Genomic DNA, 70,230 nt, shown 5'->3' with positions numbered 1-70,230 from the left:
GCCATGCCCTTAAAGCCTCCTTTATCCATCTAAACAGAATTTCTGTTTTCCCACACATTCAGTAAACACCCAGGTGTACCTCCCATCCATCCCTGGGATCTGCCCCTTTCTTTAATCCTTGAATCTCTCCCTTGCTTACCTCATCCAAGCACCCAGAAGGTGCCATTTCTGGCTGGAAGCTGCTTCACCCTGGTTTTGCAGCCTGTGGGATGTGTTTTCCTGTGCTTCAGCAGCTCTTGGAGCAGACTCTGCAGTGCCAGCAGCCTGCTCCTGGCAGGATTCCTCGTTAACAACTACAGCAAGTGCCACCTTCCCTACACAGCCCTGCTCTCATCTCCCTGTCCCAGCAGCTCCTGAGGGAAAACAGCTTTGCTCCCACACTCAGGGACTTGTTGCCTGCTCCTGAATTTACCATCAGGGTGCAGGAGCTGTTTCCTCTCCACCCTCCTGCCTGTTGTGGTCTCCAGGGCTGTTACTCTGCTTTAACTCCATCCTGCTGACTTCTCTCCTTGGAAACTCCTGATTTTCTCCTGACATGGGGAGGATTTGGGGGTTATGTCCTCCCCAGACCTGGAATTGCTTTTTCTTTCCCTCAGTGAGTGTGGCGCTGGGGGTTAAAGCATCTGAGTTGGCAGGAGAGGAGGCTGAAGCAGGAATTTAGGAGGAAAACCTCTTTAAAAAGCTCTGAATTGCAACCGCCCCTCAGAAATGTCATTGCCAAGGAACCACAGAGTTGCTTGAGAGTCCATGCCCTCCCCAGACTTGAAATTGCTTTTCCTTTTCCTCAGCGAGGGTGGTGCTGAGGGTTAAAGCATCTGAGTTGGCAGGAGAGGAGGTTGAAGCAGGAATTTAGGAGGGAAACCTTTCTAAAAAGCTCTGAATTGCAACAGCCCCTCAGAAATTCCATTGCCAAGGAACCACAGAGTTGCTTGGGCACCTGAGGGTGGATTTATCAGGTATTTGTGTGGGGAAGGAGGGATCTAACAGAGCAGAGGGGTTGTAGGACCAAGATGGATGAGCTGAGCAGAGGATAAGGGCAGAAAAGGGATGTTATGGCTCTAGGACAGGGCAGGAAGGATGATTCCATCAGGAGTAAGGATGGATTTGTGGCTGAAGCAGCAGGTGCTGGTGTGACCTTGCTGGGACACTGTGATCCTTCTGTCCAGGGATGATAAATTCAGCCCAGGGCTGAGGAGGGTGTTTTATGAGGTGAGCCTTGCAGAGTTTAGCAAAGCAAGGCTGGAATGGGTCTGACTGCTGTCCACAGACACATGGGGAGGGAGGGATGGACCCAGGACGGAGGAAAATAAAAATAAAGAACAGTTTTAGCACAAGGATAAGGAGGAGCAGTTCTCCAGCAATGGCTGGGGCTGGAGATCAGGAGAGCCCAGTCCCTGGAGGGAGAAGCTCTTGGGATCAAGGAGCAAAGCACCATTTCAACACAGAGCTGGAAATGTTCATGCCTGGGGGAAGCCTGTGCCATCCTACAGCCTCTGCAAGTGCCTTTCAAGAGGCAATATGCCCATAAAACAGAATTACCCTGATGGAGGAGCAGCATTATGGGCAGCACAGGCTGGGGAGGTTCAGCCAAGGGTTGACCCCAAAGATTTCCCCTGGTGGGACTGCAGAGATCCATCTGTGCCTGCTGGTCGCCGTTGTCAGTATGGTACCATCATGGAAGCAGTGTAAGAAATGTTCCCCGAGGTTTATTTCTTACCCCACGGTTCATTTCCTTATCCCACTATTTTTTTTAAAGTTAAATTATGATGGTTACGCTGATATCCTTAATTAAGGACTTTTCCCCTACTGGTAATATCACAAAGCCTTGGGATATTATCCAATATCCCAGTGCCTTGGCATTGTTTGAAATTATTCAACTCAAACCCAGTGATGGCAACAAAACAAGAAAGTAAAAAGGTGGGGAAAAGCCAGGGCAGGCTGTCACCTTAATGAGCTGCTGTCACCCTAATGAGCTGCAGCGCAGGGCCTGTCCCTGTGCCAGGGAAGTCACCTGGAATGAAAGTCACATATATATATATATGTAAAATTCAGTATATATATTGTATATTTTAATAATGTAAAATTATATATATAATATATAATATAATATATATTATATATATGTATAATATATATTATCTAATGTATAATATATTGTAATAATGTATAATGTAAATGTATTGCATATTATAATAAAGGTATAATATAATGGTTATAATAGAAATAATAGTAACTGTGAATGTAATATAAATATAATATATAAATATGATATAATATGATATAATATAAATATAATATACTATACTACAATACTATAATATACTATCCTATAATAATGTAATGTGATATATGATATGATATGATATACGATATAATATAATATAATATAATATAATATAATGAAAATAAAGCAGGCATCAGGGTGGACTGGACAGCTGGCAGGTACCCAAGATTCCCCTGCAATAAGCCCAGGCTTATTCCAGGAGGTGGCTCCAAAATTCCCATTGGCATAAACCAAATGTAGCCCTGCAGTGTTTTGGAGAGCTACATATCCAGGGAGCAGCAAATTCCATTGCCTGTGGTTGTCCCACAGTAAAGTGAAGGAGTCAGAATCCCCTCTGGTTATGTCCTGTTCAGGCTGTCTGTCCTAGTAAAGAGCAGAAATATCTATCTATCTATCTATCTATCTATCTATCTATCTATCTATCTATCTGTCTATCTATCTATCTATCTATCTCTATATATCTATATCTATATCTATATCTATATCTATATCTCTAATCTATATCTATATCTATATATCTATATATCTATATATCTATATATCTATATCTATATCTATTTCCCCTCTGGTTAAGTCCTGTTTAGGCTGTCTGTCCTAGTAAAGAGCAGAATTATCTATATGTATGAACAGATTTATATATCTCTCTCTCTCTCTATAATGTGAATGTATTACGTCTATATTGTGTGTATACAATATATATTTCTTATATATAATATATACCCATCATGTATATAAATATATATTACCTAGAATATAATTATTAATTATAATTATCTATTACATACTGTAATATACTTATAAAATTTGATGTCAGTATATATGTATATTTTATGTATATATATATATATATATTATATAATATATATAATATGACGTATAATGTAACATATTATATACATAGATAATAAATATATTATAATGGATTAATAAGATTCTGAGTAGAAAATACATATAGAATATATTAATATATATAATAGAATTCTATGTAGATATTTATATACATGTGAATATCTAATAGATGATGTATATATAGATATATAATACAGTTAGAGTTCTGTGTACAATATATATTATGCATACATAATATATATGATGTATATATACATCATATACACAATATATTATATGGTTCTATAATGACATATATATTATATATATGATTTATGGTTCATATGTTATGGCTCTATATTACTGTTGTTATTATTATTATTATTATTATTATTATTTCTATCACATATATTATACTATATTATATTATATATACTATAGTATAATATAGTATACTGTCTATAATATAGTATAATATAGTATATTACATATACTATAATATATAATATATAATATTATATTATCTATAATAATATAAGTATATAATATATACAGAAAGATATACTGTATATGTATAGAAAAGAGGTACATGCTCATAAGGTATCTGCACAATGGAATTGCTTCCAAATTTCTGCAGAATAATTCTGGCTCCATGGGTTTTGTCTATTCTCTCATGTAATATTTTGGTTCAGCGTCTTAAAACTGAATGAACCATTTATTATCAATAAGATATGGAAAACAGAGATTTAAAATCTCTCTGGGATGGAGATAATAACAGTCCTGAGAAAAGTGCAAATAAAGACAAATGCAAAGAGATAAAAGGCAGGAAGTCCTTTATTGAGGGGTAAAGGCAGAGCCACAAACAGACTGTTTTCAAAATTAAAAACAAATACAAACAATAGGCTAAAAATCAGAAAATTGTATTTCCCCCCCTCTCCTTAAGATGATTCCAAAGCTTAATTTTGGTTGGGCTTGTTATGCTTACACAGCTTGGTGGGTACACCAGGGAGGAGGGAAACACCAGTCAGATACCAGAGTGGATAAACAATGAGCAGACATCCCTTCTCTGAGCTCCCTGCAGCTTCCAGAGAGGGGATGTGGGAGCAGCATGTTAAAACACAGTCTTTTCAAATCTCTTTTTTCCTTCTTTTTTTTTTTTTTCCTCCTTTCCAGCTACTGTACAAAACCAAACAGAAATTTGTAATAAATACCTAACACAAGAGGCTCAGTACATTGCTACAATCCTTCACTGAAGGGAAACATATATATATACATATATATATATATATATATATATAGCCTAATATATAAAACCTCTTTGACTTAAATCAGAGTAAAGGCTACTTGTTTTTACAGAAATCTGGGGCAGGAATTCCACTTAGCATCACCCACACCTCAACAGAGCATCACTGCCTCTGGTCCCCCCTCCTGGGGGATCCCCACCTTCCCTCTTGCTGGAAAAGCAGCAGGATTTGCCCTAAACAAGGAGTTTTTACATCCAGCAAAGCAGCCACACAGTGATTATAAAAGCCTGGAAAAACCCCTTGGCATGCACACATTATCCTGGGTGATAAATACAGACATTTTCCTTGGCACTGCCTCAGACTGATGTTCCTGACCCGTCCTAAATGCTGGTGCTGACACTGGAGAGGAAACACATGCTGGCTTTGAGTTTAAAACCCTTGCAGACTCAGAGGGGGAAAAAAGAAAATAACCCTGCGAGGCTACATGACTTTAGCATCCAGCTATTTGTTAGAACTTAAATTCCTGGAGATTAATTAGCAGATGTAGAACATTGCCCAAAGGTAGGTCTGTACCACAGCACAAACAGCTCTGCATCCAAACTCTGCAGCTGGCCTTCAGGTTTTTTTTTTCCTTTCCTAATAAAAACAAAAGGAACCAAGCACTCAATACACTCAATCCTGGGCTGTAGTGGTTTTGATAGAAATCATGTATGGGAGATAAAACAGGAATATTTCATGTTTTCAGGTGAATAGTGAGGTTTCTGTCTTCAGAGGAGCAGCTCATCCCACCATCCCATTCCAAACCTGTCTGGACAGCCAGGGAAGGGTCTCACACGAGCTTGGCAAAAGGGACAAGGAAAAGGATTTGCTCCATAAATGTGAATGGGGAATCTGAAACATCAAAAATTCCAGCCCTCCTCCCCTTCCTACGAGAAAAAGGCAGATCCCACTGGAAATACAACATTTTGCTGCCAAAAAGGAAGCCAAGGCAGGGTATGAGAGGAGCCTGGAGATACTGAATTGCTCATCCAGCAACAGCAAAATCTTTCCAAATTCCATCCTTGCTCCCCAGGCACAGGCTGCTGCCAGCACATGGCCAGGGATTGCTTTGGAAAGGGCAAAGTTCAGGGTCTGAACAGCCATCTGTGCTGGGGCCAGGCAGCAGCTGGGCTGGGGAGAGGGCTGGGGCTGCTCCCCACTGGGAAAGAGCAGCTCCAGCCTTGCCAGGCTTGGTCCTGCACCGAGAACTGCTCAAGCAAGGCTGGAGCTGGCACCAGATCTGAGCATTCTCCCATGTCCCAGGAAAGCAGAGGTGAAGAGCAGCACTGCTCACCTCTGGCACTATCTGCAGATCCTGGGCTCATCCCTGCTGCACACCAGGCTGGTGAATTATCTCCAAAATTACAGCAGAGCTGAAAAAATGGGCCCACAGGGGACTGAAGGACAAGGGTGGGAAAGGAAACGCTGGCACACCAGAGTGCCTGCTCCAGAGGGCATCACAACAGGCATTTCACAGTCAGCACTGCAGAATTAGGAATTAATTAATCCTCAGAGTGACCCTGTAAGACAGATCAGGTGTAATTAAGCCTTGGTTTTATAGCTGGGGAAACAGAGGTGTGGGGTAACAGCTCTAGGAATCACCACAGATGCTGGGGGTGTTTGGAGAAAGAGGTTTGTCGCCTTGTAGATTATAAACCCAGCAGAAACCACCTCTCACCTGTCCTCCTGCCTGATTCATGCTAGGATCTGGCTCTCAGCTTACTCCTTCTCCCATTCACAAAAGCAATTTATCTCCCAAGTGAAGCCCACAGCTGATAAAACACTCCTCATGCTCAAGGACACCCACACTGCTGCAGGGAGGGGATGGCGACCCATTCCATGCTTTTTGTGAAGAGATCCCAGTTTTATCAGCAAAGACATCCACCCTGGACCTCCCTGACCTGCAGCTGGGATGGGGTGACAGCAAAACCAGGCTCCCCATTTTCTCCAGTGCCAAACCCCAGCAAACCCTACAAAAGCAATCTCAAACCACATCCAGCTCTTTGGAAACACCCAACAGAGATGTGCTTATTTTTCCCTTTAAGTTACAACTTTCCTGCGAGCAGCCAGCCAGAAAGAAAAGGAAGAAAGAAAGGAAAAGAAGTGATTCCTCCCTGTTTTGCTGCCGTTAATTCTCCTCTCTGAGGTAGACATCGATGTGGTGGGGATGAAGCACTGGAGAGTGAGCCCAGGGCACCCTGGCTGTCCTGCCCCAGTGTGGAGGAGCCTGTGACACCATTGCTGTCCTGCCCCAGTGCTGTTAGCCCATGGCACCCTGGCTGTCCTGCCCCAGTGTGGAGGAGCCCGTGGCACCCTGGCTGTCCTGCCCTGGTGTGGTGGCACCCTGGCTGTCCTACCCCAGTGCTGTGTTTGCCCATGGCACCCTGGCTGTCCTGCCCCAGTGCTGTGTGGCACCCTGGCTGTCCTACCCAGTGTGGTGGCACCCTGGCTGTCCTGCCCCAGTGCTGAGCGGCACCCCGGGCTCCTGCAGCCCGCCGTGGCTCAGCACTGCCGCAGCAGGCAGGTGCTGGTGGCCGGGGGCGGTCCCGGCGAGCTGCATTTCTCGGGGGCGGTGATTTTCCCGGTGTAGTCGATGCAGGAGGCGCTGCGCGTCCGCACGCCCTCGCCGCACGTCTGGGAGCAGGGGGACCAGGGACCCAGGCGCCACAGAGGGCAGGGCACGTCTCCACAGGGCTTGATGTCCTCAGGCTTGAGGGATCTGTTGCACGCAGAGGAGGTTTGACCCTCCACGTCCCGGCAGTCCACCGTGCGCCGCTGCCAGCCGGAGCCACACGTCTTGGAGCACTCGGACCAGTCCCCCAGCACCCACTGGGAGGTCAGCATCGGCCGGATGACATTGACCGACTTCTTCTCTTTGCCCTTCTGCTTGCTGAAAGGGACGTCCTTGGGGATGAAGAAGGTGTACTTGACTTTGGGTGGGAAGACCTCGCTGGCAATGGTCAGCAGCTGCACGGTCAGGGGCTCGGGGAGCTGTCGGAAGCTCTGCAGCCTCTCCAGAGTGGTCATGGAGCCGCTGTACTTGAGGATGGTGCCCTTAATGAGGATGTCCTGCTCCATGGCTGAGATGGCAAAGTCTCCATTAAGCAGGTACTTGCCCTCAAGGGTCTTCAGGGCCAGGTAATTCCCGTCGTGGCGGAGCCCCCGGTGGCTGCGCTGTTTGATGTCGATGTTCGTGGCTCCGGCGGGGATGGTGACAATGTCATTGTAGCCGTACCTGCACGGGGCAAAGGGACACGGTTATCCTGCAAGATTTACTAAAAACACACTCATGTAAGGAGCAGCACTCAGGTGTAGGAGCGTCAGGGGGGGTAGGATGGTCGGGATGAACGGAGATGAGAGATCTCTGAAGCCAGGGCTGGGAACTTGGGGTTTATTGCAAAGGGCCTGGGTGCAGGGACCTGCTGGGAGCTGCCAAACACAGCTCAGAGCAGGCCCGAGAGAAGAGAGGGGGAGAGAGGATGAGAGGGTGAGAGAGTAAGGGAGTAAAAGGGTAAGAGAGCGAGGTTCCCGTTACAATACAATAAATCTTCTTCTGTGTTGAATATTCTAATTCTCACTAACCAGTCTAGTACAATATACAAATCCTATAGCATTTCCATACAGCCTATAAGAATCATTACATTACCACACTGGGTTACATTTTAAACCCTAAAAACTCCTCATTGGGCCCCTTCTGCCAAGCTGTAGGGTCTGCTCTGACCCTTGGGCCTGTCTGCAAGCAGAGGGTGTTGTTCCATCAAAAGGGGATTACCTTCAGCTGGCCACACCATTGTTTTCCAGTTGTTCAGTGACTGAGGTATCTCAAAGCTTGCTTTCATTGCAATCTCGCTTATAGTTTCTATATTCTCATAATCTTTTGCCAGACAATCATATTGATAAGGCTTTCCTGTTTCATTCTTCCCCAACACTTGGGATCCTGGCTCTGAAGCCATCCCTGTGTAACCCTGAGCACTCAAGAGTTAGAAATATTGCAGATGTTCTAGATGTGAGCTCAGCTGGAAAGTTTCTCTGAACTACGTATGAAAATGAGTGATGCAATCAAATGGACAGCCCTGTGATTACCAGCCTAGGTGGGAAATTCCCCTTGCTCCCTATATTTGGAAATGGGGAAGTGTTTGGGATTGAAAGCCTGTCACTGGTTATGCTGAAGGGTGACATCACCTATTGACAGAGATAATATAGATATAGATATAGATATAGATATAGATATAGGTACAGATACAGCTATAGATGTAGAACAACAGAATAGGAGGGAGTCTCTGCACTCTCAGCTCACTTTTTGAAGGGTTTGCAGCCACCACTACAATGCAGAAGTAATCCCATTGCAGGATACAGAGGACATTCCCATGCCAGGGGAGGGTTCTCCTGCAGAGCCATCCAAAGCCCAACCCTGGAGCACCAGGGCTCCCAGGACAGCACGTGGAAGGTTTCATTGAGCCCTCAGCACTGTGACTCACACTGTGGGGCCAGCACAGGATCATTTTCCATGCATCCCCACGGTGGATGCTGCGGTCAGTAATTGGGTTCAGAGTGTTTTGGAAAAAAGCCTTTGAGTCAAACTCTGCTCTCCGTCACCCTGGCCTCCCTCAGCCTGATCTTAATGGGATCGCTTCTTGGCTGTAGCTCTTGTGCTAATCTCCATTTAGTCAACCACAAACAACTCATAGGAGAGTGGAAGCCCCGTTTCAGCTGTTCCCTGGAAGGAAACCATTTAGGAAATCTAATTTGACTCTGTGAGTCACCTCACTGCATGGAACTGGACGGTTGGGCTTTTGTTACGGTTTTCCAACAAAATTCTTAAATTCTGCTCTTTGGCAAAGCAGAACTCCCAAATCTGTTGTGTGAGGGAAGTGACTGCCCCAGTGCCCTTGTCCCAGCATTCAAATTCACCCAAAGCCCAGGGAAAAGTTATTGAACATTTATATCACAATCAGCCCTTGAATATGTGTCCAACTCAGTGCTCTGGTGTGAAATGTGTTTTGTAAACACGTTGGGGCAGATTTATTTGCAGTGGTGCATCAAGCCTGTCACATCAGTTATTATTTTAGGAAATAAGCTCTACTTGGCTTGCATAATTCTGCCCCAAAATAAACTGAGCTTAAGTCCCGGAGTCTGGGGAGGAGCCCAGGCTCTTGCAATGCCAGCCAGCTGAGGATGCTGGCTTGAATCCTAATATATTCCAAGCCTACAAGTTTAGTGATAGAAAAAGGGGGATGAGAGAGGATGCTGGTGTTCCTCCCACAGCCCATCCCTGCAGAACCCTCTCCCTGGTGCCTCACCTGGATCTGTTGAGCGAGCCAGATATTTTCCTGCACGTGGAGCCATTGCCACCGCACACCCCGCACTTGTCCAGCTTCTTGGAGGAGCCAATGACGTGGTCACAGCCAGCCTTGATGCACTGCCCATGCACACAGATGGAGAGGGTCTCTGGGCCACAGAGCGTGCCATCGATCACCTGGGAAAGGGGATGCACAGGAGGAACCAGGCATGAGCTCTGACATGGGGAACAGGAGCGATTCCCATCTACAGGAATCTTACTTTGGTGATTCCCATCTCCAGGAATCTTTGGTGATTCCCATCACCAGGAATCTATCTCTGGAGATTCCCATCACAAGAAGTCTTACTTTGGAGATTCCCATCTCCAGCAATCTTACTTGGGCGATTCCCATCACCAGGAATCTATCTTTGGAGATTCCCATCTCCAGGAATGTCACTTTGCTGATTCCCATCTCCAGGAACCTTACTTTGGAGATTCCATCACCAGGAATCTTTGGAGATTCCCATCTCCTGGAATCTCTGGAGACTCCCATCTCCAGGAATCTTACTTTGGCCTCAAAGACTTTGAATTCGCTCCTCCCTCGGGCTCGGCAGAAGAGTTTGCATCTGTCTCGGGGGGACACTCCGGCGTACTTGGGAACCCACTCCAAGTGATTCCCTTCCAGGTCAGTGAAGTTGTAGCTGTTGTACTTCTCGCACTGCTGCTCCCGAAAGCTTTTCCCTGAAAGGAAAGGTGAAACATGGCCCAGAATCCATGGGAAGCTGGCAGGAACTGCTGTCCCTGACCATCACAGAGATGTGGCAGTGAGGTTAGGATAGTGAGAGCATGCAATGAGGGTGCAAGCAGGGGAGGAATGTCATGAAGGAGGAAAGCAGAGGAGGAATGTCATGAAGGAGGAATGTCATGAAGAAGGGATCCCACACTCCTTCCATCACTCACAGAAGGTCACAGCCCCCAGCAGGAAGCTGTTGCTCCCCCAGATGTGGATATCCAAGGGAGAGCAGAGCAATCCCTGTAGCGCATTCTGGAGCAGCAGGGGTGGGAGCACTGGGGCACTGCCATCCTTACCATCGGGCGGGCACTCCTGGGTGTGGCACGACTGGTACTTGGCTCTCTGGCCCTGGCAGTAGCTGCCGCCGTGCCGGGGCCGGGGGCTGTCGCAGTGGCGGTGCGAGAACTGGATCCCCCCGCCGCAGCTCCGCGAGCACGCGCCCCACGCGCTCCAGGGGCCCCAGCCGCCGTCCAGCGCCGCCTGCAAGGGGCGCCGGGGTTGGGGTGAGATGGCAGGGTTTGCCTCAGGTACCCCAGTTTTCTCCCTGAAGATTCCCTCCCAGGTGTGTCAGTCACCTCTCTTTTCCCCACCCTGACTCCTCCCAGCACTGTCTGTCAGAAGGGTGTTGAGTGATTGGCAGAATTCAAAAGATGCCCTCTACCCTGAAGGACACTGGGCCATCCAGGTCCATTTGTCCCTTGAGACTTCCTCCCATGTACCTGGTTGGTGGCTCCCTACCCCTTCCCTGCCCCTCTCCCCAGGGTTAAAAGGAACAGCAACCACGGGCTCAGGGAGTTCTGTTGGAGCTGTTGCTGCATTCAGAGGCCTGTGGGCCAGAATAAAGCTCTGGATAGAAACCATCTGTCACAGACACATTTTATGAAAAATCCTTTCTTTAGGATTTTTTCTCCTGAGAAGCTGAGAGGCCTCAGGAACAAAATGCAAACAATGGTTATCTGCTGCTGTGGAATGCAACAGGTGCATCTGTGATTGGTCTCATGTGGTTGTTTCTAATTAATGGCCAATCACAGTCAGCTGGCTCAGACTCTCTGTCCAAGACCAAGCTTTTGTTATCATTCAATTCTTTTTTTATTCTTAGCTAGCCTTCTGATGAAATCTTTTCTTTTATTCTTTTAGTATAGTTTTAATATAATATGTAACATAAAATAATAAATCAAGCATTCTGAAACATGGAGTCAGATCCTCGTCTCTTCCCTCATCCTCAGACCCCTGTGAACACGGTCACACCCTCCATCAGAACTGACTCCTTTTCCTTCACCATCACCTTAAAGCTTCTCTGCCAAGGCAAACCTGAGCTCCTGCAGGCCTGGACTTGTCTCCATGTGCCCAGCTGCAGCACCCAGCCAGCCCAAAGTGTCTGTGGGGTGAAACACCACACACCCAGCCGGCCAAAAGTGTCTGTGGGGTGAAACACCACACACCCAGCCAGGCCAAAGCGTCTGTGGGGTGAAACACCACACACCCAGCCAGGCCAAAGTGTCTGTGGGGTGAAACACCACACACCCAGCCGACCAAAAGTGTCTCTGAGGTGAAATCACCACAGTTGCTGCCTTTTGGTCAAGCAGCAAGGGCCAGACAAGCCCAGGCATGTCCTATCTGGCAATATCTGGCAATATTGGTATTATTCCAATACAGAAGGAGCTGCTGAGCCCAGCCCTGAGCCTGCCCATGCCCAGCTGCTCCCTCCCAGGGTGAACTCAGGGCTGAAGCAATGGTAAACCTCCCCCAGCCCTGATCCAGAAAAGCACTTTGGCATTCACACAAAGTTAGTACTGACTTCCACCGGTCTGTTCACATGCTTCAAGTTAAGCTGGGCTTTGAGTTCTTTGCTAACTGACTCTGAAACTGATGCTAATTTCCCCAGCAGGGCAAAAAGTCATGATTTAATTGCAGATATGCACTGCTTGTTTTGGTTCAGACCAGCCCACGGCTCAGTAGCAGACTTTTGTCTATGAGCTGGACCTGCCAGTAATAAATATTAACAAAGGAGAAACATTCAGAAATAAATCAGCCCAATCCAAAACCAAAGAGACAACAGGGGTGGGGTCAGAGATTTGGAAATCCCAAAGGGTCAAGCCCCAGCCCAGCTGTATTGGCTTTGTGGAGGGGGATACAGGGGTGGCTTCTGTGAGCAGCTGCCAGAAGTTCCTGCTGTGTCCAGCAGAGCCAACACCAGCTCCAGGATGGACCCACCACTGGCCAAGGCTGAGCCCAGCAGATGTGCAGTTGACCTTGGGGATAATGTATTTAAGAAGAAGAAAAAAAAAATGTTATTAGGCAGAGAAGAGAGGAGTGACAATGTAAGAGGAACGGGTCTGCAGACACCCAGGGCAGAGCAGGAGGAAAGGCAAGGATTCCTCCAGGTACTGGAGCTGAGATTTCCCCAAAATTCTGTGGGGAAGACCATGGTAAGGCAGCTTTGCCCCTGCAGCCCATGGAGGGCATGGGGGTACAGAGATCCACCTGCAGCCCATGGAGGAACCCAGGCCAGAGCAGGGGGAGGCCTGAAGGAGGCTGTGACCCTGTGGGAAACCTGAGCTGGTGCAGGATCCTGGCAGGACTTGTGGAGAGAGGAACCCATGCTGGAAGGACTTGGGAGCCCATGGAAGGGCTGTGGAGCAGCCTGTCCTGAAGGACTGACCCTGTGGAAGAGTGACCCATGTTGCAGTAGTTTGTGGAGAACGTGCCCATGGGAAGGACTCATGGAGAAATTAATGGAGAATTGTCTCCCATGGGAGGGACCCCACACTGGAGCAAGGGAAGGACTCTGACTCCTGTCCCTGAGCAGCTGCAAGAACAACCCAAGATGAGCTGACCACAACCCCCATTCCTTGCCTCCCTGCACCACTGGAGACAGAAAGGAGAACTGGGAATTAAGGGAGAAAAGTCTAAAGGTCTTATTTTACTTCTCATTGTGATGATTTTGCTACTAATAAATTCAATTAACATCTCTAACTTGAGCCTGTTTTGCCTGTGATGGTGATTGAGGAGTAATTTATCTCAACTCATGAACCTTCCCTGCCCAGCTGTGGAGGGGAGTGAGAAGGAGGCTTTGGTGGGCACCAGGACACCACCATTCCCTGGTGTCTCCTTACCTGGGGTTTCAGGACATCCTGCTGCACACAGCGCCCGTCCCAGCACAGCCCCTCGGCTTTGCAGGGCGTTCCATCAGCCCACGGCAAGCTGCCGTTCTTGGTGTGGCAGAGGGGCTCCCCACTGCCCGTCCTGCACCACAGCTGGGCACAAATGTCCTCCTCCGTGGTGTTGGGGCAGTGCTGGAAGTCCTTGCCAAAGATCTGCTGGCATTGCTGGTCCAGGCTGTACAGGGCTCTCTGGCCGGGCAGCTCGGCAGGCAGGGACACGGGCTCGGCCGGGGCATCCAGCAGGCAGTCACCTGGGCAAGGCTCACAGTTAGGCTGGAGATGGAGCTCCCAGGCCTTGGTGCCACTGACTGGGCACCCCACACCTCTGTCCATGGCCTGGTTTGACTCCCCCTTCACCCCACACCCCTCCAGGTCTGTGATGTTCACATGTCTGAGATGTAACATAGGACAGACCTCGGCTGCTCATCAGCCAAACAGCCGGGTTTATTATTTGGGGCTTGCTCCAGGAAATTCAAAGCTCCCAGCTCTAAACAGCCTTTGGTCCAATCTCTACACCCCCTAGACTCTGAACTAGACAAATACTTGTATTTTAGGAGAGCTGTTATTGAAAGAGCCTGAGCTAAGAAAAGGCTGTTTGGAGAGATGCTGCAGCTGACTGGTGTCACTGTCATAATTTCTAGAAAAATCCCTTTGCCCAGGATTCCTCTAATGGGAAGCTGAGAAGCCTCAGAGAAAAAGGACAACAATATTATCCCATTTGCTTCTCCTGTGTTTTGCTGCTTTGGAATGTGTTTGGAGATTGTTTCATTGGATTCTGGTGTGAGTTGTTTTCACTCATTGGCCAATTACGGCCAAGCTGTGTCGAAGCTCTGGAAAGAGTCACGAGCTTTCATTATCTTTCAGCCTTCTGTAAATATCCTTTCTGTATTCTTTAGTATAATGTAAAAGTATAGTATAGTGCTAGAAGCTACCCCTGTATTATTATTATTAATAATAATAATATTATTTCATTATTATATTTTCATTATTATCTTTTAGCCTTCTCTAAGTATCCTTTCTGTATTCTTTAGTATAGTATAGTGCCAGAAGCTACCCCTGTATAGAGTAGAAGTTCTTTAATATATATTACTTAATATAATATAGTATCATAAAATAATAAATTAGCCTTCTAAGAACATGGAGTCAGATTCATCATTCCTCCCTTCACCTGGGAACCCCACAAATACAACAGGCTGGAGCCTTACCATGGCCTCCATCCAAGAACTCAGTGAGGTACATGGCACTGCAGGGGGACCAGGGCTGGCTCCTGTTGAGGTGGATGAAGAGCGGGGCCATCACGTGGTGCTCGCCCAGGGGCCCGAAGAGCCGCTCGCAGTTCTTGGAGTCGTCGTGGGGCATGCTGAGCACGTGGCCTGGGGAGCACAGGGATGGCACAGCTGAGCCCCTCAGCCCAGCCCCTGCTCCTCAGCAGATGGTGTGGGGCACCATCTGTAAGTATCAAGCAGCTCCTGTGTCTGCCAAAGCTATTTGCTTCCATAAATCAGAAGGAATAAAAACCTGCTTGGTGTGTCTTGGTGGTACAGGTGCGCAGGGCAAAGCAGCCCAAATTTTTATAAACTCAGAATGGTTTGGGATGGGAGGGAATTAAGGCTCCAGTCCCTGTCATTTACAGGGACACCTCCCACTAGACCAGGTTTTTCCAAGCCCCATCCAACTTGACCTTGAATGTTCCCAGGGATGGGGCAGCCACAGCACCTCTGGGCAAAACTGAGTCAGTGCAGGAATGGCAAATCAAGGCAGAGATGTGCTTGTTTCCATGCCTGAGCTCATCACAACAGGTAAATCATACAATCCCTAGGGTTGGGAAAGACCTCCAGGATCCTCAAGTCCAATCTGTGACTGATCCCCTCCATGTCACCCAGCCCAGAGCACTGAGTGCTAGCTCCAGGCATTTCCTGAACAACTCCAGGGATGGGGACTCCACCACCTCCCTGGGCAGCCCCTTCCAACGCTCAACAACCCTTCCAGTGAAGAAATGCTTCGTGAACTGGTGCCAATGTACTAATTTAGGCACTTCTTAGTGTTTCTTCTGGTGCAAACCAGCATTTGTCAGTGCCAGAAGCTCCCCAAGGCTCAGTGGGTGATCCCCAGCCAGGAGATGCTGGTGCTGGACTGTGCCACGACCTCTCCCAGCAGCAGGGGTGGAAGAAGCAGACCTCCCCTTGGGAAGGGAGCCAGTGTTACCCAGTTCATGAGCCAGGGTGTAGGCTGCCTGCAGGCCCTCGTCCTCGATCACGGAGCAGCTCTTGTTGCGGTCGCACATGGTGCCGATGTCCGCCACGCCCAGCGTGTCACAGCTTTGGTGGCCACAGAAATCCTGTGAGTGCCAGGCAGGGGGAGAGGTCAGCAGGGAGAGGGAACCCCACGTTCAACATCTCTGTGAGCAGCCCACTGCTGGTCTGTGTCACAGACATCTTTTATGAAAAATCCTGTCCTTAGGATTTTTTCTCCTGAGAAGCTGAGAAGCCTCAGGAACAAAATGCAAACAATGGTTATCTGCTGCTGTGGAATGCAACAGGTGCATCTGTGATTGGCCCATGTTGGTTGTTTGTAATTAATGGCCAATCACAGTCAGCTGGCTCAGACAGAGAGCACAAGCCACAAGCCTTTGTTATCATTCTTTTTCTATTCTTAGCCAGCCTTCTGATGAAATCCTTTCTTCTATTCTTTTAGTATAGTTTTAATGTAATATATATCATAAAATAATAAATCAAGCCTTCTGAAACATGAAGTCAGATCCTCATCTCTTCCCTCATCCTCGGACCCCTGTGAACACTGTCACAGGTCTGTGATATGATGTGATGTTCACACGTCTGAGGTGCAACACATGACAGACTTTGGTTGTTCATTGGCCATTGTTTGGGCTTGCTCTTACAGGCAATTCAAAGCTCCTGGCTCTAAACAACCATTGGTCTAATCTCTACACGCCCCTAGACTCTGAACCAGTCAAATGCTTTTATTTTAGGAGAGTTGTTATTGATTGAAACCTCTGTCAGTCAGCCCTGAGGTTGATTTATGGCCCTGGGCTGGATTCCTTATCCACAGCTGAATTAATGTTCAGTACCAATCAGCTCCTACTGCAACAGGGCTGCACCCCAAATGACACCCCTGAACTGCTTTGCTGCATTCTTTGCACAGTGGGGCACCCATCTCCATGATCAACCCCCTTCTCCCCCTCCAGGGATGCCTTGAGCCCTCTCCCTTCTGCTCTGGGCTGCTGACCTGTCTGGTGAGGAGGATGGCGGTGTCGTAGTGCTCGGGGTGCCGGTCGCTCGGGGGGTTGAACCTTTGCTGCCAGCTGCAGAAGTTGCGCAGGGTGAGCCCCCCATTGTCAGACACCTCGGGCCCTGCTGCTGCCTCCTCCACCACCAGCACCTTCACCACCACCAGGCTGATGGAGTTCCTCAGGCTGGGATGCTTGTAGATGCGGGCTGCCATGGACATCAGGGTCAGGATGTGGTTCTGTGGGGGAAGAGATGGGCAGGCAGAGCCTGGGTAAAAACTCTGCTACAGGGCAATTGGTTTTGTTCGAAAAGAAAGAACCAGAGCCTCATTTATGAAGCTCATCACATCCAGACCATGGGCTGATGGACTCAGTGCTGCCTTACCTGTATGTGATGCTTTACACCTTGTGCTGGTGGACAAGCCCTGCATCCCCTCCTCCAAATGCTGCATCTCCTCTCCCATGAACCCTTTGCACCTAAATCCCTCTGGAAGAAATTCCTTGGGGAAAACCTCAGCATTCTGGAAAGTTCTCTGCATATTCCCAAAGCATTAACCCCACCCTCGCTGCCCCAGGGCAGGAACCAACTCACACACACCTTGCTCAGCAAAACAACCCAGTAAAACTTCTGCCTGTGCTGCTCACAGGGTTTGAACCCAGCAACAAACTGGGAATAAAACACTTTGACAGCCAAGACTTTGCCCAGCAGCATCTCCTGCCTGGTGATGACCAGGGATTACTTAATATGTCAAAAGCGCCAGCGATGTTTAGGCTGATGTAAACATCTTATCAGAGCATCAAAATTCCTCCTGTGCTTGGCACCACTCACAGCCCCGAGTCAGGAGTAAAAAATGCAGCTATTACACAACATGGTATTGGGAAAGAGAAAGTGGCTTCTCTCCTCCCCAGACAAATTACACCCTGCAGTCTCAATTCAGAGCCTAATTAAAGTGGAAGGACTCGGTGGGAGCCCTCTCTGATAGCCAAGTTTCACCCAAAATACATTTCCTCAGCAAAGCTGACTCTGTGTGCTCATCCATCATGGTACTGCCAGGACAATGCCATTTTCTGAGACACAAAATGCTGTTTTCTTAGCAAATGAGGGAGATGTTGAGTGAGATACAGCATATTTGCTGCACCAAGAGCCACTTGCCCAGGGCATTTGTGGCTATTTTAAATTATTCTGCCACATTTTATCCTTCCACTAGCAGCTCCACGTAAACAGATGTTTTGTTTCAACAAGACATATCCCAAGTCCTCCCCAGCTCATTATCCAAGGGCAGGCCCCAGCAAGGCTGCTAGGAGCAGGGAATAGACTGGTTTATTTAGACTGACCAGATCTCCACGCCATGACTCACATCCATGCAACTCATGTCACAGAGAAGTCACTGCAGAGGCAAGAAATTGAGGAGAGAACCCCCCAAGGGTTCAACTTCAATTTCAATTCCATGAAACTTGGGGGAATTGTTCACCCTGTGGGGAAAATCCATTGGGAACTTTGCTAAAAATATCACAAAGCCTTCTTAAAATTAGGCCCCTGAAGATCTAGAAGGATGCTCTGTGCTGGAGCTGCTCATCCTGGGATCATCCCTCATTTCCAAGGGAATAAATCTGTGTCCTTTTCTAACCCATTAGAGGTTTCTGTCCATAGCAGTAGATTTGACCTGGGAGATCTCAGTTCATACCACAAATCCCCCAGGACACCAGCCCTCACATCCTCAGGGCCACATCCAGCCAAAAACCTCTTTCAGCAGTAAGAACAGAGGGACTTGGAAAACATCTGTCCACCTTCCCTGTGTCTGGAAAGGGAAGATGGAAAGCAAACCCAACAAACAGCTATTTAGTGAAGATTAAAAGGTCAAATCCACTTGTTCCACCATCTGGTGTCTATTTATACCCATCCCTGGCCCATGCAGGAATGGGTTGGGTTTCAGATGGACCCTGACTGCTCTGGGGAGAGCAGCAACCCACCTGCACTGCCTTGGCTTAGCCAAGGGCTTGAAGCCATGGCCAAAAGCAAATTACAGATCCTCAGGGCTCAGGAGAGGCCAGCTGAGTGCTTTTGGCCAACAACAGGCTGAATCCTGCTGGTCCCATCCTCCCTCTGCCTTTGCAAACCGGCTCTGGCTCGACCATCACCCAGGAGGGAACGCTGCCTTCTCCAGGGGTTCCTTCCCAGCACTGAGGCTGAGGATGTGGGCATTGGGATCAGGTGCAGGGCAGTGTTTGGGGCTGGGTTTGAGGAGCTCAGGGCTGCAAACACCCTGGGCAGTGTTTTGGGTATTGTTTGAGAAGCCCAAGGCTGCAAACACACTGGGCAGTGTTTTGGGTTGGGTTTGAGGAGCCCAGGGCTGCAAACACACTGGGCAGAGTTTTGGGTATTGTTTGAGAAGCCCAAGGCTGCAAACACACTGGACAGTGTTTTGGGCTGGGTTTGGGGAGCCAGGGCTGCAAACACACTGGGCAGAGTTTGGGGTGGGTATGAGGAGCTCAGGGCTGCAAACACACTGGGCAGAGTTTGGGGTGGGTATGAGGAGCTCAGAGCTGCAAACACACTGGGCAGTGTTTGGGGTGGGTATGAGGAGCTCAGGGCTGCAAACACCCTGGTTTGTGCCTTCTTGCCAGGCAATGCAGCCCTGCAGGCACGAGGAGCTTCCCTGCCATTTCCAATCAGCATCCTGGGAGATCTGGCAGGCTGTCTGGTAAACACAGCTGGAAAATCAGCCTCGTACTGCTCTGGGGGAGAGGACACCAGTGCGAACCAGAGAGGGTTGTGGAGCATCCCTTCACTGCCACTGAAGGCACTGTATAGGGTGAAATCCCTCCCCTTTTCCCTCCAGCTGCAATGCTGGGCTCCCCCTGCTCTCAATATCAAATTCCCCCTAAAAATAAAAATTTTGTCTGCCACACAGCAGCTCTGAGGTCCTCCTGCCACAGCATCACAGTGTCTGGGAGAGCCCTGCCCTGAGCCAGGTACTGCCCTCCAGCAGCAAACAGCACAGGCAGAAGGACAGGAAAAATAAATAAAAATCAGATCAAGGGGAACTGAAGTGGTTGTCTTTACCCTCATTGAAGGACTGAGTTCTCTGATACAGGCCCTTGCAAACTCTCTGCTTGCATTCCCTTTCATGGGAACCACTCAGAAGCTGAAGCCTGGCATTTATTCTTAATTATCATTATTATTATTTTGATGGGTGAAACTGCTCTTACACAGACACTATTATTGTGCTATGCACAGAATGATTTAATGCTGCTGGACCCACCCAGGACAGAGGGACAGCAGGGAGCACCCACAGAACACCCCAGCACAACCTGGCTGTCCCCAAGGTGTGGGGAGCAGTGCTCAGCCCAGCCTGGGGCTGTCGGGTTGTCTGTTGGTTGGGTTTGGTTGGGTTTTTTTGCTGTTTTCTCCCTAAAAACCAGCACTTCTGCAGAAGAAAGCAATGCTGAGATTCTGGAGCACAGGCAGATGGAAGGGAGCAAATCCAGAGATGGAAAGGCTGCCCAGCTTTTAAAAATCTGCTGGTAAAACCATCTCAGGTTGTCCTTTCCCCCAGGGCTCCATGTGGAGCTCCCTGCCTGGCTGGGCTGCCCAGGGGCTGCTGCCTGCCCTGGCAGCCTCCTGTGGGCCAAGAATTCCCTCACAAAAAGGGAATTTACCCCCAAGGGAATGCAGGCAAGCCAGGGGACAGGGGCACACCTTGCCAGCCTGCTGCTGTGCCTGGCTGCCCTCCTGCCTGCCCAGCTCTCTGCCCATCCCTGCTCTGTTTGCCACATGATTTTCCCTTCCTTTTCTTCCCCTCTCTGCTGGATATTTGGGGCTGAACCACAAAAGCAGCAATGACCTCTGTTCAGGGCAGGGGAAACAGGGGCACATCCAGGCTGTCCCCACCTCTGCAGAGATGGAGTAAATTAATTTTAAATTATTATTTTTAAATTATTATTATCCCATCCTGAGAGCATCCCAGAGCAGGAGTGCTCCACTTTGGGAGCCAGCATGGAGCTGCTCCAGTGGGAGCCAGCACATTTCATTGTGCAGCCCTGAAATGCAGCAGCTGTTGAATATCCTGGTGTGAGGTGAGTGCCCCAGCCAGAGGAACATTTAGGGGGGGGCTGCCTGCTCCTCCAGCCCCTGCCCCACACAGGATGCAGCTCTGGGTCACCCTCAGGGGACAAATCCCAGAAGGAAAGCTGCTGGATGGCAGCATCACGCTGCATTCCCTTTAATCCCACTCCAGTTGCCTTTGGGATGGGTTTAGGAGGAGCTGGCTTATTTTCTCAAGGGATTAAGTGAATTTACCCACTCAAACTGCAAAATACCCTAAAGCAAGGCTAAGACCAGACACGAGGGGACCTGGGGCTCCAGGGTGGCTTTGGATTTACCTCCAGCGCATGTGGGAATGGGAGAGCCCTGGTTTTGGATTTATGTGCAGTCCATGTGGGAGAGCCCTGGATTTGGATTTACCCGCAGTCCATGAGGATGTGAGAGAGTCCTGGCTTTGCATTTACCCCCAGTCCATGTGGGAGAGCTCTGGTTTTGGATTTACCCCCAGTCCCTGTGGGAATGGGAGAGCCCTGGTTTTGGATTTACCCCCAGTCCGTGAGGGAGAGCCCTGGCTTTGAATTTACCTTCAGTCCATGAGGGAATGGGAGAGCCCTGGTTTTGGATTTACCCCCAGTCCATGTGGGAGTGGACAGCTGGCAGCAGGACCCTGGCAATGCCCCATGCCCTGCACTCCTGTCTGGTCTCAAAGGGAATGGTTTGCAACAGCACTCCTAAAACCTCATCAATCTGCCTGGAAAAACCACAGAAGTCAGCAAGGAATCCCAGCTTTTCCAGACTGATCTGACTCTGCTGTGGTCCTCAGTGATTCCCAGCCCTGGGAGTAGGAAGGACAGACTCCTCACTCAGAGAGGAGGAGGGAAAGGGGATCACAGCCATTGTGCTTGCAGAGGAAAGCCTGGAAATGTGTCTCATCTGCACCCAAGAGACTGGAGAAATCCCACCACAGGAATCCCCTTTGGCTGCCAACTGGCTGGGGAGGCTGCAGCTGGCTTTTGGAGCTGCCTGGTGCTTTAGGTGTCCTGGCAAACGCTCCCAGCCATGCAGAGCAGCCTCACAAGTGCAGCCCAGCTGCAGGTGCTCAGCCCTCCTGCACACGGGCAGGGTTAGCCCTGTTCCCTGCCTCAGTTTCCCTGCTCAAAACCCCACTCCACTCTGTGAGGGATGCTCACAGTGCCTTTGTTTTCAAGCACTTGGGATCCTCTGCAAGAAAAATGCAAAAGCTCCTGTATCCAGGCTGGACATCTCTGCAGGTTGAACCCTGCCACATCCCCCAGGACTTACTGCCCAGCACTGTCCTGCTGCTGATGCCCCCCCAAACACCCCAACCATCAAGCCCAAACAATGATTAAACCCCCAAATTTCAAGTCTAGTTCTGCTCTCACTTCACCATTCCCTCCTGGTTTACATAAAAGTACTGATGAAGGTAGAATAGGCTCTTATTGTCTAAATTAGGTTAACAGCTGAGTTAAAATGCTGAAATTGATGGGAAATAAATCATGAGCAGCTGAAATTGATGGGAAATAAATCATTTTCCCACCACAAGCATGGCATTGATTATAACTCTCAACGCTTGAGTGCATCTTGGGGTGACTCTTCTGCTCGAGCTGTTACAACTTATGCAAGAAAATAACTGGGAATACAAACAATGCTGGTGACCTTTTATAAATATTTGGTAATAAAGTGTGGTTACGGGAAGAAAAGTCATTATATAAATATGGTTTGTTCTGACTCAACAATTCTACTCCTTGGGCATCTCTCCTAGATCTCACCAGCGCTTGCCACTGCTTTTTTCACCCCACAAGAAAGGTATTTAGGCAGAAGCAAGATTGCTGTGCTGCTCCCTGCATTCTTGTTCCAGAGAACAAAAGACACAGAAACACAGCAGGTGGTTTTCTGGTTGTTGTTTTTTTAGCTGCTACACCAGAGCTGGTGGAAGTTTTCTCCCAAATATTTCAATATGCTATTACTCTATTCATCCAGAACAAGATCTTTGAAGGTTTCCTTCCCCTCCCTGAGAGCTGGTGTGAAGATCTTGCTCGAGGGGCTGAGAAAATGATGGTGAAACGGGAGCCAAGCAGGCACATCACCCAGCCCAGGGCTGGGGCAGCCAAAGCAGGCAGGGTGCCTGAGTTCCAGCCCCTTGGTCATGGGTAGATGCCATCTCCTCTCCTGCTGCCTTCACAGATTGACCCAGAGGGATGCTGCCTTTTCCCCAGCTCAAGCTGGGTATCATCAGGATTTCCCCCACTCCAAATAAATTCACTTTAATTCTCGCAATGTAGACACCCTTGGGTGTTGCTTTCAAGCCATCAGGTGCCCAGCTGGGTGCTGAAGGTTCCCTGTATTATTTTTTCTTGGGGAATCAGAAACCAACTTCACACTGTGTGGAGAGTAATTCCCACCACCATTTATAGTCTGTTGCTTAAAAACTCAGCTGACTCCACTTCAAACTCTTTTCTGAGCCCTGTGAGCACTCAGGGTACCTCCAAGTGCATCACCCTTCACTCACTGATCCTCTGCTACCTGCTCCTGCCAGCCTGGCTGGATGGCAAAACCAAGCAAAGGGCAAAACCAGTGATGCTGAGCAGCTGAAATCATCTGAAGCCCCAAGGTTTAGCATTTACCAAGGTCCAGCCTAGCCTGAGCAGGGCTGCAATTAAAGCACTGCTTTGTTAGGAGCAGAGAAGCCCCTAGGGGAAGGATAAAGCCGGTAGAAGTGGCAAAGCCAGGCTGCCAAAGCTGGTTTCAGCTTCCCAACTGCTCCCTGCTGAGCCCCAGCTCCAAGGACTCTTCTCCCAGCCCGAGAAGGAGCAACTTCAACGCACAATTATCCCTCGCAAAGACCTCAGAGCATTTTAATGGTGCAAACCTGAATTTGGAGCAGCCACGCCTGCAGGGCAGGGGTAGGGAGCTGGCTTTGAAAAATGACCCGGTGCCGGTGAACGAGACAGCCCTGAATGGATGAACATGGACAGACCTGGAGAGGGATGTGGGGGTCTGAGGCACCTCGGACTGTGCTCCTGGGGTCTCCCCAAAAGCCTGGTCAGGGCAAGCTCTCTGCAGAGAGTGTTTAGGGAGGGTGAGAGTCGCTGGTGGCTGAGGGGAAGGGCTGTTCATCCATCTGCTCAGTGCTAACAGGTGGCTCCGGGCAGGGATTGTGCATTACTCAGCCCCTGCTGCATTTACTACTGGCCCCGGCTCTGCTCGGAAGGGAACTGAGGCATTCCTGCGGCTCTTCCCTCGTAGCACAAGGGCACTGATCACTGTCCCGCACCTTTGGGGACACCTTTGGGGCTGGAGGGACATCGCAGTGCCCGTGTGTGCAGAGACAGCCAGGCTCAGAGGGCTGGGAAAGGCACCTTTGGGGCTGCAGGGACACCAGTGCCCGTGTGGGCAGAGCCAGGCTCGCTAGCTCTGGGAAAGGCTCCCAAACACTCAGTGAGCTCCACAGATCAGCACCGCAGCTCAGCCCCGGGCACTGGCAGCCCCTACACAGCCAGGAAAGGTGGGACCGAGGTCCCTCGCTCACCCGAAGCTGTCCCCGATGTCTCGGGGCTGGGGGGACACGGCAGCGGGCTGGACAGGAGGGGACGGGAAGGCAGAGGGGCTGGAGGAGGAGGAGAGGCAGCGCGGATGGGGACGGGGACAGGACAGAGCGGGATGAAGGATGCGTGTGTAGGGAGGACGGAGGGATGAAGGCTACGGACAGGCAGTGGGAGGAGGCGGAGAGGCGGCCGGGACGGGGACAGCAAGGGGATGGAGAGACAGGAGCGGCACGGACAGAAGGCTGCGGGCAGGGGGACGGCGGGCACCCAGCCCTTACCTCCACGTCCTCGCCGTAGAAGCGCACCATGGACGCGTCAGCCACCAGCAGCGTCTCCACATAGCGGGCCTGCGACACGAAGCGCGGGGCCCTGCGGCGCGGCCCGGGCTCGGGGCCGGGGCTGGCGGGGCGCGCTCCCGGCGGGGCCGCGCGGCGCCTCAGGCGGTGCAGGCGGCCCCAGGGCGGCCCGGGCGCGGCCGGCCCCAGCGGCTGCAGCTCGTAGGCCGCCCCGTCCAGCAGGAAGGCGGCTCGCAGCCCGCCGCCGCCGCAGCTGCTCAGCACGGCGGGCGCGTCGGGGCTGCCCTCGACGACGCCCGCGTAGAAGCAGCCGCGGCGCGGCGGCGTTGGCGGCGTTGGCGGGCGGCGGCCGCCCAGGCGCTGGAGGCGGAGGCGGGGGGCCAGGAACGTGGTGTCGGGGCGGAGGCGCAGGACCACGGCGCGGCCGAAGGCGGCCAGGCGCAGGGCCAGCTGCCCCGGGGGCGCGGGCAGGCGGGCGGGCAGCACGGGCTGTGTGTCCCGCGGGGGCGGCGGCGGCAGCGCCCAGGCGTGGCACAGCAGCAGCAGGTGGAGCGGGGCCCGGCCGGCCAGCAGCGCCCGCCGCCCCATCCCGGCACGGCACGGCCCCGCACCCCCCGGGCTCTTCCCCCGCAGCCTCCGCGCCGGCCGCCGAGCCCGCTGTATTTATACTTTCTCCCCCCGGCTTTGACATAAGAGGTTTATTTTTGATCTCTCGCTGTTCTCCCCACTCCCCTCCCCTGCCAGCCGGAGCCTGGGGGAGGAGGAGAAGTGAAAGAGAGAGAGAGACAGAAAAAAAAAAAAACGCGACCAGAAAAAAAAAAAAAGGAAAACAAAAATCAAAAATATCCCCCCAAACCAGGGAAAAAAAAAAAAAAAAAAAAAAGAAGAAGAAGCAGAGAAGGGGGAAAAAAAAAAAAAGGGGAAAAAAACTAAAAAAGAAAAACCCCAACCCACTTTTGGATACGATTTGAGGCCAATCAGGCGCCGGCAGCCCCGCCTGCCTGCAAGTGTCAACTCCAGCCTGTTGCTCTCCCAGTGTTAACCCCTTCTTCAGCCCCAGCGCTGCCCGCACGGGTCTGATCCTCCCCAGGCTCTGGGGCTCCAGCCCCTGATAGAGGCGCTGGCACAGTTCCCCCTCCACCGGCACGGAAGGGTTTACTCCAGAGCGCTGATTGATTCTCAGCATCCCCTCCCAGCTGAAAAGCACCGGGCCCATGCCAGCTGGAGAGCATCTCGTTTCAGAAGGTGCCTTGGGAGGTTCCCATGTCCTTCCCTTAGCCAGGGACAGAAAGGGCTTTGGGCCCCAGGGAAAACTCCAACAGGACACACGTACAAGGAGTTTCCATGCTCTGAACCAACAGCTGGATCCACATGGGGTTTCCTCCAGCTGGAATAAGACAACCGGCTAAATCAGACTTGTGGAAAATACCTATGAGAATAATACAATGCAGCCAGCTCCTCCTGTTGCTCTTTGTTTGTTTCACTCTGTGTGTGTTGTGTGACTTCATTTACAAACCCTTCATTCACCCCGTTTCAGACTGCGTTGGAATTCCCAACTGAATTCCCTCGCAGCGAGGAAAAACCCTGCAGCAATATAAAAGTCTCAGGCTGTAAATGCAGGTAGCTGCTGTGTGCTCAGCGTGGCAAGCACCAGGAGATGGGCAGAAACATTCTGTCCCTGGCTGGGAACCCACTCAGAAACAGGGAACAACTGGCTGTCACGGAGAGAGGGAAATCACTACGTATATATTACTCCTTCTTTCCTCTTAAGCCCTCCTTCTCCATTAGTTCATGAAATTCCTGGCCCCTGGAGCGCCCTTTGTGCGGCACTGGAACATCCTGGGACGTCCCTGCAGCGGTTTGGGGGTGGTGGATCCATCCTGTGCTCCTTCAGCCTTGCTGGGTGTGCCAGGCCAAGGACCAGCTCCTCCACACTTGGTTTTTTTTCCCCCTCAGCCTCATCTGAAAAAGAATTGAAAGAGCCAAGCAGTGTTTGGCACCTCAGGATTCCTGGGAAACCAGAGTCTGACCAGTGCTGAGTAATGAGGAGTGGGGTTAAAGGCTGCTCTCCCTTTACTCCAGGGTGTATTTACATCCCCCTCTCTGTTATTATCTCCTCTTAAAAGCCACATCCCTACCTATAGTAAACACAGAGCCCTGGCTCAAACAGCAGCTGCCCTGGGGCCACGGCTCTGCTCACTCCTTTTAAAGTGTGGGGTTTGCGAGCATACCAGAGGGGGAAATAATAATTAAAACCAATTTTGGACGCTTGTGGTGGACAGTGACACAGGTGTGGAAAGGGACACTTAAAATCCAGATGTTGGGTGGCCAGAGAACTGCAGGAAGGGAGGAAAGCAAGCCCAGGTCCGGTGGAGTTTGGTCTGGGACGTGAATCCATATAACTAATGGTCTCCTTCCAACCCCAGAGCCTTGGCTGGTCTCAGCAGCCCCCTCCCCTCCTGGCAGTGAGAAGGCCCTCCTGCCTCTAAAGTGGTGGAGATTTAGAGTTTTGGGCCTCAGAGCCCTGAATACCCCATAAAAAAGGGGTTTCCTTCCCTTTTCCTTCCTTTCCTTCCTTGCAGCAGCTCATCCCTGGAGACGATTTATCAGCAGCCCCCTGTTCTCCTCTCCTGCTGCTTTCCACTGCCTCGGGTGGGTTTTCCTCCCTCTCCACCTTCACCGAGCCGGGCACAATTTGTGTTTTAACACCAGCAGGAAAGCACAGAGCCAAAAGTGAGCCCTGACAGTGCCTCCTCCAAGCCCAAACCCCTCGGAAGGTGCCAACACCTCCAGGGCTCTCCCTTCCCTTGGGAGGGGAGCTAGGGAGGCTCTGCCCCTGCCCTGAACCGGGACAGGTAAGGCTGCAGGCGACAGGATGTCATTTATTGCCGGCTTTCCGCTCCCGGAGCAGCACCTTTGATCTGGGAGGACGCGCTTGCATCTTAGCTCCGAGGCACCGCTGCTTCTCATTAGCGGCTCGCCCCGCAAACAGTAGCTGGAATTTCTTGTAGCCTCGCCGGGCTCGTTAGGAACCAGCCCAAAAAAAAAAAGAAAGAGCTGGGAAAGAGCAAAACCTCACCTGGGAAAGAGCAAAACCTCACCTGGCTGCCCCTCAGCATCCTCTCCCAGCAAAGCGTGAGGAGCCTCAAGACTTTTTGGGGTTCCCTCACCAAAGTTCATCCTCTGCTCGCCTTTCCAGGGGCTGCCCGGGCATGTGAATGCCATTAACTGCTCAGCCTCTGGGCTTTGGAGACCCTTTTGATCAAACAGACAGCCTGGAAAGCTCTGCCCCGCATATCCCCAGCCCTGCAGGTCCCTCCTGTCCCTTCCCGGGTGCTCCCAGGATTTCGGGAGGAATTTTTGGCTCCCAGGATGAGCCCCGTGCTGTGTTTGCTGTTCTCATCCTGCAGAAGCAAAATTGCCCCTGTCAGGAAAATTAATTTACAAACACCAGAGGTTTATGTCCAAAAAGGAGTCAGAGGAGTCCTTTTACTTTATTCCAATAAAGGAGAGGCCATGGGGCATTCCCCTGGGGTGTCTCCAATTTTTGGAGGATGCAGCCTCCTTTTTATCCCAATTTCCTGGCTGCATTTCCTTCTCTCTTCCCCATTTCTGAGGTATTTGACAGGTTCAGACTTCCCAGAACTCCTGATACCAAAGATTCCCCTCTAATGTATAACCCTCCCTTTTAATTTTTTAATTCTTGTTTCTTTCATCTTTCAATGTCTAATTTCATTTATCAGCAAACCTAAAATGTATTTGTAAAGGCAAATATCTTTTTCCATTCATCAATCGGTGGAATCCTTCTCATTGTTTCTTTCATCTCCTCCAACCCCAAACTCCAATGACCCTACCTAGACCCAGCTGGGTTTTTTTTCCTCCAAGAAAATTTTATTTCATTTTATTTCCTGGAAAGCTGACTAACAATGCACTCTGATTCGTCCTCAGTCCCTGGAGAGGATCTTCCTTCCTGCCCAAGTGATGGGGAGTTGGGAGAGCACAGCCTGAGCTTTTGGGTAAGAAGCCTCTGATATACCAAGATTTTAGCCAAAATCAACTGCTTGAGTGGCAGTTTCCCCTGCCTGAACCACCTTTCTGCTCTATCTCTGGCCTAAAATTCTCAGATGCTGTATTTAAAACAATTTCTTTGGTGAACTGGAGTATCCAAGTGCTGGTTTTAGCTACCAGCAGACCCACAGCTTGTTTGTAAAGAGAAATCTGCTATTCCTCTCACTGCTTTTTGGGGGAGTTTGTGATGTTTTGCTGTCCCCTCCTTGCTCTGCAAACGGGTTCACATCCAAATTTGCAGCTCCAGGCTGAGTTTTAGTTATTCCTTTTTGCCCTCAGCGCAGAGAAAACACTTAGGATAATTATTTGAGCTGCAAATGAAGCAGCTCCAATGCCCAAAATTGAAACCACTAGATGTCAGTGCTGCCCTACGCTGCGGTGGGAAACCCTAAATCCAGCAACCCTAAATCCAGCAACCCTAAATCCACCCTGGGAATTTCTGGGGAAGTGGGACCAAAGAGGTCCTGCAGATCAAACCCCACCTCACAGCAAAAGGAACATTTCCAATAGTTTTCATTTAAAATAATCAGATGGGTGGAAATGTCTACCAGAAAAGCAGCTTTAAACCAGAGTCCTGGCCAGTGTCCTGCCAGGTTACCTTCAGAGAAACCATCCTGGCTGTGGAGGTTGGTGAGGGGACTCAGGGAAATGGTTGTTCCTGTGAGGAAAGGGGAGATTTGGGCTGATTTGGAGCCAGGGAGTGAAAGAAGAAGCGAAATTTGTCACTGTGAATCTGTGGTCGCTGCCTTGCTGTCCCCTCCCTCCATGGCCACAGCCACGAGAGGGCCCTCCTGCCTTAAAAGTGGTGGAGATTTAGGGTTTGGTGCCTCAAAACCCTGAATACCCCATAAAAAAGGGTTTTCCTTCCTTCCATTTCCTTCCATTCCTTCCTTTTTTTCCTTTCCTTCCTTGCAGCAGCTCATCCCTGGAGATGATTTATCAGCAGCACCAGAGGGTTTGCTGCTGTGAGAGTGATACTGGGTGAATGCTAATTCTCCTGGATCCCCTAAATGTGGGAAAAGAAAATTTTTAGGATTCAGGAAAGGGCAGGGACATCCAGGATGTGTCTTGGTTCATCAGCTGATGCTGCTGCCTCAGAGATTTGGTGACCTTGGTGTTGGGCACATCAAGAGCCATGGCTGTGATTTGATACAATTTGTACTAATTCAATTTCTAAACCATCTTTAGATTTTTTTTCCCATATAATTTTCTCTGTTTTCCGTATTTATTCTCTATTTTTATTTGCATTTTCTATTTGTAATGCCATCATCCATTGCCTTCATTCCATTTCACACCTGGATTTCCAGAGCAAGGATGTGGCACTAGAGGTCAGCCTTGCCTCAGGGTGGGTTTGCAGCCCCGTTTGTGCCCAGGTGCAAGGGAACAGGTTTATGGCTTTCCAAAATCAAGGGCTAAATCAAAATCAAGGGCTGTTTCCAGCATTGCAGCCTCCTCCCTGGGGAGCTGCTTCTCTATTTCCTGTCTGGGTCTTGGGGCTTCCAAGGTGTCCTGAGAGCAGAACATCAGTGAGAAAATCAGTGAGAAAATCCTTTTGGGGATTGGAGCTGCTTCATTAGCAGCTCAAAGAATTGTCCCAAGTGTTTTCTCTGCCCTGAGGGCAAAAAGGAATAATTAAAACTCAGCCTGGAGCTGCAAATTTGGATGTGAACAAAAGCAAGGAGGGGATAGCAAAGCATCCCAGTCTGGTCCTTCCTGAAACTCCAAAGTTGTGTCTGCTCTGGGGTCCAAACCCTCTAAAACCTTCCAAGCCTGCTGTAGGGCTGCTTTTCCTGTGGAGCAGCCCATAAATTCTGTAAATAAATATGGCAGGTTAGAATGAAAATACTCTTTTTTACAAATAATAATAATAATTTTAAAAAAATATTATTTCTCCTCCTCTCTATTCCAGTCCCACGTGGTTTGTGGGTTGATGAAAATGGCTGAACTCTGTAATGGTTTTGCTGAGTGAGAGCTGCCTTTTGGAATCTCTGTTCCCCCAGGTTTATTCCAAGTGTGGATCATTTCTGTGACCCCTCAGGCTCACTTGGGACAGCTCAGTGCCTTTGTGCACCTCTGGTGTCCCTGTCCCTGACAGCAGCATCCAGAGAGGGAATCCAAAATGTCCAAAAAGGGGACTGAGGAGTCCTTTTGGACTTTGTTCAAATAGAGGGAGAGGCTATGGGGCATTCCCTGGGGTTTCTCAAACTTTTGGAGGATGCAGCCTCCTCCATCCCATCCTGGGAACAGGATGGAGCTGTCCAGGGGGGAACAGCATCCCAGAGAGGGAATTTACCCAGGATGGAGCTGCCCAGGTGGGAACAGCATCCCAGAGAGGGAATCCATGGATGGATGGAGCTGCCCAGGTGGGAACAGTGCAGTGCTGAGTGCTGGGCCACCAATCTCTGCAGGTGAGCAGGAGCTCCTGATGCTGGGTTTGGCATGGGTGGCATCTGCCTCTTCTAAATTCCCATGTTCTGTTTGAAACCACTGTGGAAAAACCTGTGTCTCTCTTCCACAAACAGCAGAAAGCCTTAAATGCTGAGGGGAGTGAGGAGAGGGGATTTTAGGTGCTTTTAGAGAAAATGGAAAACCTTAAATGCTGAGGGGAATGAGGAGAGGGGATTTTAGATGCTTTCAGAGAGAATGGACTATCAGCAATCCCAGGACCTGCAGTACCAGCTGGAAAACACCCAAACCCAGGAGTTGTGTTGTTTTTATTCAATCATCCTCAGGCCCTGGAGAGGATCTTCCTTCCTGCCCAGGTGATGGGGAGTTGGGAGAGCACAGCCTGAACTTTTGGGTGAGAAGCCTCCGATATGCCAACCTTCTATCCAAAATCATCTGCTTGAGCTTCAGTTTGCCCTGCCTGAACCATCTTTCTGCTCTATCTTTGGCCTAAAATTCTCAGATGCTCTATTTAAAACAATTTCTTTGGTGAACTTCCAAGAAATATGTGAGGAACATCCAAGAGATATGTGAGGTTTAGGGTGGTTATTTTTTGCTCTTTTTTTGGTTAAAAATGAATACATTTGCATTGTGGTGATGAATTAATGAAACAACATAACTTGGTGCTTCCTGGAGATGTTTGGGATGAAGGAAGAGGAAGGTGGGAGAAGGAAAATCCACACTGCAGACCAGCTCACACTGATATTTCCAGATCAGAGTGAGCAGTGGATTAAGCCTGAGTGAGATGGGCTTTACCTCAAAGTGATTTCCAGACAAAAAACAAAGTAGAAGCAGAATCCACCTCACATCCCTTGGTACATTTCATTATCTGCAGCTGCTCAGAATGTTCCAGAGGCATCTTCCACCTCCATTCCCAGCTTTCTGTGTGCTGTCCTTCAAGGCACACACCTTCATCCCAAATCCATCCAGCCCAGATGGACTGCAGGGATGAGGAGCAGCCAGCCTGGAAGGGCTGGAAGTGACCCCAAGGTGTCACCTGGACCAGCTCCTGCCTTCAGCGTGGGGTTCAAGCAGCTGCTGGCTTGTCCCTGGAGAGAAAAATCCCATCATGTCCTCGAGCAAGAGGAAAACTGAAATATAAATGTGCTTCCTTCTTTTATGGAGTGCTCTGGAACATGGAAAGGGTGAGCAGGGTGTGTTCCTGTGCTCCACAGCTTCTCTGCTCACCTGGGCAGGGAAGGAATGGTTTGGGTTAGGGTTAGGTTAGGGTTAGGGTTAGGGTTAGGGTTAGGGTTAGGGTAGGTTAGGGTTTGGTTTAGGGAATTGCTGCTGCAGGGAAGTGATGGTTTGGGTTAGGGTCAGGGTTTGGGTTAGGAATAGGGTTAGGGTTTGGGTTTGGGTGGGGTTTGGGTCAGGTCTTGGGTTTGGATTTGGTTTTGGGTTTGAGTTGGGGTTTGAGTTTGAGTTTTGGTTTGTGTTTGGGTTAGGGTTAGGATTAGGGTTTGGGTTAGGGTTTGGGTCTGAGTACGGGTCTGGGTTCGGGTTAGGTTTTGGGTTTGGTTTTGGGTTTAGGGTTAGGTTTGGGTTTGGATTTGGGTTTGGGTTAGGGTTAGGATTTGGGTCTGGGTTTGGGTTTGTTTTTAATTTTGGTTTTTGGTTTGGATTAGGGAAGTGCTGCTGCAGGGAAGTGATGGTTTGGTTTGCAAAGCCTTGGGGCAGGTGATTCCCAGCTGTTCAATTTGATGAAGGCTGGGATGGAGATCCAGCTGATCCATCCCTGTGTTCCAGCCCATGGCACACCCCCAGCATCACAGGACACAGCCTGTCCCGTGCCTGGAGGCTCCAGCAGGTCTCAGCCCAGGCACAGCCAAACCACTCACATTTTCTGCCTGCCTTTCCCCATCAGGAGACAATCAGATGTTCTCCAGGCTGGAGATAAAGCTCCTGCCAGCTTGGTTTGACTCATCCTCCTGAGGAGAGCTCCCAGATGGAGGGGCTGGAGCTCAGGGGCAGCCCTGACCAGCTCTGGCTTGAGGATCTCTAGGCTGGGGGCAGCTCTGGGAGCCTGTGGCTCTGTGGATGCTGCTGTCTTTGGAGGAACCATCCTGCTGAGCAGAGCAAGGCTGTGGGAAGGAGAAATTCCCTCGTGGCACCTCACGATGCTCAAGATTCTGTCTCTCTTCCCTTGCTCCTCCACTCCCTGGCTGCCCATTACCAACACCCCTGGGCATGTTGCACTTTGGCCAGCAGACAAATCCCTGATTGCCTCAGCCCAGCACAGTCAGATGGTTGTTTTGGGTCACAAGCTCAGCTGGAAGGCACACGACTGAGCAAACCACAGCACGGGGATGCACTGGCAGCAAAACGAGCTGGGCTGTGGGCTGTGGGCCCTGTGCCTGAGGCAATAACTTTGGATTCTATTTCATACATGCACACATTCTTTAGCTGTGCTTGCATTTCAAAGGGTTTCAGCCTTTGCTGAAATCACATCAAAGCCAGTTTGTCCAAGAGAGGCTTTAATTTCATCACCAAACCAAACTGTGGTGCTTGTGGTGCTGATAAATCTGTCCCTCAGCTACAGGTTGCTGCTGAGGACTCTTCTCTGCTCTCCAGAAATCCCATCCACAGCGAGATGTTCCCATCTGCCAGGAGCATTCCCTGCCCCAGCACCCTGCACACACTGCTCTGCTGATCCCTGTGGGCAGTCCCATGTACCCCACACAGGCTGCCCTGCAGTCTCAGAGCAGGGGATGTTGCAGATGCTAACACTTATGGAGGGCACTTTGGTGCTCAGGGATGAGGGCAGGCTGAGCTCAGGAGTGGAAATTGCCTTTGCTCCCAGCTGGATGAGGGTGGGGTGGTGGAGAGGAATCCCCCCCGTGTGAATGCAGGAATTGCTGGGGCAGTGTGACACTGGGCTGGCAGGTCTGGAGGTGCATGGAGGGGCACAGATCTCGGTGCTAGGCACCCCTGGGCTGTGGAAAACGTTTATCTTCCCAATAAATCTGGGAACTAAGCCTCAGCTGTCAAATAGCGGGTTCCCTACTCCACTGAACTGTCCCAAATACCAGCACAGAGCAGAGGATGGAGGGCTGGAATAGCTGACCTTTAAAGGTCCTTTCCAACCCAAACTGTTCCATGACTCAATGATTCTATGACCTTTTATCTTCCCTGCACAGCCTTGTGCACACCAGAGGCCCCATCCCTGTGGGGTCACAGGGCTCCATCCCTTCACTTGGAGCAGGGTCCAGAAAAGCTGGAGAGCAGCAGGAGGGAGCCTGGCAGGTGGGAGCATCCCTGGGGGCTGCAGAGTTTCCCTCTTTGCTGCAGGAATAAAAGTGAAGAGGGTCTCCTTCCACTCCATCCCATCCAACAGCCCAATCCTATCCTGTCCCACCCTCCACATCCCACCTCATTCCATTCCATTCCCATCCCATCCTGTCCCATCCCACCGTATCTCACCTCACCCCATCCTAAAGCACCCCACCCTTTATTCCATCCTGTTCCAGCCCCAGCCTCCCATTCCACCCCACACAATTCTGTTCCAACGCCAGCACTCCATTCCATCCCACACAATTCTGTTCCAACGCCAGCATCCCATTCCATCCCACACAATTCTGTTCCAACCCCAGCATCCCATTCCATCCCACACAATCCTATCCCACTCCTCAATCCCGTCCATCTCACCTCATCTCATCCTACCCCTTATCCTGCACTATCTCACCTCACTCCATCCCAAAGCACCTCACCCTTTATTCCATTCTGTTCCAACCTCAGCATTCCATTCTATCCCACACAATTCTGTTCCAGCCCCAGCATCCCATTCCATCCTACACAATCCTATCCCACTCCTCAATCCCGTCCATCTCACCCCATTTTATCCCACCCTCTATACCACCCCATCTCAATCCCACATCCCACTCCATCCCATGCATCCCACCCTATCTCAAACCCACATCCCACCCCATCTCATGCATCTCAGTGCATCTCAAACCCACATCCCACTCCATCCCACCCCATCCCACGCACCCCACTCCATCCCACGCATCCCAGCCCATCCCAAACCCACATCCCACCCCATCCTACCCCATCCCACTCCATCCCATCCCATCCCAAACTCACATCCCACCCCATCTCACCCCATCCCACCGCACCGTTCCATCCCCTCCCGTCCTGCCGCCGGTGCCGCGCCCCCGCCCCGCTCCGCCCCGGGGAGGCGGCGGCAGCCCCGGGCGGAGCGCGGTTCTCTCCCGGCTCCGCTCGGCTCCTCGGCCGGCCCCGCTCGGCCCCGGCCCCCGCCCCGCGGTGCCTGCGGCGGGGCCAAGCCGCGCCCCGCTCCGCCGCTATAAGAGCGCGGTGCGCCCCGCGAAGCAGGTACCGGCGGGGCCGCTCCGCTCCTCCAGCCTCCGCGGGTCCAGGAGGAGGAGGAGGGAGGAAGGGGGGGGCCGGGTGCTGCTTTCTCCCCCCCGCGCCTCCCCCGAACCCCGATGCGGCCGGCCTGAGCAGCCGGGACGATGCTGCCGCTGCTGCCGCTGCTGCTGCTGAGCGCGGGGGCTGCCCCGGAGCCCGACTCGGCGCTGGTCACCCCGCTGCGCCTGGACCCCGACATCAACGGGCCCGCTTACTTCAGGGGCGGCCCTGCCGAGCCCCCGCGCGGGGGGCAGGCGGTGGTGATCCAGCTCTCGGCGTTCGGGGAGGATTTCTACCTCCACCTCTCCCCCGACGCCCGCTTCATCGCGCCCGCCTTCGCCGCGCACTACCTGGGGGCGGCCGCCCGCCCGCTGCCCGCGCTCCGCCACTGCTTCTACTCGGGGGATGTCAACGCCGACCGCGAGTCCTTCGCCGCCCTCAGCCTGTGCGGGGGGCTGCGCGGCGCTTTCGGCTACCGGGGAGCCGAGTACCTGATCAGCCCGGTGCCGGGGGGCGCGCCCGGGGGGCTCCACCGCCTGCAGCGCCGCAGTCCCGGCCGCCCCGTCGGGGCCGGAGCGTCCCGGTGCGCCGTGGGCTCCGGGCTCACCCCCGGCGTGCTGCAGGCGCTCGACAAGTACCGGGGGCGTGCGGGGGGCAAAGGCGGCCGCGCCAAGCGCTTCGCCTCGGTCCCGCGCTACGTGGAGACCTTGGTGGTGGCCGACGAGTCGATGGTGAAGTTCCACGGGGATGACCTGCAGCACTACCTGCTCACCCTGATGGCCACGGCCGCCCGCCTCTACAAGCACCCCAGCATCCGTAACCCCATCCAGATCTCCGTGGTCAAGTTCCTCCTGATCGGGCAGGATGACAAGGGGCCCAAAGTCACCAGCAACGCCGCCCTCACCCTGCGCAACTTCTGCGCCTGGCAGAAGAAGTGGAACAAGGTCAGCGACAAGCACCCCGAGTACTGGGACACCGCCATCCTCTTCACCAAGCAGGTGGGTGCAGGGGGGCCCGAGGAGCTGCTCCCCCCTGGCACGGAGCACTGGGGCTGAGGCGTTCTGCCACCTGTGTGCATGACGGGGGAGGTTGTGCCTGAGCCTGTCCCTGTTTCCCAGGGAACCTCCACTCTCAGATGCTGGGTGGGGGGACCAGAGGCATGGGGCAAGCAGGCTTGGGCCGGCCTTGCTGTCCCCTGGGCAGGTTTTGGCTAGGAGCCTGGAAAAATCCCTGCCATGGGGTGAGTGAAGCCAGGAGGTGTCCACAGGCAGAAACCTGCTGCTCCATCTCCTGCCTCCATGCAGGAGCTTGGCAGCGAGTGCCCTGCGGCTCTGAGTGCGCCCTGAAATGAGAGGTGTGAGCCCAGAAGAGGAGGAGCATGGTCCTGTTCCCCCTCCCCAGCTGGGAAGAGCTCACAGTGCCACCTGCCAAGAAAAAACCTCTCCCTGCTTCCTCTGACTCATGCCTGAGGTTCTCCTGAGAACCTGGACCTCTCCTCAGCACTGGCTGCGCTGCATGGAGCCGGTTCAGGGCTGGAAGTGAAGCACCAGAGATCAGCCAGCACTCCAGCCCTCAAGTGGGGGAGAGCAGAGAGCCTCTGCCCCCAGTGCTGTGGGCTGGCTGCATCCCTGGGGTGGGAGAGAGGCCTGGAGCTGCCTCTGGCAGGGCTCCGTGGTGATGTGGCGTGTGGGATGAGCTCTGCATCCTCCCACCCCCACAATCTGGGTGACACCAAAGCTCCCACAACCTCTCCCCACTGTTCCTCCCTCCCTGTAGTCCTGTCTCAGTGTGGACATCAGCCTGCATCCCAAAATCCCTGATGGGATGGGATGGGAGGAGGATGAGCCCAGCTTGGAGGGGTCAGTCACGTCTTATCTTGGCTGCAGCAGGCTTTGGCAGAAAAGGCTTCTTGCATTTTCTCCTTCCACTATCCCTGCCCAGATGTTTTTGGATTAGGGACAGGTGAGGAACTCCCCTCAGCAGCAGGGAGACCATTCCCAAAATATTTTTTCCAGGTCAAGCCCTTGTGGTGGGTGGGAAGGATATAGCATCCAGCTCAGTCCAGCTGTCCCTAGCCCGGGCTCAGCAAGGGCTGGAGCAGGACTGAGCTGTGCAGGACGTGTAGGATCTTGTCCTGTGTGTCTTCTTGTCCTCCCCACCCCGGGCCAGCTGTAAATCCTCGGGGAGCGCAGGCAGGATGGAAGGCCAGGCTGCTGGAGCAGCTCACAGAGGAGGACTCTGCTGACACCAGGCAGCTCCACCTCTGGTGGAAGCCCCGTGAGGTCACTGGAGCTGCACGTGGGACAGAGCCGGTCCCAGCCATTCAAAAGATGTGGATCACGTCTGGGCTGCATTTTTTACACATTGCTAAACCATCCATTCCTGAAATCCCAAAGCAAGCTCAATGCAAAGGCACACGGTCAGGGAGACATCTGCCTTCCTTGAGTGCATCCATCTGTGGTCCCCTGACATCCCAAAGCTTATCTTCCTGCCAAAAAGCTGTTACATAAGCCCCCGACTTAAATTTCACCTCCAGCCTGGTTGATAGGCAGTTTTCACTGTGATGATGAGCTGCTGACGAATGGGGCTCTCTTTTACTGCTTGGATTTGCTCCCTTCCAACACTGAATGATGGATTTGCCTTTGGGAAGCTCAGTCCTGATCAGCTGGAGGGTGCAGATTCCCTTCCTGCCTGAGCCACTGCTTGTTGGAGGGTCCTGCAGAGCTTCAGCTGCCCTCCTGGAAATATCCCTGCGCACCATGGCAAGGGGCTTGTCCATCCTTCCCACCCCTCCTGGACCTCACACCGGCTGCACATCTTTGCTTGCTGTGAAACCAAAGGGAAGTTGCATGAAGGAAGTTCTGGCTGCAGCCTGGCACCTGGGTGAATTTGGAAACTGCAGCTCAAGCCTCAGCTTTTTGGAGCTGCTTTGGATGCACACAGGAAGCCTCTGTGGCAGGGAGAGATCTTATGGCTCTGAGTAGGTGAATTAATGCACAAAGATCCCCCTGACTGACCTGTGGAACATCTTGAGAAGCTCACAAGGGATGATGAGAAGCCTTGGGAGGTGCCGTGCAGGAAGGTCAGGCTGTCAGAGTGCTGATGCACTGAGCAAGTTGCCTGCAGCCCCTTGGGGGACCAAGCGTCCTCCCTGTACCTGTGCCAGCAGAGGGGACACCAGTGACAGAGAGCAAAGGCAGAGCTGGCTCCTTGCACGGTGCTTTTCACCCCAAAGCTCTTCCATTTCTCTCTGCTCCTCTCCTGAGCAGTCTCAACGCTGGCAAGGCTGAAGGAGGTGTGCAGGTGGGGGATCAGGACCTGTCATAAAGCCCAGAGATGCTGCCTGGCACACCCAGGCTGTCCTGAGGAGGCTGTGGTGGGGGAAAAGCCCCCAGAGAGCTGCTGGTGGTGAATCCCAGCGAGGCTCAGAGCGAGAAGTGGGTCAGTGTGTCAGTGCAGGTGTTGGGCTGGGAGCCAGAGCTCGCTGTGCTGGCGAGGAAAGAACTCCTCAAAGAGCACTGAGAGCTCTTCAGAGAGCCCTGAGCAGGGAGCTGTGAGGCTGGGGCATTCCTCCCCACGCCCCATCCTCGCCCCCAAAGCCCCAGTGCTGGCCAGAGCATTTTGCATTTTCTCCCTCCACTATCCCTGCCCAGATGTTTATTAGGGATTAGGGACAGGTGAGGAACTCCCCTCAGCAGCAGGGAGACCATTCAAAATCAGAGCATGGGCAGGGACTCCTGGGCAAGCTGCACCCCTGGCTTGGCTCAGGGTGGTGATGCCACTGGGTCTTGATGTGTTTGGCGACTGGGACTCTGCCCCTGGGCTTGCCAGCACCGTTAACAACAGTGGTGGCACTGCCAGGGCAAGGTGGGGCTGCCACCTCTTCTCCTGGGATCAGGGATGCAGCAGGGCCCCAGCTGGGCAGGAAAACTGCGGAGCAAAGCGCTGAGCTCAGTTGTGTGCTGGGGTTTTCCACCACCAGAGCAGACCCAGACGTTTCTTCACGTCACCTCTCTGGAGATGCCGGTCCTGCCTGTGGCCCCAGGTCTCCTGTTAAAGCCATCTCAGGCCTGGCTGGGGCTCTCTGAAGTCATCAGGGCTGTGATTTACCCACAGCTGAACCTGCCTGCGCGGGAATGCCTGCAGCTTGGAAACCTTGCTGGAAATATTGGCAGAGCAGCTCCTGCAGGATTCTGAGCAACCCAGGCGCTTTGGCTGGGCAAGTGCTGAGCATGAATCACACTTATTTATAGCATGGGAGCGCCCAGAGAGTCCCTCACTTTTCTTTTCATGTGGAAAACAGCTCCGTGCCCGCTGCATGGCCTCCCTGGCAGCCCTGGGGCAGCACCCAGAGAGGGGAGGATGCTCCAGCCCTCCCAAAGCCAAACCACACCCAGCAGGGGAAGGGAGCACCTGAGACAAGGTTGCTGCCAGGCTGCAGCATCAGTGTGTCTTAAATGGACTTTTTTAGCATGAGCACCTGGGGAAGGGCAGATCTGCCCATGATGCGACCCTTCCCAGCCTCTCTCCTGGCAACATCTATGTAGGATGTGGCTGTCTTCAATGTGGGGGTGGAAGCCTGGGCTGGTTCCTACAACACCCCAATCCTATCCTGTCCCCCTCCCCCATCCCACCTCATTCCATTCCCATCCCATCCCATCCCATCCCATCCCATCCCATCCTATCCCATCCCATCCCATCCTATCCCATCCCGCCCCTTATCCCATCCTATCTCACCTCATCCCATCCCATCCCATCCCATCCCATCCCACCTCATCCTTCATTCCATCCTGTTCCAACCCCAGCATCCCATTCCATCCCACACAATCCTGTTCCAACCCCAGCATCCCATTCCTGGGCTGGTTCCTCCTGGGCTGGTTCCTCCTTTGATCAGCTGGGCTTGGTTGCTCCTTGAAGGATGGCTGCAGAGTGTCTTAGAGAGGCAGGAGCACTTTCTTTAGCCTTTGAAACCTCTGGACCTGGTCCAGGACTTTCTTTTTCCTTGGAAGAAGCTGAGAAATGAGATTGAGAATGGGCTCAGCCCTGAGTCCAAGGCCAGATATGTTCCCATCCATCCACCTGGGTCTAGTCCTTGAGCTCACTTAAGATCAAGGGAACCACACTGGTTCATCTGTGACAAAACCAGCTCCACTCTGGCCAGAGGAGTTGTTTGAGTAGGAAAAGCTGTTGCTGAAGGCAGGGCAGGATGCTACACACATCCCTGGTGCTTGGGTTAAGTGCAAACACAGGGTTGCAGCCTGGGCTGGGTCAGGACTGAGGTGTGGTTCCCATCCCTTTGGGCTTTCTTCCCATCAGGAGCTCCCTGTGGTGGCCAGGGATGAGGTGGGAAAGGAGAACAGTGACACCTGTGCTGTCCCCTGTGCTAACCCCTTCCCTGTGTGCCTGGCAGGACCTGTGTGGTGCCACCACCTGTGACACGCTGGGCATGGCAGACGTGGGCACCATGTGTGACCCCAAGCGCAGCTGTTCTGTCATCGAGGACGACGGGCTGCCCTCGGCCTTCACCACCGCCCACGAGCTGGGTAAGGCTCCTGCCCTCCTCTTCCTCTCAGCAGCACTCCCAGGGGTCAGAACTGCCCTGGGTTCGGCCTCTGGATGATGAGACAACAGGTGGTGTCTGGTGAGGCACAGTGGAAATTTTCTACAGTAGGAATCTATTTTGATTTAAGTAGAATGTACATCTTTAAGTATGTAGCTTCCGACTGCAAAAGCCCAGGCTCAAAGAAGCTGCTTCAGTGAAAGACAGATAAAAGGGAAAGAGATAGAGAGTGATAGAGAGAGACAGAGACTGCTGTGAAGCAAGACAACTTGACCGAGAAATTCTTCCTGATAAAGAAGAACTAGCAGCAAATGTCACGCAAAATTAGTAAAAATGAATATGCATGAATTTCAGTTATTGTGAAATTGTATGCATATGTATTTGAGAAGGAGATAAAAAGAGACCTGAAGTTCCCAGAACTACACATGTCATTTTAAGAAAACGATTCCCACATGCGTCCAGCGCTGTAATAAACACACCAGCTTTACAACTTCCACAAAAGCTGTGGAGTTTTGTTTATCTCCACAAAACACTGGTGACAGGGAAACTCTGCCTTTCCCCCGAGCCAGGGGGAAAGGGCTGCTGAGGGAGCTGAAGGAGCTTTGCTCTCATGGTTGCTCCCACAGCTGGGTTTCCAGGATTTAGGAGCCTGAAATAACAGGCAGAGGGCACACCTACCTCTGTGCAGCTGCTGAAGTCACCTGTCACCTGCTCTTCACAATTTCCCTTGCCCTTCCTTTTCCCCTGTGCTTTCCACGTGCATGAGGCATCTGGGAGAGGGCTGGAATGTTTGCTGGCTCTTCTGGGCTGTCCACAGCTGCAATCCTTGTGGGTCTGCCCCACTCCATGTCTCCATCTCTGCTGAAAGAAGCTGGGGGGATTCCTGCTCTCGTGCTGTGCTGGGTTATTCATGCTGCCTCCCTTATCCCACACCCAGGCCACGTGTTCAACATGCCCCACGACAACGTGAAGGCCTGTGAGGAAGTCTTTGGCCGGCTGAAGACCAACCACATGATGTCCCCCACCCTCATCCAGATCGACCGTGCCAACCCCTGGTCAGCCTGCAGCGCTGCCATCATCACTGACTTCCTGGACAGTGGCCATGGTGAGCCCTGCTGTGCCCCTCACCCCCTGCCCGTGTCCCTGTCCCCTGGGAACGGGGTCCAGCCCTGCCGCTGCTTACTGGGAAAAGTTGGTTGGCTGTAGAGCTCTTCCTCTCTTGGCTCTGTAAACAAATTCAGAAGGAAGTGGGAGGTTTCTGTAGTGTCCAGACCTCCTGGGTGTCCCCAGCAGTGACATCTGCACTCAGGCTGCTGGCAGAGCTCCAAGACATCACCAGGAGATGGAATCATCTGTGTCTGGGATACAGCCAAGGTTGAGGGCATCCCTGGGCTAGCTTTGGCCCAATCTCTCTCTCATCTCCCTGCAGCAGTGCCTTCCCTCCCCACCCTGGTCCCTACAGCCCCCAGGAGCTGACAGACCCTCTCCCACTCCTGCAGGGGACTGTCTGCTGGACCAGCCTGCCAAACCCATCCCTCTGCCCGAGGACCTGCCGGGCACCAGCTACAGCCTGAACCAGCAGTGCGAGCTGGCCTTCGGGGTGGGCTCCAAGCCCTGCCCCTACATGCAGTACTGTGCCAAGCTGTGGTGCACGGGCAAGGCCCGGGGGCAGATCGTGTGCCAGACCCGGCACTTCCCCTGGGCCGACGGCACCGCCTGCGGCGACGGGCGCTTCTGCCTCAAGGGAGCCTGTGTGGAGAGGCACAACGTCAGCAAATACAGGGTGAGTGACTGTGCTGGGAGACATAAAACGTCCCAAAAACAGGTCACTCAGTGAGTCCAGGGTGAGTGCCAATGCTGGGAATGCAAAAACAGGTCACTCAATGAGTGCAGGATGAGTGCCTCTGCTGGGAACCCCCAAAACACCCCACTCAGCGAGTACAGGATGGGTCCCTGTGCTGGGAACCCCCAAACACTCCACTCAGCAAGTACAGGGTGAGTGACTGTGCTGGGAATGCAAAAACACCTCACACAGCAAGTACAGGGTGAGTGCCAATGCTGGGAACCCAGAACAGGTCACTCAGCGAGTACAGGGTGAGTGCCTCTGCTGGGAGCCCCCAAATACCCCACTCAGCAAGTACAGGGTGGACATGGCACTTGGGGCTATAGTCTGGTTGAGGTGTTAGGGCATAGGTTGGACTCGATGATCTTAGAGGTCTCTTCCAACCTCATTACTCTGTGATTTTGTGATTCTGTTTGTGGGCAGTTGGAGGTTTTCCTTGTGTAGGGATGGCTCCAGGTGTGGGGATGATGGGTGTGCAGCAGCTGGAGGTTTTCTTTTTGTAGGAATGGCTCCAAGTGTGGGGATGGTGGGTGGCAGCAATTGGAGGTTTTCCTTGAGAAGGGATGGCTCCAAGTGTGGAGATGATGGGTGTGCAGCGGTTGGAGGTTTTCCTTGTGTAGGGATGGCTCCAGGTGTGGGGCTGATGGGTGTGCAGCCCCTCAGGCTGTCCCTCCCTGCAGGTGGACGGCGGCTGGGCCAGGTGGGCGCCGTACGGGCCGTGCTCCCGCAGCTGTGGTGGTGGGGTGCAGCTGGCCAGGCGCGAGTGCAGCGACCCCGTGCCGGCCAACGGGGGCTCCTACTGCGAGGGCATCCGCGTCAAGTACCGCTCCTGCAACCTGGAGCCCTGCGCTGCTGCAGGTAAGGGCTGGGGCTCAGCCTGCAACCACCCCAGAAAACCAAAGCTGGAGGTGCAGGCTGGTTCCCAACACCACCTCTCTGTTGTTTTCAGTGCCAGGGAAGAGCTTCCGTGAGGAGCAGTGTGAGGCTTTCAATGGCTACAGCCACAGCACGAACCGCCTGACTGCCTCCGTCTCCTGGGTTCCCAAATACTCCGGTGTCTCGCCCCGGGATAAGTGCAAGCTCATCTGCCGGGCCAACGGCACCGGCTACTTCTATGTGCTGGCACCCAAGGTTGGTGAGAGACCCCCAGGGTCAGTGCCTGGACTGTGGGATGACTCCAGTGCCCCTGGAGATGAATTGACTTTCCTTGTCTGGTGGGTGGATGGTGTTAGGTGAGGTTCCACCAGTGTGGTGTGAATCAGCTTGGGGCTGGAGCTGGTCCGTGGAGGGTTTTCCTCTGGAAGATGTCATTTTTACCTCTTGTAAAGGTGCCACTGGCGTATTCCTGTGGTCCTGGGATAGAGGATGATAGTTTGGGTACTGGGGAAGCAATGGGCAGGGCAGGGTGGACATCCAGACATGGGACTGAGTGGGATGGTGTTAGCAGTGTCCCCTGTGCAGCTTGTTCCCTGCAATGGAAAGGGCAGGAAATTCTGTGGATGGGAGAAAAGGGATGTAGTCCCATCTATCTCTTCTCAGAGACCCCAAAATCCTGCCTGCAAAGCAGAACATGAGCAAAGAGCGACATGGTGCCTGCTGGCATCTCCCCAGGACCTGTCAGATGGGGTGGGATGGGCACAGCTGGGAGGCCTTGGGAGATATCAGAAGGAAATGCAGCAGCTTGTTTTTCTCACCTGGTTTAGGTTGTGGATGGCACCCCTTGCTCCCCGGACTCCACCTCGATCTGTGTCCAGGGCAAATGCATCAAGGCAGGCTGTGATGGGAAATTGGGCTCCAAGAAGAAGTTTGACAAATGCAGCGTCTGCGGAGGAGACAACAAGAGCTGCAAGAAGGTCTCAGGCTTGTTCACCAAACCCATGTGAGTGTTCAGTTATCATGTGTGCTTCCCCAACTCCCAGCTCTCTGTTTTGGTGTGGGGGATGCAGGAAGGTTGTGGAGATGGTGATGGGATAAATCCATCCTGAGCCAAATCTGCTGGTGCTCATGCACATCACTGCACAGACACCTGGGCTGGCTCTGAAGGAGCAGCACAACACATTTGATGTCTGTTGACTTCTGCTGATGGAGTGCTGTTGAGTCAGAGGGGCTGAAGCATCTTCCTGCAACTGGGTGACATCAGCCTATGCAAAACTCAATGCAACGAGGAAATTCAAACTGATCCTCACAGGAAGAAGACAAAAGTAGGGGTGGGAGGATATCAGGGCTGAAGTAATTCCCCATGTCACAGATAGAAGCTGATTGACATTTCCCAAATGTTCTCTCTTCAGAGACATTTTGGGTAATTGAATCATTACTAATACATTTATCTTTACATGGTGGTTTCCCTCCCTGGGAAGCATTTTTCACAATAGAAGATTTCTATCTATATCATATTTGGAATAACATTGATTTGCATAGCGATTTCTTTTTTCTGCATCTTGGGCAAAGGTTTGGTGCTTTGTCACTTTTTGCTGGTTCTGGACAGTTTTTCCTTCATGTGTCCATATCTTTTTCACCTGAAGTGTGGTCTGTGCATTGTTTTCTGTGCCTGATGTCCTGCCCCAAAGTCTCCCCCCTGCCCCAGCCCACAGAGCAGGCTTTGCCCCTGAGCAAGGCAGTCCTGTCTGGATAGCTCAATCCCTCTTGGAGACAGTGTCCGAATACCCAGGCCGCTCTTAGCTGTGGCTGCCTTAAGCAAGCTAAGTGGATTTCAGCTCTTTAGTGATTATCAGCTCTCTTATGATTTCAGCTCTTTGCTTGCTAAGGCACCGGAGGGCTAGGGGGAGAAGCAGATGAGAGAGAGGAGAAGGAGAGGTCCTGGTGGTTCCACAGCGATGGGTTTATTGAGGGGTCTGTGAAGAGTTCCAGCGACGGCTCTTCTTCTCCTGAATGAGCTAAACCAGCCCCTTTTCATAGGGTACAGAGGGATCCAGACTTGTCCAATAGTACTGGTTAGGGGAAAGTGACCTATGGGGTTACAGAGATAAGCTGGGGTCCGAGCGGCAGAAGTCAGGAGCTTATTTTGCTGTCTCGTCATGACTCAGCAATTCCTGCTGTTAAGTCTCAGCCCTCCACAGGGTCTTAGACAATTCTGCTACACTGCCCGGCCTGCTCTTCCCTTTCAGGCACGGCTACAACTTCGTGGTGGTGATCCCCGCGGGCGCCTCCAACATCGACATCCGCCAGCGGGGCTACAAAGGCCTCGTCAGCGACGACAACTACCTGGCGCTGAAGAACGCGCAGGGCAAGTACCTGCTCAACGGCCACTTCATCGTCTCGGCCGTCGAGAGGGACCTCATGGTCAAGGGCAGCGTCCTGCGCTACAGCGGCACCGGCACCGCCGTCGAGAGCCTCCAGGCCTTCAAACCCATCCAGGAACCCCTAACTCTGGAGGTGCTCTCTGTTGGAAAGATGACCCCTCCCCGCGTGCGCTACTCCTTCTACCTCCCCAAGGAGAGCAAGGAGGACAAATCCTCCTACAAGAAGGAGGGCAAGACCCCGCCGGACCTCAACAACAGCGTGCTCAGCCTGTCCAACCGCCTGGACGGCGGGAGGCCGAGCTACAAGCGGCCCTCGTACAAGTGGGCGGTGGGTGGCTGGGAGGCGTGCTCTGTCACGTGTGGCGATGGCTTGCAGAAGCGCTCCGTGGCTTGCCGCGACTCCTACGGCCAGCCGGCCGCTGAGTGCGACGCCGCGCAGCGCCCCGCCGACGTCCGGCTCTGCGGGGAGCCCTGCCCGGCCTGGGAAGCTGGACCTTGGTCTTCCTGCTCCAAGAGCTGTGGTCGGGGTTTCAAGAGACGGGCGTTGAAGTGCGTGGTGCCCAGCGGGCGCCTGCTGCCCCGGGAGAGTTGCAATTTTCGGAGGAAGCCGCAGGAGCTGGATTTCTGCACCTTGAGGCCGTGCTGAGCAGGTCAAGGGGTGCCTGCGAGGAAGGGCATGTGCCAGAGGTTGGGAGTGGGGGAGATGTCCATAGCACATAGCAAAAGGGGGAAAAATAAGAAAAAAAATGGGAATAAAAAGGGACCTGGGTGTGGGGACAGCCCCGTGCACCTGGGAGAGAGGGCTTTTACCAACCAGGTCGCTTGGAGACAGAGCGGGAATGAACATCTACCTCGAAGCCACTGGACGACACGGAAACCACCGGTGGAGGCTGGGAGATGGGGGGACAGATGGAAGCGAGGAGGATCATCCCTGCCTGTGATGGATCTGCGGTTCAGGCAGGGAGATGCCCCTAAATTGCACAGATGAAGCCTCCCCCCACCTTCCCAGGACCAACCCTACCTCCCTTCTCCCTGGACTCCCCCAACACTCATGCTAAACAGGACCAAAAGGGTTTACCAATGCAACGACCACCGGTGCGATGAGGCACTGGGACTGATGCCTCCAGGGCTTGCTGGTGGGGAATTTGTTGTCCCAGCAGCATCCCTGGGCCAGGCTGGAAGGTGGTGGCTTTATTTTCATTCTCTCCTCTTGTTTATGACCTGACCAGTGTAAATTTTATGGTGCTTAACTCTGTATTTTTTTAACCTCCTTCCTCCCCTCCTGATGGATGTAAACCTTGCATAGCAGGGCTGGTGTTATTCCCAGGGGATCTCACCAGCCTGAGGTTTCCTATGGTGCTTTGGGACGGGGCTGTGTGAACATCCAGATGCTCCTTTACACCCTGGTCCACCTGAAGCTTTTCAGGGCTTAAAGGCATCACAGTGGACCTGAGGTTTGAGCTGTCATTCCAAAAAAGCAGCAAGCAGCTGTGCTGTAGTTCCACAGGGTCAGACACAGCCCCCCCAGCCACTGAGACTTTGCTTTGCTCTGGAAATGGTGCTCAATGGGACCAGTATGTCATGCCCAGACATCCCATAGCCTCCAGCCTTTAACCAGGCTGGGATATTTTTCCTCTGTGTAAAGCCTGCCTGAGATATCCTGCGCTCTATCAGAGCTGGGGTCACTTCCCTGGCATCCCTTTGGAGCTGAGGGAGAGGGAGATCAATTTGGGTCTTTGGCTTTCCTGAGGAAAAAGGGGCTCAGTGGGGTTCAGGCATGCAGAGAATGAGGGACTGTCACACCTCTTGCTGCTGCAAAGCATCTACAACCATTTTCCCCTTCCAGTGATTCTGGGCCTGTTCTGTGCCTCTGGGGTTATTCTGCACCTCTGATGGTTTTGTAGCATCGTGCCCATTGTGGTCAGAGGTTGTTTTACCTCTCCCAAACCCCATTCATCATTGAGGTCTCTTGCTCAGATCAAATCATCAAGGCACCGTTGATTTTTTTGCTTTGTCACTGATGCAGGTGCCTCTTAATCAACGAGCTGTGACTGTGAGCAAGCCAAAGCTTCTGGGTCAAGCTGTGCAGTCACTGGGATCAGCAGAAAGGTATTTTAGGGGTGAGACACAGATTTTGGGTAGGCAGAAGATGCCATCTCAGCAAATAAAGGCTTGGAGCCTGCCATGCTTGTTGGAGGTCCAACAAGGAAACTCCACTGCCCCTTGGGTGGCTCCAGAAGGTCTCCAGCTGTGGGCAAGGTGAGAATGACATGAAATGGGACAGGTGGCACGAGAGTTCCCTTCTTAGGCCTTTGCAGCTGCTCACAAACTCCTTGTGACAGTATTTGTGGGCTCAGCCTCCCTGGGGATCCTCCTAGAGGATCCATCTGATGCCTCTTTCAACACAATCATGTTTTAGGTCTCCACGCTGCTCCACAGAGCCAGGAGCAGATGTTGTGGTTGCTCTGCACAGCAGGGAACGGGAGTTAATGTTCTTAGGAAATCCCTTCCAGGTCTCCATTCCCATGAACATACCACCCATTTTCTGGGGGTTTTCCTGCATATCTGAGCCCACTGCGCTTCCCTCTGGGGACAGAGCTCCGAGGAGCTGCCCTTTGGTGTCCTGCCATGCCACAGCTGCTTTCTAAGCCACCAAGACATTGTCAGCCTGGTTGCTGAGGAGGGGAGGGATTGCCCGTGTGAGGTTCTTCTGCTGAGGGTGCAGCAGGAGGACGGAGATGCCGACGGTTCTGGCTGCTTTGTGTATACCATGTATACTGAACATCGATCTCTGCTGTTTGTGCGTCAGTAGCAAACCTGAAATAAATCTGTATTTAAAGTTATCCCCACGGGGACACACTCCTGCAAGGGTTGTTTTGTTGGTGGCTGTGGGGTGTTCTTTGTGTTATTGTGAGCCTGAACCCTTTAGAGTGTCAGCTCATCACCTAAAGAACAAAACTGGTCCTTTTCGGGCTTTCCTAAAAACAGAGACAAAATGAAGGGAACAAAAAGCAGTTATATTTATTGAATGGTCTGCAGGTACATTTCAGGCAGACAAAACTCACCCAAAAATGGACAATGAGTCACAGGTTTCACACTTTTATAAGTTTGATCCATTTGCATTTTGAGGGTGAATCTGCCAATTCTAGCTTCAGCTAATGAAGTCATTGACCCCAAGTTTGCTGCCCCCAACTCCCTTTTGTTTCCATCTCTGGGCCCTGAGGCAGTGAGGTGTCCTTGATTGCCAGCCTGGAGAGGAATTGTTGTGTCTGCCCCAAATGGGGAAGCAGCAGCTCCCACTGTGTGTGGAGTTTGGAGTTCTGCACTAAAGAACTGCAGGATTGCAAATAGATGGAAAATATAAAAACTTTAGTTATAGACTGAAGAACTGCAGGATTACAATTTCACAATTGTTCCTTTCCCTTCTGCTTCTTTCTCACACCTTCCCTGCCACCTTTATGAGGGAATTGTGTCATTGCTGAGGCTTTGTGGGCTTTGCTTTCCAAAGGGAAAGGGATGCTGAGCATCTAAGCCAACAGCCAAACCTTTAAGCATCATTTTCCATCTCATGAAGCCCTGAAACTTATGAAAAATAGAAAAGCTAAAATCCTAAGGCATCAAAGCCAACACCTTTATGAGCCCAACAGGTTTATTGTAATTTGGGCTTTATAAGCCCAAAGGTTTATTCTGATTTGGTTCTGCTACAGGATTGGTTACTGGTAAAAAGGAAACCCAACCTGAAGGAGCCCTGGTGAATCAGTTCCTGTGAGCCCCAGGGGAACTGGGGATGCTCACTGAAGGAGGCTGGTTTGCCTTAGGTTTGAATCAGGATTTCTTTTGTCAGGCTGACAGGAATATAGAGTTAAAATGATTGATGTAAACTGGAACAGCACTCTCACATCCTGAACAGCCCTGTCTGTGTGCTCCTCCTAAAACTCTCAGCACACCCTCCCTGAGTCAGAGCCCTCTCTCTGCCTGTTGTGCTGGGGCCAGTGCTGAGATAAAGCCTTTCCTGCTCCTGGGCCGTGTCAGCTCACGGATGCCTGATGTCACCCCCCAGCTCTCAGCAGGTTGCCTAGGATTTTATTTTCCCCCAGCAAATGCAATTTATTCCCCCAGCAAATGCAATTTATTCCCCCATTATGTTGTAATGATTTGGCAAATTTCATGTGTTTTATTGGGGAAAAGCTCAGTTTGCTTTCCATCATCACAGAATCCCAGAACAGTCAGTGTTGGAAGGGACCATGGAGATCATCTCCTTCCATCCCCTTCTGCCACAAACAGGGACATTCCACTGTCCCAGGGTGCTCCAACCCCGTCCAATCTGGCCTTGGGCACTTCCAGGGATCCAGGGGCAGCCACAGCTGCTCTGTGCCCACCCTCACAGGGAACAATTTCTGTGTAATGTTTAATCCTAAAGAAACAGGCACAGCTGAGAACCTTCCTCGTCAGCAGCTCCTACAGGGAGGAGCTCCCCTCACAATAAAGTTTTCACTTTCACCCCAAATATATCCCACACTGCAAAGGCAACAGCTGCAAATGGATTTATTGGGAGCAAGGAGGGAGATTCCCACCTGTCACAGCGAGAAATTTTGCCTCAAGTATCTGTTCAGGAGCAGAAAATTAAATTAAAACTATCGCCTTGCTCCTCCAGGTGACAGCTCCACACTTTTAACCAGATGCCCTTAAAAATCACCCTGAGAGACAAAAACCCCACACAATCCCCAAGTATTTACCTGATATATATATAAAAATATATATAAATAATAAATTTATATATTTACCGGGTGTATATATATATATATATATATATATATATACATACACCTGGTATATATATACACACCAGGTAAATATAAATTATATATCTATATATCTATATATATGTATATATAAAATGATACATCTAAATATATAATAGATAAATAATACTATATCCTTAATAATAACCAATAGAATTATTAATAATATATAATATATAATATATAATGCATATTTTAATAGATAACATTTAATTATTTATGAATTTTATTAATTAAATAAATAAATAAATAAATCGATAAACATATATATACATACACATACATTCATATATATATATATATATATATATATATATATATATATATATATATTTAGCTGGTGAGGAAGAAATAAATCCAAGATCAAGGCCAGAATCACCCTGTGGAAGGGAAGGGGGATGTTTAGGCAGGGAAAGCTGGTGCTGGCTTAGTGGGTGACACAGGTTTTGTCCTGCACCTTTATCAAGTCTCAGGGCACAGGAACAGGCTCCTGGTGCAGGAGGAATGATGTGGAGCATCAGATTTTCTGTCTGAAAAGAAGGGCTGGCTTTTCCCACTCTCATGAGATGCTGCATTCGATGCTTTTCTGGATTCCTCATTTTCCAGCACTAAAAGGTTTTTTATTGTTTCTTCCCTTCACTGCGAATTTGTCATGTTTGGACTCTCCAGTACCCAATAAAAGACTGACCTGGCTGCTTTTCCCTTCAGGGGACACTGCTGTGCCTTCACCTGCAGGGAAGGCAAGGTCAGGATGGTCTGATGGAGCAAAGGCATGAGACCCATCCCCTCAGGCCAAGGAATCCTGTCCAGGAATCCCCAATTTTGGTCCAAATCCCTCCCTGGCTGAAGATGGTTTGGGCAGAGCACCCCAAACACCTTTAGGGAGCTAAAACTCACTCCTGCCTCTGGGACTGCCTGCAAATCTGCTGGTTTACATTTATCCTATGCTGAAACCCAAAAAGGTTAAAAAATTTTAGTAAAAAAGGGATTACCTGGAGTTTAAGGGAGAGAAACTATGGAGGGGGAGGGAAATGCTCCTGCCTCATCTGCTGTTTTGTCCAGGGCTTCGACGTGGCTGTGGATCAGCTCCCAGGGGCTGGGATGCTGCCTTGCTATTTTTATATCCCTACATACACACACACACATAAATATATATTACTGCCATCACTATTAATAATAATTATAATTACTGGGCTTTGCCAGGAGACAAAAGCAAAACCAGACGTGCGTTGAGCGAACGGAGCTAATTGATAACACATGTCCTGCAGAAAGCCTCTCCTGGGAGAACAGAGAAACTGGGAAGGGCTCTGCTGTGCCTGGGAAAAGGGGAATGTTCACTTGAGCCTGGGGATGTGAAGCAGAATGCTGAGTGGGGCCAGGATGTGAGACCCCAGCCCCTCTCCCCATTCCCTCATCAGCCCCTCGGTGATAGCACAGCCATGGCTGGTTCCTCCTGACCTGGCACAAATGCTGCTCCTCAGGCAGGAAAGGCTTTTCCCCGCTGTGGAAGCTCTGAGAATGGTCTGGATGCTGGTCAGGCAGGCAGAGGAAGGCTGGAGAGCTGCTGTGATTGGGATGGAGACGAGCCCCAGCTCGGTGTGGGACCAGCTGCAAGCGATGCCAAGGCCCCGCAGTGCCGAACCCCCGGCCCTTGCAGCAGACTAAACTTCCCCTGCTGTCCTCCCAGCCAGCAAACTGACACATTCCCACAAGCATTTCTGCTGGTTTGGGTTTATTTCTTTTCTTTTTTCTTTTCTTTTTTTTTTTTTAATACTTTTTTTCTAATTATCCAACACGGTCGGTGCCAAGTTTGTCTGTCCAACACTAATCTGGCAGCCAGACCCCGTGGATTTATGGCAAGCAAACCCCCACCCCTCATTGACCAGAGAGGATTTTATCTTTTTGGAGGTCTCCATCACATACTTTCACTGCTGTAAATGCAGAATTCTCAGAGAAGTGATGGCAGGAGGAGCGAGACGGCGTCAGCATCTCCGAGGGAATGAGCTGAGTAAATCAGGCAGCTGTTAAAGATTATAATCCCTAACTAGGTAAAAAACCCTGGAAATTGCAGCCATGGGGTGAGTGGTGAGAGCTTTCCAGCCAACTCCTGGGGAAGGTGCTGCCTTTGGATTTAGCCTAATTAATATCAAGCTCAGCCAAGTAAGCCTGGGAGGTGGATGGGCTCCCAAATGGTTTTTTAATGTGCTATGATTATTTTTTAAAGGTTTCTTTATTTTCCCCCCAGTTGTAAATGAATTTAGTGCTGGTGAAAGGTGTTGGATTGACAGCCCTGGAAATATAAGTCCTCAAGGAACAATGTTTTGGAGTTGTGAAGGGAACAACACTGTGTATAACTGAGATGTAAAGGTAATTATTTGCAGGAACAGCTGCTTTTTGCTCTAAATTATAAAATAGAGACCCCAGGGATTTGTCAGAGCATCTGAGACATTTTCAGGTGACTGAAGCATTGGGCACAGTCAGAGCTGGCTAAACACACTGTCCCCAAGCTGCTGAGGCACTCAGGGCCACGTTTCAGTATTTAATTGCTATTTTCACTTTAAAAACTGCACATTTTGGCAGCCCAGTTGAGCAGGGACCTCAGCACCTCCCTGCTCAACAAAGCCTCCTAGCAAAGCTGGAAGCTTCCACTGAGGCTGAATCAAAGCCTTTGGGGTGTTCAGAGAGGAGAAAATAACCCAAAATATATCCCTGCCCACCACACAAATCGTGTGCTGTGTGCCTTTTCTGCAGCTCTGTCACTGAGAATGTTTCCAAAGGGCAGCACCCAGGCTCTGGAGAGTATAAACACACCTCCAAATGGTGCTCACTGCAGGGAATCAGCCTGACAGAGCCAATTAAGGATCTCTGTGCTCTCCATGGGCTGCCCCAGCTGTGGAAAGCCAGGCAGGAGAAGCAGGGAAGGCCCAGGGATGGAGGGACAGGAGCAGCAGGATGGTGAGGAGGAGGCTGGGTCTATCAAAGCATGGCCTATCTGGGCATCTCAAAGGAATCTCAGGGAATTTGGGCTTAAAAATCCAATATCTCAGTGGTGGATGCTTTGTGAAGTTTGGGAGATGAAAGAAAGGCCTCTTCTCCATCCATCTTCAGACACTGCCGGGATTCAGGAGGTGAGGTCTGGGGTTTGGGGTCCTGCAGGGTCACCATGGCAAGGAATGGCCTTGATCACAGCTGTCCCAAGCTGCCCATTAACCCCAGCCCTGCCTGTGGAGGTGAGGATATATTAGCTGGAAACACAAACACGGGGGGAAAGGGACACTGAGAGACAGGGAGAACCTGGGCTGAGCTGCTTTCTCCCAAAGGAAGAGCAGAGAGAAAAGGAAACGAGGAGAAAGAATAAAAAACACAAGAAACCTCAAGAGGGAGATGCTAATGCAGAGCAGATGTTATCCCACCTGAATCCTGGTGGGTTTGGCTGCTCCACACCCCCGGAGCAGCACAGGGCAGCCAGAGCCCCTCTTGGTGGTGCCTGCTGAGCTGCTCCATCCTGGAGGGGCTGACAGGAGATGGGAGAGGAAAGGAAAATCCCTGTTCTGCTGCTCACAGTGAGCTTTTCTGGGTGTATCAAGCTGTTTGAAGTGTGTAGTTTTTTGAAAAAGGAATAAATTTTAAAAATTATTTTTAATTTAATCTAAAATTTTATTTTTAATTTAATTACAATTTTTATTTTTAATTAAATTAATTTAATTTTTAATTTAAATTTTTTTCTGCTTTTGAGGAAGAGAAGGGAAGTAAAAAGTGATGACACATCTGATGGCACATCTCCTTTCAGTCCTTAGACCATGTCCTCAAGGGCAAGAACCAGGCATCTTGAAGAAAATGGGAAGCACAGAATTTTAAAGCAATTAAGCTGCTCTTTATTGCAGAAATTCTGTCTCCAGCATAAGCAAGTCTCCACAATTTCCTTTCCTTTCCTTTCCTTTCCTTTCCTTTCCTTTCCTTTCCTTTCCTTTCCTTTCCTTTCCTTTCCCTTTCCCTTTCCCTTTCCCTTTCTCTTTTTTCCTCCCCTTTCCATTTTTAGTGCATCCAAATCATTGCTGGAAGTGTTGGTTTTCCAATCCTGGCTGATGTTTCAGGTCCTATTTGGGTCTGAAAAACCCCAATTTCCCAAATTATTGTGTCACACGAGGTGGAAGCATCAATGGTTTGTTTCCTCCTAGTAAAGCGAAATCAAGGCCCTACAAAGTGAAGGTACAAAGTGAGGAAAATCCAAATATTCCCCTGGTCCCTGGGGTGGTGCTGAGCAGAGCTGGGCACTCAGCCTGGCACGTGCCACCACCTCCACAGCCAGGGCTGCCAATCCCTCCCCACATCCAGCTGGGACTCACTCCCAGCAATGCCTTTGGGGGTGTAAATATTTATTTTTTTTGGGATGAGGAAGTGTGTGTTTATATGGGAAAGGAATATCCCTGCCCTTGGCTCTGCCCAGGCTGCAGGGCTTTGTTCTGCTCCCTGCCAAGGATTCCTCTTGCCTTTTGTTTTTTCCATTGTTTCAGCTTGGTGGGAAGCCAAGAGCACCAGGGAACCTGTTTCTGATTCCTGCTCTGTCTCCATCCTGCTGCTGCAGGATCTCAGCCCCTCTCCATGGTGCAGAGACGTGGCTCTGGGAAGGGTTAACTCTTCCAGCCACGTTTTTCCATTTAATATTGCCTCTGAGGAAACAAACAGAGGCAAATCCCACCCTCTCCCCAGAGAATCTTGGCTTGTTCCAGAGAACATGCAAATAATAATTATTTGTCCTATATTTTATTTTTCGCTGCCTTGTTTCAGCAGCCTGGGGGACTGAGTAAACGGAACAACAAAATGACAAGGAAGGCAATAAACCCAAATAAATAACAAATTGATCAAACTGCAGCGGGAAGGAGATTAAAAAAAATCCTGACAACATTCCCCTTGTGGTGTGGAGAGGCTGAAAATGTGGGACAGACGTGGAGCTCCCCTGATGGATGCCAGCAGTGTGCTGGGAGAGATATGAGCCCAGATGTCTGGGAAAAGGCCTTAAATCCTCCCTTTTTGAGCCCAAACATTTGGGGATAAATCCTTCCTGGAGCAGCAGTGAGATTTGCTTGTATTAAGGTGAAACCCGCTTGGGATGGGATGTTCTGCATCCTGTGTGCTGCTGTTTCCATCCCTTTTACTCTCCTTTTAGTGCTCCTCATGGTATTTTTTGTCCCCCAAATTGGTTCACATATATATCTATATACCTATATCTATGTATATATTTATATCTATATCTATATATCTATATATCTATATTGATCTATATTTCTATCTATCTATCTATCTATCTATCTTTGTCTCTATATCTATATCTAAATCTATATCTTATCTCTATATCTCTATATATCTATATCCATATATCTATATTGATCTATATTGATCTATATTGATCTATATTGATCTATCTCTATCTCTATCTCTATCTCTATCTCTATCTCTATCTCTATCTCTATTATCTATCTATATTTATATCTAATCTATATCTATCTCTATATCTATATCATCTATATTTACATCTAATTTATCTGTATATATAGATATACACCTCTTCTCCCCTGGCTGCAGGCTGTTGTGCCAAACAACCTCTGAAGCCACATTTAAACCTGAGCTCCTGCTCAAATCCAGGCTGCAGAGGCTCAATCCCTGCTCAAGACATGGCTGGACAGATTCCAAACCCATTGCAGTTGTGCTAGGGCTCAAGTTTGGATGATGAGCAAAAGACATATAAGGAGTTTTTCACTAGAAAAATTTGTATTTACAAGAAATCACATTGCTTTGCTGGATCAGAGGCCATCCAGCTGCAGGGGATGAACAAAACTCCTCTCTTGACCCATCACCTTCAGCTTCTGCAGGTGCCTCTTAAAAAAAAGAGATCTTGCAGCACAAAAAAACCCCAAAAAACCAACCAAACAAAAAAACCTCAACCCAAATTCCCCTGTTATTTTTCCCAAATGGGGAAAAAATACCAAGTTAGTGGGTGCAGCCCTGTGATGTTGAGAGAAATTCCTGATTCCCAGCCAGGCTGCAGGTCCTGGGTGTGCCTGTGATGTGCAGGCAGGAAATGCAACATTATAGATTCATCATCATCATCATCATCATCATCATCATCATCATCATCATCATCATTGACATCATGATATCTAATAATGCAACACAGAATGATCACAGAGGTAAAGAATTTTCTGAGTTGGAAATGATGACCCACAAGGATCCTTGAGTTCAATTCCTGTTGGCTATAATAATAATAATAACAATAATAATAATAAATTATATATAATATATGCAATATACAATGCATAGCATATACAATACCTAATAATATAGAACCATACAATCCAAATGGAGCCAATATCTTGCTCTGGGTGCAGCCCGTATTTCCAAGGCATTTTCACATCTTGCAGAGAGCAATCCTGTATTTTTCTTTCCTGGAACAGCAGATTTGTGCCTTTCCCCCAATCTCTCATCTCCGAAATCCTTGGAGCCAATAATGAAAACCTTCCCTCTGCATTGGGCCCACTGCTTTTCCAGATTAAGAAAGGCTCCTCGAGGAAGCTGACAACCATAACAAAGCCATCTGCTAAGATAACATTATTCCAGGATGGTGCCTGCTCTCCTCCTCGTGCCTCAGCCCAGCCCCTGTGGATAATAAACACCCACAACCAGCAAAGCCTGCCCAGAGCCAGCCCCACCAAGGTGATCTCCACCCCAGCACAGCCCCTTGGGGATCTGAGCTGAGTCAGAGCCAGAAGAGGCACATGGGAGTGGGTTTGGGGATGTTCTTGATGCCTTAGGATTTCAGCTTTTCTATTTTTCATAAGTTTCAGGGCTGCATGAGATGGAAAATGATGCTTGAGGGCTTGGCTGTTGGGTTAGGAAAGGTGTTCAGCATCCCTTTCCCTCTGGAAAGCAAAGCCCACAAAGCCTCAGCAATGACACAATTCCCCTATAAAGGTGGCAGTGAGGGTGTGAGGAAGAAGCAGAAGGGAAAGGAACAATTAAGAAAACCTTCTAGACTTGCAAAAATTGTGGTGCTCTTGCTCAGAGATTAGGAGAGCTCAAAAAACCCTTAAGGAACAATTATGAAATTGTAATCCTGCCGTTCTTCAGTCTATAACTAAAGCTTTTTTATTTTCAATCTATTTGTAACCCTGCAGTTCTTAACTGTATAACTCTAAACTCCATGTACAGTGGGAGCTGCTGCTTCCCCATTCGGGGCAGACACAACAATTCCTTTCCAGGCCTGGCAATCAAGGACACCTCACTGCCTCAGGGCCCAGAGATGGAAACAAAAGGGAGTTGGGGGCAGCAAACTTGGGGTCAGTGACTTCATTAGCTGAAGCTGGAATTGGCAGATTGACCCCCAAAATGCAAATGGACCAAACTTATAAAAGTGTGAAACCCATGGTCCATTGTTCATTTTTGGGTGGGTTTGTCTGCCTGAAATGTACTGAAGGCCCTTCAATAAACAGAATTGCTTTTTATTCTCTTGATTTTGTCTCAGCCCAAGCAGACATCACTCTGAGCTGGTGCCTCCTGCACCCCAGCCATGGGGAAGGAGCAGCCCCAGAGGCCCCAGCACCTCTCCCTTTACCCCCTGGCCCATCCCTGCCTCTGACCACTCACATCTGCAGGGATAACCTGGTGTGCAGCAGTGTTTGTACAGCCTCAGCACTCTGTGCTCCCTTGTTTACTCACACTGGGCTTGTTTAAAGCCCACTTGACAGGAAAATGGATATGTGTGGTTTTTTTGCGACTCAGGACAAGCTGACATTCCCCCCATCCTGAGCCTAACACTGGGTTGGTGCAGGAACAGCAAACCCAATCCACAGTTTGGGTTGGGATCCATGGCTCAGGAAACAGGGAGAGGTGAGAGGAAAAGGAGCAGTGTAGCAGGATGGGTGGGCTTTATTGTGAAGGAGGGAAAGGAATATCACCCCCAGTCAATGTCACCCCCTTTTACACCATTTGGGGATGAGACCTCTCCCGTTTCAGGGCTGCATGAGATGGAAAATGATGCTTGAGGGCTTGGCTGTTTGGTTAGAAAAGAGGCTCAGCATCCCTTTCCCTCTGGAAAGCAAAGCCCACAAAGCCTCAGCAATGACACAATTCCCCCATAAAGGTGGCAGTGAGGGTGTGAGAAAGAAGCAGAAGGGAGAGGAACAATTATGAAAACCTTCTAGACTTGCAAAAATTGGGGTGCTCCTGCTCAGAGTTTAGGAGAGCTCAAAACCCCCTTATTTTCCTAAATTGTGCAAATCCCATTTTAACAAATCCTGATGGAGATGGAAAGCAGGTCTGACTGCACCTGATGGCAGCAGGATGGTTTTTCCCAGCAGGAGGCTTTTTTGGGCAGTGGGTTGTGGGAACTTGCATGGATTGACCTTGGACTTTGATGGGAGCAGGGGAGGGGACGTTCCCCAGGGAGGAGGGAAGCAGGAGCATCAAAGCAGGGAGAAATTCCTCCTTGTTCGCTGATTTCTTCAGAAATCTAAATATCACAAATAGCCCGAGGAGGCTGCTCAGCAGACGGGATTCGGGCCCTTTGGGGAAGCTTTGTGTTCCTGCCACTAAGAATCCATCATGGGAATCTGATCTTGGGAGGCTGCAAAGCTGCAGGCCCAGGAGGCTTGGGCAGCTTGGGAAACTTCAGAGTTGTGCCTTGCCCTGAACCCTGGATGGGAGCCCAGCTCTGATCCTGCTCTGTTCGAGCCATGCCACTAAACCCTTCCCAGCCTTGTCCCTAAACCTTGCCGTGGTGGGTCCAGCTCCCCAGACCCCAAACAGCCAATTTTGTCCCAAACCCACATCCTCACCCCTTTCCTCCTTCTTGCACCCATCAGAGTCACCTCTGCTGCCATCAAAAGCTTTCCCACTGTCCTTTCCTGGCAGTGCTGCCTTGCTCCAGCCTTTTCTGGATGTCCCTTCCCTGGGGACATGTTGCACTCATAAGTGCAATCCCAGCCCTCCTGCTCATTGCACAACCCGGGTTCAATGCCAAGACCTGGACACAATTTCTCCCTGCATTGCTCTGAGTGATCCTTGCAGGGAATTTATTTATCCCCTTTGTGGTCCCTTGTGCAATTCGTATGAAGTCAGGGGTGCTGGCCTCCAGCAGAACACTCAGAAATTATAAGGCTGCTCAGATTTCCCCAAATTTCAACATTTTGACATAAGGGAGTGGAAAAGAAGGGTGAATATTCCATTGAATTTGGGAAATGTATTGGAATTTATCTCACAGGTATTCTGTGATCAAATCACACAGCCCAGGATCAAGAGACAGCAAAGCATCTTTGCAAACAGCATCTCCTGCATGGTGTCCAGCAAAGTTTTGGGGGAATTTAGGCCAGGGATGAGAATTTTCCAAGCTCTCTGACTTTTTGGGGACCACTGCAACCCCCTAAGATTTGTCTGCCTCATCCTTTTTGTTTTCCTTTGAAAAATTCCCAGTTTAGCACCTGCTTTGCAGAGTTTTGCCTCCTCCCATCTCCCCAAAAAGGACAGCAGGAACTGGGTTGAGCATTTGGTGGGTCCTCAGGGGATCCAGGCAGAAGTGCTGAACCTCTGGAGGTGTGGAACCCCTGGAAGTGCAGGGACCCCCTCAAAAAGGGGGTTTTGTGTTTTAACAAGGGGAACGTGGGTGCCCCTACAGTGGAGCCTCCCCAGAACTCTGCTTTTCTCTCTTGAGTGCTTAATGGCTTGTGTTTATGAGAGCTAAAAATATTTACTTGGGGAAGAAGGGGCAGGGAGAGGGGACATTGCTTGAAGATTTTATTGGGCATGTTTGGGAAAGAGGCTTCTATAAAAATAATGTGGTATTAAAGAACAAAAAAACAAGCACAACCAAACAAGAGCCAAGGACAAGGCCCCTGCATGACCCCAAGGATGATGCTGGGGGATGGAGACCCGAGCAGGAGCCCAGTCCTTTGCAAACTTTGCCTAAATTCCATGGCCAGGAGGGTTTATGTTTAACATGAGGTTTCCTCAGCATTTTACCTGGCCCCAAATCCTCAAATTCTGCTACCAACAGCCCCAGGAGCAGGGAGATTTGGGGGTGATGCTGAAAAAGGGCTCAGACAAAACCCAACTGGGGCTGCTGGTGAGGAGCAGGAGGAATTTTGGCAGCCTGGATGCTGTCTGTCAGGGCTTCTGCTCCTGCCTGGCATGTTAGAAATATGAAGTGCTAATTCCCTTCTCCCCAGGGCCTGAGCTGGGGTTATCAGCTGGGGCAGGGCAGCCCTGGAAAGGCCAGGCCAGGGGGGACAGGCAGCACCCAGGCCCCAGCACAGCCAGTTCAGCTCTTGGGGGTTATTTTTAAAGGGCATTTTGTTTCCAGTGAGGAGCTGGTGACGCTCACCACGCTGAGAAAGGGAGGGCTGTGCCCCAGCACCATAAACCCCTTTTTGTGTGCTGCTGGGCCTGCGTGTGTCGGGGCGCTGGGGGCACAATGAGCATTGTGTGAGCCATTCCCAAGGGTGGCTCAGGGCCCTGGGGCACTGCAGAAGGTCACACAGCCCTCTCCACTGCCTGGAGTCAATGGGGCATTGTCTGCAGGAGCTCTGGGTGGCACGGAGCAGTGGTGGCGCAGGGGTCAAGGGCAGAAAGTCGACAGCAAAGTCTTTCACTTGTGCTTTGTCTTGGTTTGAAAAGCCAGGTGGCTGCTAAGGAAGGCAGGAGCATCCCTTGGAATGGAAAATGTAAAACCTCTTCCTCCAAATTGTTATAATTCTGAAATTAAGGGGCTCTCAGGCAAAGATATGGAAACAGGAATAACAGTTCTTTATTAGGAAAATAAAAAATAAAAATGCAATAGTACAAAAAAACCCCACTGAATCAGACCATGCCCTGCCCCCTGTGTGTCAGGGCGGTGTCCCAGCCCCATCCCCGGGGGGCTCAGCCCTCCTGCAGTGCCAGCTGTGGCTCTGCTGCAGCAGGGATCCTGCACAAGGGGGGAGTTTTCCTCTGCAGCTCCAGGGCTGCTGCAGATGGGCCTGGGCTCCCTCTGGCCATGCAGGGCAGCAGAAAGCTGCTCCTCTGGCAATGCAGGGGGCAAAGGCTGCTGGGCTGTCCCAAAGCTCAGATTGGATCCAGGTAGGAATGCTTGGCTCCTCCCCTGGGCGGAGCATCTCCCCACGGGATGGTGGGATTGGATCAGCCATGCAGGGACACTCAGTGGCCATGGACAGGAGATAATTAATAATTAATGGCCCATGAACAGCAGAGATCCTGGAAGGAGGATTGACTGTGGATGAGATAAAGAAAAAACTGCCCAATGAACAGCAGAGAACTGCCCCAGCTCTGACAGATGGGGATTGAACACACAGCCTCATTTCCAACCTGAAACACTTTTTTAATGCTCAGTCTTGCTCCCATTCCAGCACACCTCGTAGGTTTGAGCACCAATATTCCATGTTAAAGGCTGACAAGACCAAACAAGGAGCTCAGGGTACAGGAAGAACCTTCCAGAGCAGGAATGGACCTCTCTGGGCTGGCCAATGGCAGCAGGGCCATAGGGAGCTCCCAGTGCTGCTCCATCAGGGAAGGAAAAGCAGGATGAGACACACAGCATGGTGCTCAAGGGCTCTGGGAGCACTGCCAAGCTCTGCACCAGGGCTCATGGATGGTCTGCACGAAGGCAAAATACTGGGAACAGCCCTGCATTGGAGTTCTGAGCCCAAATATGGTCTGATCCAAATTTTCTGACTTTGCCTTTGTTTCAGTTGTGAGCTGAACCCAAATTAGGCCTGAGGCCATCAGCATTTGCTCACCAGCAATGCCTGGGGTTGGTGGTTCATGTCTGCGCACCAAGGAGAGCAGTGAGGGCAGGGTCCTGCTCAGGCTATGGCAGTTCTAGGGGTGACAGCCCCCCTGGTTATTTAGGAGCCTTGTGCCAGCAGGTTTGGGGATCATCAGTTACAGCAGCTGCATTTGTTGAATTTTTGGTGTTTGGATCATGGTGAAGTCAACAGAAACCTCCTGAGAGTTCCAATGGGAACGGGGATGGGGCTGGAAGGAATCTGCAATCCAAACACCCACAGACCCCGTGGACACCTGGGGTCCACACAATCTGCAATCCAAACACCCCCACATCCCATGGCCCTGACTCCTTCCATGGCCCTGAGCTGCCTCTGAGGTCACACATTCTGTGAAGAGCAACCCCCAGACATCCTCTGATGCTGCAGAAAGGAGTGCGTTTGTTCAGCAATTCCTACCTGGAATCAATGGCACCAGCAGAGCATCTCCTGCTGCGGCACAGCTGCTGGCACGTCCCACCAAGGAGAAGAATGACTTGGTGCTCTGTGTGGCCTCCAAAAGGAGAAATCCTGGCTTGCTGAGGGTGATGAGACCCCCTTGGCCCCTCACAGTGAGCTCACTTGGTTTCTGATGAGGGGCTCCTCAGTAGATAATGCTGATGAGAAGAAGAGACCATCACTATCTTTGTTACCAAATTCCTACTTCATCCACCGGGTGCAATTTTCCCCACTTGAATTCCTCATGGCTACTCAGACCAAATCTGATTTCTATCCCCAGCACATGATGGCTGGAAAGAGAAAACAAGAGTTGGGAGGATGGAGAGAAGGTTTCTGATGCTGGAAATCTGTTTATCTCCCTGCTCCCAGGGGTTACCTGCAGCATGTAAGACATTTTCTATGAAAAATCACAGGTTTCTCCAGGACTCCCAGGAAAAACCTGCTCTCCTGCCTATCTCCGATTGCACCGATGCTCTGCACACAAAATCACCCTCTGTGCCCAACACAAATGATATTTTTTGTGCATCTTGGCCCCACCAAGCAGCCCTGAAGCCTGGCCATAAACAATGAGTCAGCTAATCCAAACCACACGGCAGGGAAACGCTGGGGTCAACCCAGGGCACGGTGCTGATCCTGGAAAGCAGAGCTGTGGCTTGAGCAAAGCCAAGGATGGGACAGGGATGGAGAAACAGCCTCCCCTGGGCAGGGCAGCAGAGCCAGGGAGCACCAAGTGCCATCCAGTGCCACCCGGTGTCACCCAGTGCCTCCAGTGCCATTCTGTGTCACCCAGTGTCACCCAGTGCCCCCAGTGCCACCCAGTGCCATCCAGTGCCCCCATTACCCCCAATGCCACCCAGTGTCACCAGTGTCACCCAATGTCACCCAGTGCCCCCAGTGCCATTCTGTGTCACCCAATGTCAACCAGTGCCCCCATTGCCACCCAGTGCCACCCAGTGCCCCCAGTGCCACCCAGTGCCACCAAGGAGCAGGGCTGGCTCTGGTGGCCCCACCTGGGACACAGTTCCCTGCAAGGTGTTGTTCCCCATCTCCCTTTTGCTTTGCCTTTCAGCTGCTTCCCCCTTCCCAGTCTCTGAACCACATTCTCTGTTTCCCTGCTGCCCCATCCCTCTCCCTTTGGGGGTTTTTCCACCCCAGTTCCCTGCACTTTCCCCCTATTTGGTTTGCCCCCTCCCCACATTTCTCTCCTTGGAAAGCCTGCCTGGATCACGCTCACATGAAGCTAAACCCGACCTCCCAGCTGCCAGCCCTGCCTTTGGCCTGTTGCTCCAGTTTCATATTTGACTCTAATTCCACAATTTATACAGCAGGGAGCTCTGGGCCAAGCTGACTGCCTCGGGAACCTGCCAGAAACCTCAGCTTTTCCTAAGCCTTATAAACATTTCCTGCCTCCATCCCTGCACCTGCTGCCCATGCAGTGCCTCCAGCCAGGGTGCTGGGCCATGCAGGGGATGGGGTGCCCACAGGGTGCCCCAAGCTGCCTGAGCTCCCTGGCACTGCCTGCTCCTTGTGCTGATGGGAAATGAGCTCATGGCACTGTTCCCCTGGGGTAACACTGCTTTTCCTGGCAGGTGGTGAAGGATTCATGGGGGTAGCACGGTCAGGACGGACGGAGATGAGAGATCTCTGCAGCCAGGGCTGGAATTTGGGCTTTATTGCAAAAGGCCTGGGTGCAGGGCCCGGCTGGGAGCTGCCAGCCACAGCTCAGAGCAGGCCCGAGAGAAGACAGGGGGAGAGAGGGTGAGAGGGTGAGAGAGTAAAAGGGAAAGAGAGTAAAAGGGGTAAGAGCGTAAAAGGCAAGAGCTAAGAGACAAGAGGTAAGAGCTAAGACAGCGAAGTTCCCATTACAATACAATAAATCTTCTTCTGTGTTGAATATTCTAATTCTCACTAACCAATCTAGTACAAGATACAAATCCTACAGCATTTACATACAGCCTATAAGAATCATTACATTACCATCCTGTGTTACATTTTAAACCCTAAAAACTCCTCTTTGGGCCCTTCTGCCAAGCTGTAGGGTCTGCTCTGACCCTTGGGCCTGTCTGCAAGCAGAGGGTGTTGTTCCATCAAAAGGGGATTACCTTCAGCTGGCCACACCATTGTTTTCCAGTTGTTCAGTAACTAAGGTATCTCAAAGCTTGCTTTCATTGCAATCTCGCTTATAGTTTCCATATTCTCAAAATCTTTTGTCAGACAATCATATTAATAAGGCTTTCCTGTTTCATCTTCCCCAACAGATGGGACACCAGCCATGTTCAAAATGTGCATTTCTGCTCCAAGCTGTTTGCAGCTCTTTTATCCTGTGGGGCTCTGCAGGCTGGAGCATCCTTTGGAGGGATGGGTGCCCACCCTGCCACTACCTGATCCCTGTGTCCAGAACTATCCTAGGGGAAGTTTGGGATATTTGGGAGGAGGATTTGTTAGTGACCTTCTCTCCCTGCAATATCTGAGGCTGGAACAGAGAAGAACAAAACAGGCACCTCCTGTGTGACCTTGGGCATTCCAGGATGAGGTTATGAGAGCAAGGATGCAGGTGTCCTAGACAATGGGATATCCAGGAATCCCAGAATCCCAGGATGGTTTGGGTGGGAAGGGATCTTATCATTCATCTCATTTCAGCCCCCCACACCTTCCACTAGACTTGTTGCTCCAAGCACATCTCAGCTGGCCTTGAAAAGGAAAGGAGCAGCTTGTAAGCCATGAGAAGAGAAGAAAGGAAAACCTTCCCCTCCTGCCTCAAGGCCACTTGTTCATTTGAACCATTGTGCTTCATCCTTGTCCATTTGCTCATGAGAAAAACCAAAGCCTCCTCTGCAGCAGCTGAAAGTGGCACATCCAGGGGAGATAAAACCAGTGACACCATTGGGAGTTTTATCTCCCCAGGCCACTGAGGGATTCTTTTGCAACTGAACTGCAATGTCCTTTCTTCATGTTATTTTTCCTCCTCCAAATGTTTTCTGACCAAACAAAACCTTGGGGATACAAACAAGAAGCGGGGTCAATAAAAAGGTGCTTTTCTGGTTAATGCCACAATGTGTTTGAAATAAAGTCAGCACGAAGCAATAAACTGTGCCTCAGCTTGCTGTAGCTCTTTTGGTGCAACAAATGCTTTTTAATCCTCCTTTTGCTGGGAATGGACCAGCTCATCTCAGCCAGGATGCTGCAAATTACTGAGCACCATCTGCTGGTACCTGATTTATGAACTCTGTTTATTTGCATGCAACACACAATGTCCTTTTCCTAATGGAGCCAGTTCTGCTTTGCTGAGCAGCCAAACAAGCCCTCTCCATCTGGTCTTGCTGCTCATTCGTGGTCTGAGGAGGATTTCTGTGGGTGTTGCACAAGGACCATTGTGGGAATCCATAAAACCAGAGGGTTTTGGGAAAACTGCAAAGGCAGGCCTCAGAGACAGCAGAACTGGGATTGGAGATAAGCAGCAGCCATGAGATAGGTCAGCAGAAAAATTATTTAAAAAGTAGAAAAGTAAGGACAAATAGAAGAATGGTCTGTGTATTAACTTTGGTCTAGAATAACTCCCTAAGCTGCAGAAAAGTTTATCTAGCAAGATATCAGGAAGTTTTAAGCTTAATAATGGAGCTCTGTGCATTGTGTTTTAAGGCTTACAAGCAGGTATTGTATTTGAAATAATCAAGCATTGTTTAACCAAAGGTACCTGTGCTTATGGTGGTTGGATAGAACTACTGTCAATGTGCTTTTGCTGTGTGTGATTGGTCAAAAGACTTATAAAGTGAGTAGTGACATTAAGTTCTTGGTCTGCTGCCAGAGATGTGAGCTGGTGGCATCTTCCCATTGTCATAGCCATGGAATGAGACTGATGCTGAAAAATACAACAGCTTAAGGCACATTCATAGCAATCCCATCCCATTTGTGATTTGTACAGAGACCCCAGCCAGTGATAGACCATATCTAAAATAAATGTTAAAATTGAGAGTAAAAAAGGATGGGCAGCACACAGAGGGTAAAAAGTTGCTCTGCAGAAGATTAAGGCAAAATCTGCCACTGAGGACAGAAGTTCACCCATAAACCTGACCAAAAAGTGAATTCAGAACGTAAATTCATGACATTGGTGCTGTCCTCAGTGAGCATGAGGCTGAAAGCAGGAGGGTTTGCAGGTCTGTTGGCAGTGTTCAGGACTCCAGTGCAAAGGACATAAAGCTCTTCCTCCTGTATAAATCACCTGAATATTTGGGCTTGCTCAAAGCAATGATTTCAGACTCAAGCTTGCTTCTTGGTAATTCCTGCTGGCAGCTGGCTCCATCAGCCTCTGGAGCAGCCAGGTAGCTCCAGCCCCTGGCAATGCTGATTTATGGCTTCAGTGAGGAAATCAGCAGAAAAATCATCACAGTGGGGACTGATATTTTTCCAAGAGGAGCCTTCTCACAGGGAAGGTGAAAGGTCCTGGGACCCAGCGCAGCAGCCCTTGTGCTTATTTTGGGAGACAAACTACAGGCTTTTCTCAGTGCTGAGTCCTGCAGGTCCTGCTCCCCCTGCCAAGGAGCCTCCAACCCAAATCCCTGTTCTGTGGAGAGATGGAGATACTGGGAAAGGGATTTGAGTGCTGGGAAGGCAGCTTGTGCCTGCCCTGAGCTGGCACTGCAGCTCTCTGCTGCTGGGATTTAAGCACAGGATCTGTGGGAGTGGGGGCTCAATGGCTCCATCAAAGCCAGGAGCTCCTTCCCCTGTGTAAATCCATGTGAGACCCAGCTTGCTCCTTCTTGTTGGAGAGGAAACAGAGGGCAGCGATGCCTCTTAGGTGGATTAGCAGTGTGATGTTACAGGGGGTAATGCTGGAGCAGTGTAAAGGAGCCAGGGTTTGTGATTCCCAGCAAGGATGTCTCTCCTGTGCACTGTTCTGCTGGCAGTAGGGGAATGTGAAATTTTCATGCTTCAAAGCCCCTCTTACAGTCTGGGCTGTGTGATCCGAGCCAGAGTGCAGCCCTAATCCATCATCCAAAAAAGGGATGTTTGTATATTTATGTGAAATGACAGATTGGAGAGACCCAGTGCTGGAAACCAGATGCTTTCCCAAGAAACTGAAAGGGCTCAGGATTTAGAAACGCAGGAACACAGAGAGAGCCTGTGACAAAAACATCCCTGCAGCTACTGTGTTAAAAACACCAATGCTGGCTTTCCCCAGGCTGGGCAGCACATCCATGAGCACCACAGGGACACAGAGGGACATGGACACAGCCAGGGCAGAGAGCAGGGCCCTGCTGGAGAGGAGAGCAGCACCACTCACCCTTTGGGATCAGAGGGAACTCTCCTCTTGCAGTTCCCAACTGTTTCACCATCAATGGATAAGCCCTTAACAGGGTCAGTAAGCCAGAAAGTTTGAAGGAATTGCAGAAGTGAACGTTCACCATCATTGAGAGCTCACTGTCTTTCCAAACAAATATCCATCAGGAGGAGGAGATGTCTGATGGGTGAGTTTGTTTCTATAAACAGTCTCCTCAGCCCACAGCCCCACTGGATCCTCCCCACTTGGAAATAAAAGGCAAAGGACAGCAGTCTTTGAACCCACCCTGCAGCCCTACCAAGATATGAGAGCACGTGGTGATTTCATTGCTGGCTTGGATTTCTTCTTTTCCTCTCTCTCTCTCTCTCTCTCTTTTTTTTTTTTTAAATTGTTTGGATTTGGTCATAAGCAGGAAAAGCTGCTCTTGTTACAGCTGGAAATCCAGCGTGAGATCTGATGGTAGGCAGGTGGAAAGGAAATCTCCTGCAGGAGCCCCAAAGGCTGGGCAGTTCCTGCTGACCTCCAGCACTCCTGGCACAACCAAAGTCCTTCCCACCCATGCAGGTGCATTAAAATCCATCTCTGTGTTTGTCTTAGGTTGGAAATGGGGCTGTGTGTTCTGTCCCCATCTGTCAGAGCTGGGGCAGTTCTCTGCTGTTCATGGGGCAGTTTTCTTTATCTCTCCCACAGCCAATCCTCCCTCCAGGAGATCTCTGCTGTTCATGGGCCATTAATTATTAATTATCTTCTGTCCATGGCCACTGAGTGTCCCTGCAGGGCTGATCCAATCCCATCATCCCATGGGGAGATGCTCCGCCCAGGGGAGGAGCCAAGCATTCCTCCCTGGATCCAATCTGAGCTTTGGGACACCCCAACAGCCTTTGCCCCCTGCATTGCCAGAGGAGCAGCTTTCTGCTGCCCTGCATGGCCAGAGGGAGCCCAGGCCCATCTGCAGCAGCCCTGGAGCTGCAGAGGAAAACTCCCCCCTTGTGCAGGATCCCTGCTGCAGCAGAGCCACAGCTGGCACTGCAGGAGGGCTGAGCCCCCCTGGGATGGGGCTGGGACACCGCCCTGACACACAGGGGGCAGGGCATGGTCTGATTCAGTGGGGTTTTTTTGTACTATTGCATTTTTATTTTTTATTTTCCTAATAAAGAACTGTTATTCCTGCTTCCATATCTTTGCCTGAGAGCCCCTTAATTTCAAAATTATAATAATTCAGAGGGAGGGGGTTTACATTTTCCATTTCAGGAGAGGCTCCTGCCCTCCTTACAGACATCTCTCTTTTCAAACCAAGACAGTGCTTCTGTAGGCCGTGAACCTGCTCCTGGGAGGAGATTTGTATCCCCACCACAGCCCCACCTGCATGGGCTCTGTTTAGAAAAAGCATTTCCATCACAGATTCAGCAAAGGATGCTGCTCCTGCAGTAACACATTCCTGAGGGCAGGGAAGGGTGTTAACAGTCCAACAAAGCTGTTAAATAGGTGCAGGGGGGGCTGGCACACAGGCTGAGTCTGTAAAAACACACATCAGTCCCCAGGTGCTGCCCAGAAAC

General features: G+C 50.8%; 2 protein-coding genes across 2 annotated transcripts; one reads left to right on the top strand and one right to left on the bottom strand.

Moving 5' to 3' along the window:
- Positions 1 to 6,845: 6,845 nt before the first annotated feature.
- On the bottom strand, positions 6,846 to 25,369 carry ADAMTS8 (ADAM metallopeptidase with thrombospondin type 1 motif 8). The gene is made up of 9 exons (XM_054292922.1): positions 24,764 to 25,369; positions 16,874 to 17,113; positions 15,836 to 15,968; positions 14,836 to 15,003; positions 13,583 to 13,881; positions 10,763 to 10,946; positions 10,242 to 10,414; positions 9,696 to 9,871; positions 6,846 to 7,630 (listed from the first exon to the last, which is right to left on the bottom strand). The coding sequence occupies exons 1-9, from the start codon at positions 25,367 to 25,369 to the stop codon at positions 6,898 to 6,900; spliced, it is 2,712 nt and encodes a 903-aa protein (XP_054148897.1). The 3' UTR covers positions 6,846 to 6,897.
- Positions 25,370 to 35,716: 10,347 nt separating this feature from the next.
- Positions 35,717 to 49,151, top strand: ADAMTS15 (ADAM metallopeptidase with thrombospondin type 1 motif 15). Its single transcript, XM_054292974.1, has 8 exons — positions 35,717 to 36,663; positions 41,076 to 41,208; positions 42,163 to 42,330; positions 42,725 to 43,008; positions 43,749 to 43,926; positions 44,018 to 44,199; positions 44,772 to 44,947; positions 46,194 to 49,151. Exons 1-8 carry the CDS (start codon positions 35,770 to 35,772, stop codon positions 46,972 to 46,974), a joined length of 2,796 nt encoding a protein of 931 aa, XP_054148949.1. The 5' UTR covers positions 35,717 to 35,769; the 3' UTR covers positions 46,975 to 49,151.
- Positions 49,152 to 70,230: the final 21,079 nt, after the last annotated feature.

The sequence above is a fragment of the Melozone crissalis genome, unplaced genomic scaffold (assembly GCF_028551555.1).
Source record: "Melozone crissalis strain CALT ecotype California unplaced genomic scaffold, PUWL_Pcris_2 ptg000120l_1, whole genome shotgun sequence".
In the NCBI taxonomy this organism is placed as follows: domain Eukaryota; kingdom Metazoa; phylum Chordata; class Aves; order Passeriformes; family Passerellidae; genus Melozone; species Melozone crissalis.
The sequence above is the reverse complement of the archived record's forward strand: the minus strand, read 5'-3'. Positions and strand labels throughout refer to the sequence as shown.

Excerpts from the sequence above, each read along its gene's own strand:
- ADAMTS15 (XM_054292974.1), top strand. The coding sequence starts at position 35,770 with ATGCTGCCGCTGCTGCCGCTGCTGCTGCTGAGCGCGGGGGCTGCCCCG. Across the intron at positions 36,664-41,075 it reads CCATCCTCTTCACCAAGCAG|GACCTGTGTGGTGCCACCAC; the intron begins GTGGGTGCAGGG and ends TGTGCCTGGCAG. Across the intron at positions 41,209-42,162 it reads CACCACCGCCCACGAGCTGG|GCCACGTGTTCAACATGCCC; the intron begins GTAAGGCTCCTG and ends TCCCACACCCAG.
- ADAMTS8 (XM_054292922.1), bottom strand. The coding sequence starts at position 25,369 with ATGGGGCGGCGGGCGCTGCTGGCCGGCCGGGCCCCGCTCCACCTGCTG. Across the intron at positions 10,415-10,762 it reads CCAGGAGTGCCCGCCCGATG|GGAAAAGCTTTCGGGAGCAG; the intron begins GTAAGGATGGCA and ends CTTTCCTTTCAG. Across the intron at positions 7,631-9,695 it reads GGCTCGCTCAACAGATCCAG|GTACGGCTACAATGACATTG; the intron begins GTGAGGCACCAG and ends TGCCCCGTGCAG.